This window comes from Trichoplusia ni, chromosome 19 (genome assembly GCF_003590095.1).
Source record: "Trichoplusia ni isolate ovarian cell line Hi5 chromosome 19, tn1, whole genome shotgun sequence".
In the NCBI taxonomy this organism is placed as follows: Eukaryota; Metazoa; Arthropoda; class Insecta; order Lepidoptera; family Noctuidae; genus Trichoplusia; species Trichoplusia ni.
Window position 1 is genome coordinate 1,916,200 of NC_039496.1, and position 72,089 is coordinate 1,988,288.

The following is a 72,089-nucleotide window of genomic DNA, read 5'->3' on the forward strand; positions in this document are numbered from 1 at the left end:
TCGTGTGTGATAAATAAATCCACCAACGCTCCTAAGGTGGGGTGGAGAAAGGAGGCTTAATATGAAACAATATGAGACATATATCCGATATTAATTAAATACATAATGCTTACCCTCGACGCTCATATCCAGGAATACAGAACCATTGTATTAAGGAGAGATTTACCGAGAAAAATTATATTACCTGTCTTAGTTCATTATAATAGATTTCTTCGGGATTTGTTCTTGACGAAGATCTTCAAAAAGAGATTTTATTAATTAATTCAGTATCCTAACATTACCCACAATTTAGTTTTTGTTCCGCAGTTACAACATGACAACACTTGAAGTCAACGTAGAGTTCGAATGAATGAAACCTATTTACTTTTTTTTTTTTTCAGAATTGAAATAGATAGTTGTTGTGTAGTCCTTCTTGACATTTGTTCAGGGTTTTCATGTTTTGAGACACGTGTATTTACCTCCACGTGTTGTTTGTAATAGCCACTGTAATTGAAGTGTCCTTACCGTGGTACTATTCAAATTCAACCTTTGAAACTAATGATATTTTCATAGAAATTTGTTTTGTATTGCGAGCAGTCAATTAAAACAATATAAATCTGACCTTTTAAAAAATACAACTTAAAAAAAAACACATTGAAATGAAAATAAAGCCCACATAGATTCCGCAGTTGTTTTATGTAAACTGAGTAAGACGTTCAATTGTTTACAAATAGTTTGCCGTTTCAAAACAATTGAATAAACGGTATAAATTCATATTTCAATAGAACGAGGATAGGAACCTATTTACGTGATAACAGCTTTTGTTTGTCTTACAAATTAATGTAAGTGCCGTATTCAAGTATTGACTGCACGGATAGCCGAGTGGTTGAGGTCACCAAGCCAAACCCACTGCGCGTCGTGAAGCAGGTTCAATCCCCGCGTAGGACAAGCATTTGTGTGATCCTCAAATGCTTGTTCTGAGTCTGGGTGTCTTTGTGCATGTGAGTTGTATGTTTGTAAACACCCCGCGACACAAGGATTAAATTCCTAACTGAGGGAATCGTTTTTTTTAAAAAGAAAGAAATTTATTTTAGTCCCAGGTTCCATCAAAACCCGTACAGTAGTTTTTGCGAAAAAGAGAGACAAACATCCGCAGATTCTCACAAAACTTGTGCTTATATTATAGCAGCATTATGATGTATTTCTGTTGCTGCTATGCTAACAAACAATAATAAGGAAGCTAAAGAATGGTGCTTTAACACTAATTAGTCACCATTTTTTTTATTAAAGAATTTTTTATTCCTCCTATTTGTACAGAACCCTCATTGTCGAAGACTGTTTCGGACTTGATTGGTTTTTATTAATAAAAACATATTTTCAATACTCCTTTATCGCATATATCAGAAAATATTGGACATCAATTAAAATATTGAAAAGACATGTTTATTTAACATTAAAACCTTATTATTACGAATGTTGCTTTCAAATTACGAATTGTATGTATTTCAATAAACTGTACGCAATCAGTTTTATGTCTCTTACAAATTATTTGCTCATTCATTTTAATGCACAAAATACAATGGGTTGTAGTTAATGAATTGATTTCAAAAGAATATAATAATATTAAAATAATATATCTATACTAATATATAAAGCTGAAGTGAATTTGTTTGTTTGAACGCGGTAATCTCAAGAATTACTGGTTCAAATTGAAAAATTCTTTTTGTGTTGAATAGACCATTTATTGAGGAAGGTTTGAGGCTATAAACCATCACGCTGCGACTAATAGGAGTGAAGATACAATGGAAAATGTTGAAAAAACAGGGCAGATATAAATCATAACTTATATCTTCTAACCACGCGGACGAAGTCGCGGGCAACAGCTAGTTGGTAACTATAGCCGTGTTTACTTATTATGTGAGTACTGGAAGCCTCCAACGTCAAAGTATTGTTATAACAATTGTGGAAATGTGACAGGACCCTACACTGCGTGGAGCGATGACTCTCTTTTTTCTAAAAAGAGAGTCCCGGACCAAGGAATGTAATCCTTGCGTCGCGATTGTTTCACAAACATTCAATACACATGCACAGAGACACCCAGAAGTAGGACAAGCATTCGTAGATCACACAAATACTTGTCTTAGGATTGAACTGATCGATAAAAAACTGCAAACAAAGCACAATTTTTGTAAATAATACAAAAAGGGTAAAAATTGAAAAAAAAACTGGATGAAGAGAATCCTGTTGTCTAGGATATTTGTACAACTCGAACTCGTCCCGTCTAAAAAGATTTACAAAATTCTGCGAAGACAGTAGGTTTTGGTCACAAAATACAATTTGCGCTTAAGTTTATCGGGAAAGGATCTCAATAAGTTCTGTTATATTCTAAGTTATGTATAAATTAGGAGTGCTTCTATAGTAAGATCTCCTTCCTACTTTTTTATCTCCATATCTCAATTCAGGTGTTACCTTTAAGGGTAGAAATCTGGTCTTACTTTAAAGTTTTTGTGCGGATTTTCTTTAACTGTGGGACGTATTCCCAATGTTGTTAATTTTTTTCTAGATAGTATTATCAGCCTATAGACGTCCCATTGCAGGGCAAAAACCTCCTCAACATGCTAGCTCATGGGTTGGCGATTACAATATTTTCATGATTTTGTTTTCTTATTGCTTCCATAATCCTACTGTTCTACTTTGATCGAGAGTTTTTACACATCCTTGACATAATTATGATTAATATTGATATTTCTATTCTTCATTTCACTGGACTCAACAAAAAGAGTTCCGGTTTGATACGCCCATACATGTTAGTACCTATTACGTGTTCATTCAATCACACGTATGGAGCCTGTTTCGTTGAACGGTGTGGCTTTATTCTCTGTTCAGAGTATCAATAAGTCGAAAATCTCGCGTGTCGTTATAGCTGTTTTGCAAGCAAAGCTTTAAAGGATTATTTTACTTTGTAAGTCAATTCTGGAAATTATTTTGTAGTTTTAAAACGACCTCCGTGGTCGAGTGGCGTACGCACCGGTTTCAAGGTGTCGCTAGCTCTGAGGTCCCGGGTTCGATCCGCGGTCGGGTCAATGTAAAAAATCACATTTCTACATTGTCTCGGGTCTGGGTGTTTGTGGTACCTTCGTTGTATCTGAATTCCATAACACAAGTGCTTTAGCAACTTACTTTGGGTTCAGAACAATGTATGTGATGTTGTCCGTATTTATTTATTTATTTAATTGAATGTCGTCCCAAAAAAAATCATTATAAAAACGGGAAACTCAACCAAACAATGCTTTGTCGATATATAATATTAAATAATAAAAATATAAATAGGAAGTCCATCACTGGCAGGTACACGAAACAAAATACATAGCCAGTATTTTTTGTCCCAAAAATAAAACCTGTTTTCGGCAAAACCTGCGGATATTCATTCGGAATTCTATCCAGTGTACATAATCCCATTGGCCTTAACAGGAACCATATTACAGGTACCGGTCAAGGACAACGCCAGCTTCGCCAGACTAACCCTGAATTATTTAGCAGCCAATGGAGCAAACACTCAATTACTGTCTACCTCGAGAGAATCCGAAGATCCAATCGGTCAGATCACAAACAAGAAAGGTAATTGCAAACCATTACCGAAGAAGCAGCCTGATGAAAACATTTCAAAAACTGATGTTGGAAATTATTTAATTTGGTAAGAGCTTAAAAAAAAACGGTCAAGAGCAAATTGAAGCCCAACACGGAGTCTCTATAAAACACATTTTCTAAAAACAAAATGGATGCCCTTGAAATTTGCGTCTGCATCAAACGTTGCTTAACCAAGATTTTGATTTTACATCGTATATGAGAGGAACAAAAACGGAACCCTACTAATTAATACTGTTCTTGTCGTTTGGGTCCGGTACGCTTAAATATGCAACTGATGAAGGAAATAGTGGAAGTGCCAAGCATTTTCTTGCAAGTGTACTGGGATTTATTTTCACTGTATTACCAAAACTGCCTTACCAAGATAAAAAAACCGGCCAAGTGCGAGTCAGACTCGCGCACCGAGGGTTCCGTACAAACCTGAAAGGTTTACAAAGTTCGTTCATTTATTAAAACCTAAAACGTAGCTTCATGCCAAATTTCAAGATTCTAGGTCGACTGGAAGTACCCTTTAGGTTTTGATTCCCTTGCGAGTACTTGCGAGTTTCAAAATATGCAGCTTAAATTGCTGTTTCCTTTGATTGCGTTGACATAGAAGTTTGATTTTGTTACAGCTTAAAGGTATTATAGACCTGAGTATTTGGTATGAATTTCAATTTAATACCTCTACGCGCTTATGAGGAAATAGGTAGTAAGTTTAAAATTATTAAAAAAAAAATTATGTGATGTAACTAAATATTTATGGTTTTTGTAATTTTTCCTTTATCTATGGTATAAGACGTTGCTTCGTACCAAATTTCAAGATTCTGAGTTCACGGGAAGCACCCTGTAGGTTTTGATTCCCTTGCAAGTGTCGAAAATTTGCGGCATAAACGGCTGTATCTTTTGATTGCGTTGGCTTAGAAGTTTGATTTTTTCACAGCTTCAAGGGACAGTAGACCTGAGTAATTGATATAAATTTCAGCTTCATACCTCCACGCGTTCCCGAGAAAAAGGGTCTTGACAGACGGACGGACGGACGGACGGACAGACGGACGGACAGACGGACAACAAAGTGATCCTATAAGGGTTCCGTTTTTTCCTTTTGAGGTACGGAACCCTAAAAATGAGCCTCAATCATTGTTAAGCTTAGAACAGAAAACGCAGAAAATGTAAGACGTCACGCTGTACAGTCTTGAACAAATTCGAATATAAATTTAAAAAAATGAAGAATAAATTTACTTACTTTATATAGCAAACACCCTTAGGGCGAAGGCAAACCATGAATGAATACCGTAAAACTGAAAAGAGCATTCATTCACATTTACTTTCAAGATGGTCCCAAGTAAATATTTCTGTCGAGAGAAATCGTAAAATATTGTTCTCCCTTCTCAGATATGGCATCTTAAATCCGGAATATTCTCGATAATATGGCGGCGGGTATTATAACAAAGAGTGGGAGTAACCCTTGCACATACATCACGACGAAGCCCAGCCGAACACACACTTGTATCTAAGCGCGATAGGGCCAAAATATACCGCTCTCTACGTTTCCTTTCATTTAGATACACTCGGTTTCCGTCCTTTATCCCCTTTCCTCAATTTTGTCTTCATCTTTCTGGCCTACTTCCATGGCCGCATTACTTAATACAATGAAATTTTTTGTCCTTAACTCGCTTGAACGAATTCTTTTTGGAGATTTTTTTTTATTGGTAATTTTAGCCGAATCTGCTTTATCTAGCCTCAGTTCAAACAGATTTAATTCTGTGAATCAACATAATTTAGTTAAATGGTGTGTCCACGTTGTGTTTTCATGAATATTGCTTGTACTTACATAATTGGGAATAATGTAATGAATGTTAAAATGAATGATACGCATTATATTCCTCATTGGTTTTATTACTATGTTCTGTATTCTTATAAATCGTTAGGTAACGTATTTGAATACAACTACATTTTGATAGTTTATTACACAACCCTTTTGATAACTACTCGTTAAAGATGGCGACGTTGGAAACCGTTGCCAAAGTAATCTGAATACATAAATGTATTTTGGCTGTCAAGACATTACAAACATAACATTCAAATCATTTTATTTACATTGTCGAATATTTACAATCGTTCGTCTAGTATTTACAACATATTGCCTAAAACTTACATATAAACATGATTTAATTTATTATATTTCAAATACAAAGGTACAATAGCCAATGTTCTATAAATCATCTAGAGAAAAATTAACATTTTATACAGTAAAACTTGCCTTTGACAAGAATTTTATTTAAATTTTAAACAGATGTAAATATCTACAAAGTAACAAAGATTGAATATTGACATAGTAGCAAAACGACCTCGTGTTTTCCTTTCTTCTAACTTGGAAAGTCATAAAATTGTTTTTGTTCGGACTGCTGACATAAGTAAGGGAATGAGGACAGAACAAATACACAACTGAGAGCAATGTTTAGTGGCAATCTGCAGGCTTCGTAACGTGAAGTAAACTCGGAAAGAATAAGGCCTGAGGTACCAACGTAATTTGTTTCTTGCTGTCACTCGAAAGAAGTTTTAGCAGAATGTCTTTTATTTTGGTCAATAAAGCAACCCTAATTCTAAACTTTGATTGTGTAATTTTATTTCAGAGTAACGCTGTGAAATGTGAAAAGTCAGACGAATTTACAAAAAAGGTATGCGCTGTTTCGTTGTTAAAAAGTCGAGGGAATTTCGGTCTGGAGTTTTACTAAGTGCCTGTGTCTCTATTGTGGATAGCGAGTACTTACACAAATTTTGTGATAATAAACTGGGGAGAGCTGGGATTTGAATAGCACATGTCAAAGCAACTTGATGTTGAGGGACATTAGAGTGCTCATTGCAAAGCCACTTTAAGATTGACGACCTCGTATAAATTTCTGAGAACTGTGGAAAGCGAAGTAAAATGTTCTCGTGGTGACTGAGAAATCAACTCGATTTAGCCTCATTTTATGTCTGAGCGCACCAGAGGAGAAGTCGTTTGTAGATGAAATCATTCTCACAGAAAACCTCTAGTCTACAATTGTAAATTTTCCTCAGAAAATTGCAACAAGAAAATTCTAAATTCTTACTAACAACATATTTTTTAAAGGAATTCAGCGGTGTTGGTCAAAATTAATTTAAAAACCGCCGTAATGCATACGTAAAACTGTATCACCTAAAAGCTCTATAAATTATGTTATAAATGTTACGCGAATATAATGAAAACTCAATCAAACAAAACAGGCAGGTTTTAGTGATAAATTATTATTAATTAGTTGTCCTCATACAAATAAATCCTCTATCCAACCAACACAATATACAAGACTAGTACAATTCGACTGTTCAATTAGATTGAACGCAAATATCGTGGCAAAGAGAGCAACTGGCGGCTTAGATACGTAACGCATAGATAAGCTTCTCGCTTCGATTGAATCTCGGTATATTCCTGTGTTGGACTAACGAAATCGATTTGCTTGTAATCTTGGTACCGGATTAAGACGAACGTAGTTAGCTGAGAGAACAAAGGAGGTTCAACATTGGATAAATCATCAGAAGGATTACCTCATGCGTGTCACATTAATCTCTTCGGTCGTTATTTATCGGAATCATTAGAGCCCTCGGGCCCGTACCAAAATAAAGCGGGAATTTAGAAATTAATAACAAAATATTTATTATATTTAAATTGACCATACGCTATTGATTTATCGCCTTACAATTACCTCACAGGAAACATTACTGTCTATATTATCGTTGTATTTTATATGCGCTCAATTCAGATAACGGAATCCGAATTACCGACACAAATCTTCTAGTTCACTCAATCATATAAAATACTTCCGAAGTTTAAAACGTTTAGGAAGTCGAGTTTGCACTAATAGGTCATCTTGAAGATTTCGGTTCGACAGTAGAGGCCGTCGTGAATTTCGATAAGGATCGAAGGATCGCATTGACGAAGAGGATGGTGATGAGTAGTGTTGGGATGGTGAAGTATTGTGCAGCGAGGGGGAGAGCGACGAGTAGTGCGGGCCGGGGCTGGCGCGCGGTGGACAGCGTCACCAGCGTGGCCAGGATGGCGCGGTTGAGCCGCGGCGGCGTCGAGCCCGAGCTCTGCATCGCCGCCGGCCGCTCGCCGCTCAGCACGTGCACTATCACTGACGCCGACTCTACACAACAACAAAAAAGTATTAAGTACAGCCATAGAACAAGTAAAAAAAAGTAAAAATATACTTTTTATAGCTTATGAGTATGTTCGAGTGGCAACATAACCAAATTCGAATGTAAATTGTTTTCACTCACTCAAGCAGTAAACCTCAAGGTCGAATATATAAAAGACGTCAAAAATAACCGAATTCGTACTAAAAGTAAGCTTGTTGTATTATCAGAAACATGAAATACATTGTACATGACATAAGATTGTAAAAGCTGGAATACATGCATGCTACGGAGTGGTCGTTAATGAAATATTTTGGTACGCAAAGCTCGTTTAACTACACGGTACACAGTTACCATGATTTGTTAGCCGCACGTTAGTGTTTATAACACATTAATCTGGTAATTTAAAACATTAGGTGCACTAAATACATACTGCATTGTAATCACAAATGACTCGTGGAATTAACCACGTAAAAACTGTGATTTGGGTATTTTTTTTTAATTTCAAAGAACATTAAAGGGTGATTTCTTGAGAGCCATTAAATGTCGTCAATTAAAAAGTTGGCAGCGTTTAAACAGCCGTGTGGGTAATTGTGGAACATAGCAATAACGTTAATCTACTTTGCAAGAATCCAGACTGGAATAATTGCGCAGCAGTTTGCAGCAAATCCTTGTAATGAATACATTTTAATATGAACGAACTGAATATGGAAATCTTTGCGGTTGTATCGGTATGCTCGTCTATACTCCCAGGTTTAAACTGAACATGTAAGCATTTTGAAATAGATATTTGGATTGAAAATTCCTTTTTGTAGTGAAGTTCTTTCATTTGATTTTATAATTAAATACCTTTAAGTCAGTATAGCTACAATTTGTAATTTGAAAGAAAATGGATTACTGTTTTACGTAAAGATTTTTTGATGAAAAAGGTGCATTTCTTAATGTCTGTTTTCTACAACATTAGAACATCATTTGATGTGTGATTGAACCACAACGATCTACTATCAAAAACATAGCTCAATGGGTAAACAGGATACGAACTACAAACATACCGTATCAAATAGTTTATCACTTCGATAATAAGGGTAAAATCGATAGTCATAACCATGAAATATTGAACTGTTTCCCGATTGTAATCGCTTATAAAATTTATGCGTACGTTCTACTTCTCAATTAAAGTTACAATGATAGAGTTCGCTCATGCTATTATAGAGAAGTGTTCTTTCAAAAGTTAATTTTAGTCTGCCTTAATCAAGTCAAAAGTTCTAAAAACACGTATTTGAACGTTAATTAGTCTGTTTACAAATACTGGACATCGTGGAAACTGTATGATGCTTGATGTAAATAAAAGGTAGAGAAAAAGTAAATGGACACAAAATTCAATTAATTACAGACTTAAATATCTAAATAAATTAGTAAGAAATAAAAGAAAAATCGAAAACCGTCTTTAATGTACCTCGTAGCGACTTGCTACGAAACTCGTAGCATTAACCTACGGCGTAGCTTAAGGTTACCAAAATATATATAACTTCCTCCATTACAATGTGTATAACATAACGCTTATATTTCCCTAAGGGGAAGACAGATGTAGAATTTTGTTGGAGAACTTAAAAGCCCATGTTTATCTATGATCACATCAGTTTGATGCAAAAAAGTAAGGGGTAAGTAGGTACCAACCTAGTTTTCCGTTGAAGTGTAGTTTTGTATGATAAAAAAATTGAACCCATAAAACTTAAAACAATTTTAGCTTAATTGACCTCATTTTGTTTGGAACACAGTCCGACACACTCATAGTCCCAATCACTGAATGATTGACATATTTCACACACATTTTAACCGGAAAAATAAAATAAATAAATGAAAATTCAATTCTATAATTGTTATCAGATTGAATTTTTTGAAGGGTTAAAATATTTTATGCTTAATATGATTATAAGTTGCACTATGTACCTATATAAGGTAACTTTGTATATTTCTTCATAAAGGTTTTGAAATGAAACTACTTTTACGGATTTTATTGCGGTTTAATTTTCGATTTTAGTTCCCGACGTTTCGACACCTTTGCAGGTATCATGCTCACGGGCATCTCCGATACAATCCGTAAAAATGGTTTCATTTCAATGTCTAACATTCGCGTAAACCTAAGAAATAACTGTATGTACGTTCTTACCAGAGCTGCTAGGTGCACAAGTATAGTTTCCTGAGTCATGCGGCGCCGCCCTTGCGATGAGAAGTCGGCTTGTGCGCGTACGCTGCTCCGTCTCGACGCTGATGCCGCCGCGTTGTGCGTAGTTCACTACTTGCTCGCCACGGTACCAATAGATGAAACTGTTAAGAAAACAGGCAATGAAATGAAGGTGTAAAATATTGTCGAAGTTGTGTTTGTAAAAGAAATGTTTCTTAGTTAAGGTAACATAATTTTCAAAAATGTTGAAAATATACTTTAGCAACTTTCATATTTTGACTTTGAGGAATGCTATCATGTGAAATAGAAACAATACAATCTAGTTTATTTGAGATAATGATTCAGAACATTTCTGTGAACCTAGAATTCTATCTGATACTGTTCGCGACAGTTCAACGTGTGGGTTTGACAATACCGGCGGGACGCTGACGGGACTCCCGACGACTCAATTTTATCGTTGCTCTCGCGTATTTTGTTTGCCAAAGCCCTTAGAGAATCCAACATGTGGAGGAATACTCGACAGTTGATAAGTGTCATGTTAGAAGTTAATGTTTGTTTTTGTATGTAGGTTTATATTGGAAACATTTTGCAATACAAGTTTTGAAATATTCTATATAAGCTTTTGATAACAGTAAAGTTGCGTTATTGCGTCAATTTCCATTGATACGTACAAAGTGGGGAATCTGGCCTTCAGTAACCATTACAAGCCCTGAGTATACCAAGCCTTACCCTAGATTTTACTATTGACTGCACGTATACATAGGTGAGTGGTAAAGGTCACTTGTTTTTGTCTAATGTTTTTTCTTAGTCTAGAAGTCTTTCTATGCGACTTTAGCGAGTTAGAAGCGAGCACAAATTAAATTAATAAAAAGGAATGCTATTGGTTATATAATAATAATTAAAAAAAAAAAATAACTCTCTGCTTTCCTATGAAAATGAAACCTTATTCTAGACTTCTTCCAGTAAGAATCAAGCATTTTGATAGTTCAAGCTTCGCGTATTCTTCTGTTTGACTATAGTAATAAGTTAGTGTATTTCAGAATTCTTAGAAATAGTTTTACCTTATTGAACTTCTCTTGAATCGCAATTATAAAATATTGTGAAAACCTGAAGAACTCAGTATTGTCTATTCGCAATCTTAATTAATAACGATGAATACCTTGGAAACTTTCTAAGAAGGTATTGATTTGTGTCGATTTGTACGAGTAACTGGAATAGAATAGTAACTGACTAGTACGCGAAATAGGACATTACTGTATCAATTAGTATCGTGAATTAATACAATGTTTTTTTTTACTTTTTTATCTTATAACGTAATACAGAGCCGAGCAGGGTAAAACTTATCTATACTAATATATAAAGCTGAAGAGTTTGTTTGTTTGAACGTGGTAGTCTCAGGAATGACTGGTCCAAATTGAAAAATTATTTTTGTGTTGAATAGACCATTCACCGAGGAAGGCTTTAGGCTATAAACCATCACGCTGCGACTAATAGGAGCGAAGATATAATGGAATATGTGAAAAAAACAGGGCAGGTAGGCAGATATAAATCATAACTTATATCTTCTACCCACGGGGACGAATTCGCGGGCAACAGCTAGTTACAAATATTTGTAACCGCGTACTGTACGCACGGATAAAGTTACATATTTTCAAAGAGTATTTTACATATATATAAGTGTTGATTTACTATTGAATATAGTTTTTGTTAAAAAGTAAACTAAGATTCGTCCCTATTCGGCGTCATATTTCGTCTTGATAGCAGAATACTGTTATAAACATGTTCGTTTTTAACTTAAACGTAACTTTCACAGCAAACTTCAGTTAAAAAGAATCGATGTAACTGTTTTAAATCGTATTGAAGATACATGTACGTTTATTTACCAAAAGATAAATTTGTAAGAAGAAATCATCATTTCGTATGCGTGACATACGAGCTACATGTCAGCAAATGGGTTAAATAAAAAATGACATCTATTTACGTGAAGTGGTATCATGTATCATCATACCGATATTCAAATTGGAGGTCCCTCGATAGACCTCAGACATAGGGCGCCATTAAACGTTGATAGCAAAAGAATGCCTCACTTAGGGACCTCAGGCGACCCTTTTATCTGAAAATAAGCTTATCATGTTTATGGACGCAAACACCAAATGTTTAGGTACGGCGCGGTGTGAAAAGGTGCCTACACGATAACACACTTCCATTATAAGATCGTAAGGCGGGGTCCCCTTTCACCCCAAGATTTGTGTCATGTATTTATCCAAAGTTATACAACCGCGAACGCCGCAAAGATCAATTTTTGTCGCGTAATATTATCCACTCGCGTTTGTTTTACGTAATATGTTCGTGTAACCGTTTTAAAATGAATCGTGTTTTCGTTTACGTTGAATGCACGGGCTATTTTTGTTACTCAATTAAAATGCTACAGTTTTTTTGTGGAATAAAATTTCAAACGCTTTTGCTCAAACATTATATGCCTGTATGTCATAGATTTTTTTTTGTGTAGCGTAACATTAAAATTTTTGAAGCGTCGATATTTGAAAAATGTGTTTTATTGCAGTAACGTGGTCGAATGCTGTTATGTAATATCTACCGGTACAAGATGGTTTCATTACATATTTGTCACGTTCGCTGACTACGATTCTCCTTACTTCCTCTTTTTATTTGGTTTGTCATTGCGGACGCTTTTCCGGAGCCAAGTTATAATGAAATACATTTTTCTATTTTTATTGCGATGGTGAATTATGTTTCTATTTCTGGATTCAGATTATTTAAAATCTTAATAATTATATTTGATATATTTTAAGCGTATGCTTTAGGTCAAAGTTAAATACCTTTTTGGCCTCTTTTGACGTACCTGCTACGCCAAAACGAAATGAAGCGACTAGTTACAAAAGAAGTAATTTATTATTACAGTGTGACTTTGATTTAAAGCATAAAAGGAAAATGTTGCCAACCGACTTAAGAAATAAAAATGTGGATACATTATTTACTGCCTTTGAGTTGGTTAGGCAGCTAGATTCTTCGCATTAGTTACCTCGGCGGGTCAGGGGCGTGTTTCGCCACACAAGTAAGATTGATGTCCGATCCAGCCCTGACAAACAGCTCGGGCCCCGACAATATCTCCGCCTTTGACACTGCGAAACAAAACAACTTTATTATTCGAGGAAATATTCCGATTATTCTGGCCTCTCTTTGTCTCTTTGGTATATGCAACACGTTGAAGAACGCTGTCAAAACAAAATGTACTAGTATTTCGTACGCAGTAAATAAAATTTGGTGTAATAGCGCCATTTTATTTTTGTTCTATAGTTAATTCTTATTTTCAATTTCAGTAACACTAACTTGTTGAGTGAGATTATAGAATAAACATCAAGAAACGATAGTTCAGTTCTTTTAATCGTTTTCTGACAGTTTTTACAACAACCATTTTATCTTGCTCCAATGTTCACCTCCATATTGGTCTATATATTATTTATCATCATCCTTATATTTTTAAGTATATATGTATCTTAGAACACATGGAAAAAAAGAACAAATATCTCACCAACAACAGTCAACCGGAACGACAAACTGATCTTGGGTTCGGTTGACACTTGACACTCGTACGCGCCGGAGTCGCGGGGCTGCGCAGGCGACACCCGAAGCGTCCACTCGTCAGAGCCGTCAGCGTGGAGTGCGGCGAACCGAGCGTCGCTGCTGTATGTGTGAACGCCCACTGTGAGGATGTGCAGGTCACGTTTACGTATCCAGGACACCTGGGAACAAAAGAAAAACAATTGGAATCGATTTTTTTTATACGGTACCGGTCTTAACGTCATAGAGGTGCAAATTGAAATTAGATTTGCTTGCACACTGTATATAAGTAGTTGTTATCTCAAAGCGGAGCTATCCACTTAATGTAGTCTGATTGTACTTGCAGAAGAAATACGTTGTTTCACCCAATGAGCCGTCTCGGTAAGCGCCTGTCTCTCATTGTAAATACACAGAAAATTAATATTCTAGGATTTTATTTCAAGTTCAGATCGAGTATTAATTTTCAGCTTATGTTTGTTTCTCTCTCCTGCGAAATAAATTTAGGATCCGAAAATCATAGTCGTAAGAAGTTTCATTACAAAATCTAAGAATTACGCGCTTCATCTTAAATAATTGTATAATAGTTTCCACTGAAACGTAAAATTCTTTGGAATGTCTTTAACCTTAATTCTTCAAGTTGAATCCGATAAAACATTTGAACTGTAAACGAATTTGGTTTAAATTACAATTTGACTCAAGAATTTCTCATCTAGATTATTGGAAAATACATCCCATTAAATTACCCGCCTGTAATTTAGTGTTCCTTATTGAAATGCCTCAGAGTGTCTCTAACCTGACCTATCTAAGTATAATGTCTGAGGCAGTCGCGCTGAATACTTAATTACGAGTGCTGTGTGCCTCTTTCGCTACGGCCTCTATTAATAATAATTAAAAGGTGTAGAGTTCTATGATTAATTTCGTTCATTCTTTACCTTGATTGCCTCATAAATTAGATTAAAATTGTTGTAAGTTTAATTAAAATTGTTGATGTGTTCAGAGCTTGTGTGATCGTATTTTACGTGGGCGCTTCTGCCTGGTTACGTCGACGCGGTGCGGTACAGCGAGGCTTATTTAACGTCGAGCTATTCTCTGTTACCTTTCTAGCTTAAATCACTGCCTGTGTGCTTAAATCGTGCAGCTGAACCTGGTCTATACAACGTAATACTTAACTCAAAACCACTCCAAAATAACAATTGTATTTTTTGAATTTAATAAATAAAATTGTACTTTTTATATGATAGCCAACTGTTTAACATTAAAAAGATGGAGAAAGTACTTAGCCACTTAAAAGTTACTTTAATTCAACTAGACGGCATAAATCCTAACACACTTTCAAGTCTAAATCGTACACGAACGTACAAGAACATAAATATGTTAATCTTTATTTCCATTTTACTCAAAGATAAAAGTTTGTTACGAATGTGAAATTGCGGCAAGTAATGTTTTAAAGTAATAATTTTTCACGAACCGAGTAAACTTAATTCTAAATAAGCACTTCCAAACTTGGGCTCAATATAATTCGTATTCTCGAAACCCGGATCACCATAAATTTTACTCACGTAAGTGTAAATTTGATAAATTCGTTAGAACAATTAAGAAGAGGAAATAAAAAGGCGCAGTAATTCATGAGGCTCTCGTTCAGCAAAGCAATTGTTAGTCGGTTTCGACTCGTTCCAATTTTTATGTGGTCGCATCGAGAGAGTTCCTTTTGCATTTGTATTCGAGACTATTCACTGCGAGGTTTTAAAACTTTCTTCGTGGCACGGTTTTAAGCGTGGCGGAGACAGAACTAACTGGATATAACTGGATATCCCCTAACCATTCTTTCTCGCGTCGTAGAAGTTTTTGTGGGTCAAGCCTAGATCAAGTCGAATTAAACTCGTCGAATAAAATGCGACGTTATTGTCACTTCTGTATCCACTCGAACATTACACAGCAAGTGAGAAATAACAACACAAGTATAAGTACGTCAGGATACGAGTTTTATAGGCAAAGTTTTCACGGCTTTATTTTATAAAACACAATAGATTTTTTGATTTCAGATATTTTTGTTGGGTGTAGTAATATAATCGACGCTTCATGTTTCGAAAATAGTTTGAGTAATTGGAGTGTGATGATTTCATCTAGCATTTTTCGTTAAAAGTTATCAATTTACAAAAGTTTATTTTTTAAATAAATCTATTTTACCATTGCAAAATTTATTTTACGACTACATATCAATTTGATTTGGTACTAATTGCGCAGTCAGTATTTTTTATGTTATTTATTTGATTTTTACTATGTTGCGTCATCATGACTCCACGGTGACTGCAGAATAGTACCAGGTAAAGATTGATAGAAATTGAATGTTAAACAAGAGAGGTGATGGATCACAGAATGTGCTCTATTTTTCGACCAAATATATATTTTTCCGGCAGCGGTCCATGGGGTTGGCTTAATATTTTTGAAAACGCCATGAAAAAAGGCTTTTCATAAAATACTTTTTCTCGTAAATGGGATCACCAGATAAAATGTGAGTGGAGTAAAGTGAAGTGAATCGACGCAATCGGTTCGAATGAGTCAGCCCTTCACTAGCAATTTGGGCACCATTCAGTCGCCGCTCACATCGGAAACCACATAGAAGATTGCCCACTCCTATGAATAGTTCCCCACTAGAAAGCCAACCTTTAATGTCTTTCACTAATCTTTTGCCCGGACTCTGAAAAGGGGATTAAATATTGAATCTGTTCGGACAAAGTTTTGGTCGAGAATTGCGACTGCTGAAACCGCATTCAACCCAAATTAAGTTTTTGTAGAACAGGGACTATACATTAATGGTTTTGTATTGAAACAGAGATGATAATTGTTGTTTAATCTCATTTATGGTTCATTAAAATGAAATTAAAACGTAATTTACGCGTGGATTGTTACTTATCGATGTCAGTGTGACGCGCCCTCGGCTCCCACGGGTGTATTTACGGGGGTATCGCGCACATAAGGACATAATAAGGTGTACAACTATTTGGCTTTGGTGATATAAAGTTATTTAAAATGCTATCGGTTGGCAAGTTAACTTTGATTAAGGTTTAAAAAAAATTAGAAATGCTCATGGCAAATAGCCATATGCTAGATATCGATGTTATGTCTTATTTAGGTTAAGTTAAAATTGATATACCTTTCTCCAAATTATAATGTAAACAATTCGAATTCGGTTGCGTATGATAAAGTAAAGGTGCGTATGGTAAAGGGAAACGTACGAGAGGCCTACATTCGGTTCGAAACTCTAACAACAGGTTAAATGTCAGCCGTAAAAAATGAAAAAGAAGGTACACAGAAAAATCAAATTTCTCATCATATAAAATATTATGTCTTAAAAAACTTCCCAAAGTCGACTTGAATGTTTCTGCACCAATCAACACAAGACGAGTCTGGGTTCCTAAAAGATTTCTTCTGACTAAAATTTCTAAAATTTGTTAGGGAAAGATTCCTTGAATTTATTAAATGAAGTGCCAGTTTATAAAATGTAGGATAACCCTACAACCCTTACAACCTGACAGAGTATTTTATATTCCAAATACCTTTCCTCCCGTTAAACATAGATATATTTTCTACCAAAACCAACATTGACAAAAATTAAAAATTACAGTTAAAATCAAAATATTGATGAACGAACGAATATAAAACCTGAACTATGGACGACCGACGTGCTATTCCAGTAATTACGTAACGAAGTTATGCAACACTAGTTTGGTTATTTTCGCAGACTTGCGGAAACTTGCCAGCATTACCAGCCTTCAAGATGGATTTGCTTTGAGTCCGCTGTGCTCACAATTGAGAACGACGTTCTTATAAAGTTTTGAGAAATGATTACACCGCTTTTAGCAGTTATCAATTTATCTGAACCAATTACTTGGTATTTGTGGATTAGTTCATGTTTCTACTGGTTTACAAAAAAATATTAAATAAGATTTTTTCCGTGGATTTGTTTGAAATGACAGGTATTACTGTAAAAAATAGTGTGCATTAATTAAAGTTACCAGCTAGGTTATCCCCAAACAAAGGTAATCCAAGCTTGATCAAGGCATTTCGCCTTTCCAAAATTAGTATAATTTTCATTTGGGTCGCCGTGCTGCTATGAATAATTTGGAAGTAAAACTTTTCAACTTACTTATACTTAGTAATCTTTTGCTATTTCACACCTCGCATTCGTAAAGTTACGTAGATAGAAGTGTATTTGGAGTGACAATTATGGCAATGGCAATAAAAGTCTGTCTTAGCACATAGACACACTAAAATATTTAGAACAAAACATTCAAATCGGTCTAGAAGTTTAGAAGGAGTATAAATAAATAATCACCCTGTTTTAGTATATTTAGACGATTTTAATTGCATATTTCTGTCTGCTATAATATCGAACTTTTCCATTACAAAAGTATAACATTAATCCTGTTGCCTGCCATGTATAACGAAGTGAATGTTTCATTTATTGTAGTGTAAAACTTATCTCGTGGAACTAACAGTTAACAACACTTACATATTCAGTGAACTTTCCATCGTACTTCCACAGTTGGGAGATTTACGAAATTAAGGAGTTTGCTACGTTGTTGGCTATTTATAAAAGGTTTCTTGCCAATTATTTTTGTTTTTCTTGCTATCTTGCAAGGAGGATTTAGTTCTTTTTTCATTTTCTAAACTCTATCCCAACTCTGACAGAGAAGACTGAGCGTGCCCTAAACGACGAAGCGTATTGTCTCTTGATTATTACTGATCCTGATTATTATTATTACCTACTTGATTTTTCAACTTTTTGATTTGGAAAAGAACTTTTTTTGCGGGAAAAAATAACTCCGAATCTAAATTGTCTTAAGCACAAAATGCATAATTAACAAGATTGTTCTGAAATTGCATTAGACGTTCTTAGGATCATTCATATTGTTCTAGGACCCAACTTACTTGCATATTCAGGGGCTAACTTGGTTACGTATGGGCTAAGAGGTTTTGAAACTACTCGTACGTGTTTTAGTTGGGGAGCGTTTGAAGACGAGTTGAGCTCAGAAACCTTTACAGTGACTGCTTGATAGCGGGAAATTAGACTACATATTTAAAAAAAACTATTTACAGGTCTAAAAGAATTAAGGTACGACTTTGACCAGCAGTTCGATCTAAAAAATAACTTTAACCACTCGGTAAAAATAATACTTTTCAGTTATCACAGCCTTTTTTTCTCATAACCTTAACCTATACTCGTCGAAAAGCCACAGAATATTGTAGCAGAGCTCTAGATTTTATAAAAGTGGCAGCGTAACAATGGCGTGGCACAGAATGTGAATTTCTATAAGGGGACCTATTCACAGCTTGAAATAAGCACAAAAGCTTGCGGTATCACTCTCGAACAGTTCTCGAACTCGGTATTAATAATACTGATATATAGAGGTCAGTAGGTCCAGCATTCGTGAATGGGTTAGTTGCAGTTTGGCTTGTTATCAACAACCATTTCGTCTTGATCCGAGATTGAGATTTTAAGTTATAATAAAACAACGAACAAGCTTTTACTGTAATAATAACATTCGTCAGGCAGATTCATAATATAATGTTTATTTAGGCCCGACTACTTTTTGGAGTTATTCATAATTAGCAGACCCCGCCGCGTCAGCTCATGATGAAGAAGTCAATACGAAACTATATTTAAAGTCTTTGTGTTTCGTCTACTCTGCGTTATACACGAAAAATTGCTGTGTGTTTTAGTACTGAAAGTGTGAGCTAATTTTTGCTTTTATAAAATTAACATGTATTTCAATGATATTTATGTTTGCAGTGCGACGAGGTGACAGAATAAAAAGTATTTAATACCATTATAACACGGTTACATGATTGAAGTGTTACGTGGAAAAAAGATTTAGTTAGGTTTTCATTCATATTTACTTTATTATAAGTAAAATACATTGACGTCAACAAAAAGCCTTTTTGTGAAAAAGTACGAACAGAATATAATATTTTTGTGAGCCACATATTGGATAAACTTTTCCATTAAATCTTTTCAATTCCGAGAAAACCTTAAAGTTCAAACATTGAATTATTATAACGAATCGCTTTTTTACGTATTTTGTAAATCTATGAAGGTATATAAAGTACTAACACAGGAGCTCATAATACAAAGTTTTATGAAAGACACATCTAAACCCTCACGCGTCGTAACATTAATTTAAGAGTAATTTTTTTTTGCCACGTAAAATCATTGGTTCTAATCCTTCGAATTATACAAAGTACTATTACAAAGTGACATATTACCTAAAAAGTACCACTTAACGGTGAAAGAAAAGATCGTGAGGAAGACCAGCACAACTGGGACTTTTCCGAGAGTGTCTTAAAACTACATCAAAGACCTACTGTCAAAAAACACATTAATAGAAGAATAAGAGGTAAGGTTATTTTAAAGTGTGCTTAGGTGGATTCATTAAATTTAATCATTCTGTCAAGACTAACAATGCCTTTATGAAACTAAAAAAACCTGTCTAGATCGAATCAAAATCCTGTCACTGAGGGTTTTGTACAAATAGGTTAAGAAAAAACAATTCGATTGGGTGGAAAATATTATACCCTCAAATTAATAACTCATCAACAACTTATAACCGTCTCAAGCGTTGTTTAACCTCGGCCTTTATATTTAACTAGCTGTTGCCCGCGACTTCGTCCCCGTGGGTAGAAGATATAAGTTGTGATTTAAACCTGCCTTGTTTTTTTTTTTACATTTTCCCTTGTATCTTCGCTTCTATAAGTCGTAGCGTCATGGTTTATAGCCTAAAGCCTTCCTCGATGAATGGTCTATTCAACACAAAAAGAATTTTTCAATTTGGACCAGTAGTTCCTGGGATTAGCGCCTTCAAACAAACAAACTCTTCAGATTTATATATTAGTATAGATTTTTATAGCTAACGGAAAGTTCCTATTATGCCGCTTTAGATACCTACGGATCAAAAACGGAACCAGGTATTACAATACTAAACATAATATTTACGAATGATTTATGTTCTCACTGCCATACACTTATATATTCGGATCATACACGATGCTTTCGAATATTTATTGGACTAAAGAGATAATATTTCAAAAGGTTGGTCGAGGACATATCATTTGTGTGTGATTGATTAATCCACAGGTACCTATACACATACGTACATATACACTTGATATACATTTGTCACAGTAATTGGGACTGTGAATGAACTACTTTGAACTACTTTTTGTAACGCGTATGTGATTTTGTTTCAAATTCTTGACAAATGGTCACAGTTCAAATGCTAGCTTTAGCTAGTAAAAAGTTAGTATTTTTTTTTGTTTTTTTTTTTTATTTCGTGCAATAATTATTGGATTTTCGAATATGCTGGTCTTATTAATGACAATATTTCAATGAATGTCTTAGCTACAAGTAAATGTGCTTAAAGGCATTACAAATTGAGTTTTAGGTAGTTACTTCTTCTTCACTTTAAAATAGTTTGACTATTATGATATTATATTATTTACATAAAGGCGAAAATTGGGTGTAATATTTTAATGAGCTATCTGAGGTTTAGCTGTGCTATTGGCATGAGGTAAAATTTTGATAAATCCAACAATGACCACAAACAGTTTAATGAAATGCTATCATAAATATTATAAAACAATTAGTATAATCACACGGATCGTTCTTTTGCACTTTGTGCATACATTAATTATGTGTCATGTATATGGCATGTAATTATTTAGAGATATAGTTAAATTATTTACTCCTTTGATGTTAATACGTACCATAATTAAAAGACAACCTTACAAAAGCTAAATTACATTAAAATACATAGTGAAATTATGTTTGGTGTATGACATTTCATACAAACCAAGCCCTGTGCCACGTCTTCAATTGTTTCTACTGGCCGCTGTGAAATTTTATACGCACTATATTTAAACGAAAAGATAGCGAGTTGCTAGAGAGTTTGTTGTGCCGTTTCTTCCCCTTCAGCAAAAGCACTTAGGGAGCGGTGAAGGATGGGCGAATCTAGGTACAGTTCAATGTAATTAAACCTTCAAAACTTGCCTAGCCTAAAATAAAGAAATGTTTGGTTTTTGAGCTTTTCTCGATAAAAACACTACTCGGCAAAAACTATAACAAGACATGATGTTAATATCATTATCACCTGATTAATTACCGTTATTAGGCCAATGACTGTTAAGTATGTCTTATTTATAAAGTGCTATCTTCACAAATAACCTTCTTCGAAACACAATGAAGGGTTAAATGAAGTTGTTCTGTGTTACCACTTAAGGGATAACTTGGAGTAATTTGTTGAGGGTAAAAAAGTTTTGCCCAACGCTACTGTCTTGATCAAAACTTTCTAACGATTTTGTATCTCTCGTTTCGTTAAAGGATTTGTATGGATGAGTGACCAATTCAATATTATAAGTATATATAGTTCATGAATGTATGTAAACGAACAATTTTTAGATACAAAATTCAGAACGAGGTTTACAAAGGTTCTGCTCATTCTCTAAGAAATCTCTAATAGCAGACCTGCGAAAGGAGAAATTAATATTTAGTCTTTAATAACTTAGTTACTTAATTTTATATTGAAAGCAGATATTAAGTACCTGCTTTCAGTATCACAAATAATGAGGATTATGTTGAGTTTTTAAATGTGATATTTTGATTTATGTTGCATTTTATCTAGCTTTAAAGTGTCAACAACACAGAACCCATGAAACATAAATGAGATGTTATTGTTTAAACGCAAATAACATTATATATTTAAAAAACTGGCCATATTCGTTTCCAAGTACCAACACAAAGGGTTCACAAAAGGGTTAAATTTAGGGCTTTACCAATGTTAGCTCAATCTTAAGGTTTATAGCATAACTATAACTAAAGTTTTGGCTGAAACCTCAATTTTATCTAGATCACTTTTTGTTACAACGACAACAGAAATACATCTTTAAAATGTCTAGCTATCCCCCTGCATTAAATGCAGCTTTTTGGCAGACGGACAGACAGCACAAACGTACATTGTACGTTAATATGATATTGATACAATCACACATTGCACACCATTATAAAATTAATTTCACTCATCTCTGGATCCAACTCCAATCCATTCATAGCACCTATCCCTGCATACATAAAATCAATGGAGCGAATGTGAATATCTAAATAAATGCATAGAGGAATATAGGAACGTCTCGTGAAGTAGGTAAAGCAAGATGGATACTATCTGTTTCATCTCCGGGGAGAACCGTTTGCGGTATCTACTGAAGATTTAAATCCTTTCCTCTCAGTTATAATGTCTATAGAGCTTTTTACTTTGAGTATACCTTTGTAAACTTAATTTAAAGATGTTTTTAGTTTTTACTTTGTATTTTATACTGTAATTTTATATTTAGCTTACGATTTAACATTGAGAATATTTTGACATGTAAAAGTGATAAAAAAATTACTATTTAATTTCTTTTCGTTTCTCTGATAGTAGTAATTTCCATGACAATGTTACCTTGATCTATTTCCATTTAAATAGTTTAATACCTCAACTCTAACTACACAATTTCAAATGATAATTAAAAGTAAAATTAACAAAGCAATCAAATTTAAAATACGATCATACACGACGTCTATTAATTGCCTATAATAAAAGTGTGACATTCAAAGCTTATCTGTTATATCAGTTCTTTCTCATGGATTTGTGTCAAAGCACTTCATTTAATGAAATCAAGCTAACGCAGTTACCGAAAGTCTATATACCTACCTACCTATCTACTCACCACAGAAAAAAAAATCTTATTCACTTTTGTACGTACGTATATAACACATACACAACCTTCCTGATAACTTTTTCAATCCGAATATCTTATATATTGTAGGTTTTTGTCCTTTAAGATAGGGAAGTTTCAACGACTTCTGAGCCAAGCTGTAACACAGAGGTGATTTCGTAAATGTTTCGTTTACTACGGTACAGTGCTAAGTGATTCTTTTGGTGTAACCTTTCTAGGTTATGTTGGCAAGTTTTTAGGTGACCCTAACCGTTCATAAGGTATCGATTCGTGTAGACATTGAATTTTGATAATGGATAATTGTAGTTCAAGCGAAACTGAATTCAGGAAAGTAGATTCAGTATTTTTACTTGAAAAGAAAATATTAATACAGTTAATTTTCAATCTATGAAACGACAGGATAGACTGTGCATATGTGATTTGCTGTTGAGAAACTAACCACGGGTTTTCTCTTTAGTGACTTACATTCCAAAATAAGTTTGTACCAATGGGTTATGTTAGCAACACATAGTTTGGAAGCACCATTGTTACTGATATTAATGAGCCCATGTAACATATAATTTTAATTAAATGTTTGTTAAATAAATATTCACAACGATTTCGCAGAGAGCAAAGCACATTTCTGCACCCACAGCCAAGTCACAGCAAACCGGGCCACCGACCTGTCACCTATAAATAATAAATAGTTGGTACAAGTTAATCTTACCGCTCTATCGGCCAAGTTTCGTACTCTGCAGTGGAGATAGGCGGGCTGGCCCACGGCGGCGGTGGCTTCGCGCTTCGTGCTGTTGTCGAAGTAGGGGGTCCCGAGAGGCTCCCAGCCGCCGCCGCCGGCTGTTACACCTGCAACGTGGACAACATATTCATAAAGCTGTTCTAACTTCACTGCAACTGGGAGATGCGATGAGAACCGCTTATGTTCAACGTGATACTTTTATGAAATTGAATTGTTTTAGTTTAGTCGTGGCTGAGATATATACCTACAAAAATTTAAAGGCTCACTTAAAAGAGGCGAGAATTATTGCGCGCGTGGCAATACATTGCGAAGCTGCACAGCTCCGGTATCGAAAGCGATATATCATCGCCGGCAATGTTTCGCAACTTGTTTAAACAAGCCTTTATTTTGCTCTAGCATGAATACAGTACAATAATTTCTAGCATAAATGGTATATAAGAACGCTACTGAAAAACTATTCGTTCAATAAATACTGTGGTTTGGAATGTACAATTTTGTTAAGAGCGTACGTATATCATTCTTTAATTCAAACTTTTTCGATGTTATGAGCGCTAAAAGGTTGAGGCAAAAATGGATCTATATTAATCAAACCTCACGCAACATCATATTATAAAGTTTCGTTAAAAAGGAGTTTACGCGATGAATATTCTCCAAAGGATTAATCAGAAAATTCCAAATCCTTTTGATACATGTTATGCATAAATAAACTGATCAAATGCGAGTCGGACTTGCGACTCAAAGGGATCCGAACGTACTAATGTCCAACAAAAATTAGACACCCATAAATATGACTTACTTTACTTACTTACTTACAAATAAATAACTTGTGAAAGTGGCAATTGACTAAAGATCACGGTGTATGAGACCGTACAATACGGTTCCGTACTTGCCTTTATTAAAGATGGCGAATGTTTCGATTACGAATTAGTCCTACACCGAGCTGTTTTTATGTACTTTTTGAGCTAAAAAGTACCTATTGCTTCGCCATTGTGTCCTTCCGAAATGTTTTCGTTCATATATTTATTCTGCGGCTGGATTTTCATGAGCTAAAGTGTATAACGGATTCAAATAGGATTCAACATAAAATTATGAATCGTTTTATAAATTCGGCTTGCTTAAATATGCATTTCCATCCAAATAAGCGGTAAAAATGGATATTATTATATGAAATAGCATTAAATAGCTCGCAAACAATGTTGAATTTTTAATTGAGTATTTAATAATGAAAGCCACTGGAGTTGGTAAGCTTTAAATTAGGACAGAAGGTCCTAAACATCTGATAAACTAACTCGAAGTTTGTCCCAAAGTTAGCCTACTCGGGTACATTCGACAGCAAAGTTCAATCCGCGTTCTACTTTTGGGTTCAGTTTAGTTTAAGGAGATTCAGAGTTTATAAAATTAATAGTTTTTCATTGGCAAGGGTTTGTATCTAATGAATTGATTTACAATATTTAATAGGATTCAGAAAATACGCGTAAGCAAAGCGTTATTATGAGTACATGAATAATAACGATAACAAGGCTATAGTTGATTGATAGATCTCTTTTTTGTATAGTTCTCTCTCTCTGAAGAAAACTATGAAGTTTTTACTCAATCAGTTTATAGAATCCTTTTTAAGTTTTTTCGTAATATTGCTCTTGAAGACTAAAACATTATCATTAGAATACAATTCTACATAACAATGTAGTCTGTAAAATTATACGACTTCTATAATCTCAAATTCATAATACCTGAGTGAATATTTTATTATTAATTAAACATATCAGATTACCCTTTCAGAAAGTAAAGTTAAGCAAACATAATACGCTTATTATATAAAATTAAATTAATTATATGAATAATTTGAACCACTTTACTCGAGAAATATAGAACTTAATTTGTATTGAATTCTCAAGAATGTTCGAAGGTACGCGTAGGTATGTATGACGTCACGTAACACTAATGACTATATTTTAGTAAAATATATTATTTTGAAACCACAGTTATGTTTTATACACGTCAGTATAGATATTTTAGGGACTTACGTATTATATTTGTATTTAATAGCAGTGTTGCCCGCGGAACACTGCTACATGCCAAATCTGGTTAAATCTATCCTATGTGTTAATCCTGGTTATAAACTACCTATGTACCAAGTTTCTTCAAGTTGAGTTCACTGTTCAGTGATGTTTGTGTGAAAGAGGAGCAAACATCCATACATTCGTACATACAAACTTTTATAATATTAGTATGATATAACTTTAAACTGAAAAGAACAAAGCTTGTTCATGACTAATTACTCTTGGTCTGAGTCTTACCATAATATATTATTTCGTAATTCTTGTTACACGTAAGTAAACATTTACTTCGCTATTGAATTCCAACATCTTAAACCAAACAAGCCAAGGCTAGTTTCAGCAAAATCTTTTTGCTTTTCAACGACTACAAGGAGTAAATAAAGTATTGTGTACCTATAAAACTCCAAGACGGGTTTTCGAAAAATCTCAAAAGAAATTTCAGGGAGGTTCTTATATCGCGTCTGTGTATTTTGTTAAAAATGTTCAGCACAGTATGCTGTTTGGTAGCAGTATGGAACATGCTGAACAAAATGAGTTATTTTCCTTCTTTATCATCTGTATCCACTACTTCTTAGTCGATATTGTAATACATAACTAAAGTGGTAAAATTAACCATTTTTTTTTCATGAAACTTCTTCCTAGAAAAGAATTCAATCGCGGGAACTTTTAAAAAATAAATATCTCATGCACAAGAAACCACAGACTCAAAATAAGCATTTGAGGATCACACAAATGCTTGACCTACGTGTGGATCGAAACCGCGCTCAGTAATTACTATGCCATTGGGCTATCCTTGCACGCAGTACGTTGTGTACTGCTATCGGATAATAATTATTAGTAATTATAATCCGAATATTTACATTACTTGCTAATGTCGTAAACGTTAGCTGAACACACACTAATTAACATATTATACCTGTCAGACTAATTATATCCTAATGTGTTTAGGTTAAATGCAGGCAAAATCGACGCAGTCCGATCAGTCATAATATTTGAGATCATTACCGAAATGCAATCGCACATTGCGTGCTAAAAGGTGTTTTGTTATTTTCACGCAAAACTATTTTTGTTATAAGTTTTACGTAGTTGTCTGTCTGTGGTATCATAGTTTCCGAAAGGATTGAGCGATTAAGTCGGTCAACTCTGCTTTTTTATAATAAAGGTTAATTATGTACGAGTGCTTTTAGACATGAATGATAAAAATCTGTCTAGCGATTTAAAAGTTTTGGGTGGTGAAAGTTCCAAAATCGGGGTTTCGGTTTATTTAAATTTTATAATTCATCTTGTTAATGTAAAGTCAAAAGATGCCCCAATAAATTGCGTTTTACTTGGCATCATTTTGTTTCTTTTGGCATAATTTATTAAAATGCTTTTTTCTGCTCATTCGATGGACTCACTGATTACTCTTCTCTTTTAAATCAATCTTCCCACAAAACTTGTAAATATTGTTCTTATTTCATTGATTTCCATTAAACTCTTTAAAAATTCTGGTTATCGTATTTTAAGTAACAAAACATAAAGAAAATAATTGACTTGATATAAAAGTATATAAAAATTTAAAAACCGCGATATAAAGTAGGTTAACTGCTACATCGATCGACTTATATCTCACATCATATAATCCAAGGTTACATAACGTACAGTTGACTACATAACATTGGTAATCGTTATACAAATATCAACCTTATCCTTTTGATATAAAAGTAAAATTTTGTCTAGATGTGATAAACGTCTGGGTTGATGTACAAACGACTTAACGCCACTTGAACAGTGGAAGCAAGACGGTCTAATAAACGTAGAACGGCATCTCCCTTCCACACTGCAATTTTCTAACATTTATAGGTAATAGTAGACCTCCAGAGTATATTGGAGCTGGTCAATAAATTATGAGGCCACTTTTTCGTGGGTTATGTAAAGAATTAAATATTTAATAGGTTTGGAGAAGGGTTATTGCTTGTCACTGTCACTGTCCACTAAAAGTCACAGTTGTTTAGTTTGGGAATCCATTAACCTTGTGTTGTCTGTGCGTCAGTTTTTTTTTTAATAGAAGTAATCAATAAAATACTCTGTAGAGGTTTTATGAATATTTTTTTCTCTTAAATTGTGTTAATTATGGAATATGCCAAAAAGTATTTTATACAGATAGATGGAATGAAAAAAAAACTGAAGCGTTTATTTTTAAACAACGGAGTTTATTTGTTTAAAACTGTTGTAGGGCTAATGACTGCAATTATTTTAATAACATAATTACGTACTCGTTTTACTCATACGCTATAAAGGTTATTACATTTATGTAATACTAGACTTTCTTCATAATGTTGGTATAATTACCGTTTTATTTGAACTTTAGCATTTAAAAATATCTACAGTTTTACAAAACTGATGGAATTTGTTTGTTTGGTTGCTTAATCGTGCTAACCACAGAAACTACTTGTTCGATTTGGATTTTTTTTTGTTATACAACACAAAAAAAAATCCATTTATCAAAGATCGATAGGACCAGAAATAATGTAAGAAACTCCTCTGTTTCCGCGTAAAATTAACTTCACATGTCATACGCAGGTTAAATAGAAAAAAAGAATTAATAATGTAACATAAACTGTTCGTGACGGGTCATGGGTTCTATTCCCACGTAGGATAAGCATTAAAATTTGTGCGATCCACGAATGTGTGTCCTGCGTCGGGCTGTCTATGTGCACGAGATTTAAATTCCTTAAAGCCTAAGTCACGTCGGCATAAAAACAACTATATAAATGTGAATAAACGTCTTTTTTTAATTTTCTACTCAGGTGGTATACACGTACATAATATGTTTGTAGATTAACTTGGTGTAGTAGAGAACAAGTTTCTACTGAATAACATACTAAGTGTAACGTCGTGTGGTCAACCCACTGCATTCCCGCATTGACTTACTTATACATACACTAACCGCATTTTAAGTGGCTAGCCTTAGTTCCATGAAAACCTTATTTGAACTTCAATGTACGAATGTATTTTCGTAATGTTGGCTGTATGTAGGTGGCAAGCATATTGTTAAAACCTTTTTCTTAATTGTTGAGATTAGCCGGTAACAGTTATGTTCATCTAAATAGTTTTAACATCGATGCAATGCTTACTAGTTTTTAAAGTGATAACCGGTAAACCGCTTTGTGATGTATTGCGTTGCGGAGCCATTGTCTCTATTTTCCTTTTACTTTTTCTCATGAATTTAAGTTATAATTTTCGTTGAGTGTCAGACGTACGTTTTAATTTTAATCATGTAATACTATGACACATAATCGAGCTATTTGTATTCAAAGTATAAAAGGCCAGTTATATTCATATCGCGTTTTCCGAAAATATTACAATTCCATCCAAATCAGTTTGAGTCCAGCTTTCATTAATGCGATCCCTTTCAGGGATAAAAACGTGCTTTGTTTCCCGTCACGTCCCGTTATTTTTTATTTCTCCACGATTTGAACATTGACCGTAGTATTCCGCAAATATTTCATTATATAGTCAGCCTATTGAAAAAGAAAATTCTGTTGTTACTGAGATAAAAGGGTTTCATTTGTTTGAATTTGAAACCAAAGCGATTAGGTCATGGCGGTTCTCTTTATTGTTCATCTGGAGGCAAACAATGTGTTTTTATAACTGAGTTATATGCGGCCATTCTTGTATTAATGGTATTACTTACATTACATTCGCACCTGCAAAAATATTATATCAGCATTTCATTCTTATGTGTTGTGTGGAATGGTTTAACAGTCGCGCAGTTAGTAATATGGGTCTGCGGCTGAACCTACAAGGCCAGTCTAGTCCTTAATTTGAGGTAAAAATATTAGTTTTTAAGTTTGAATCAGTATGAACATTACTTTTTCTCTTTACCGTAATGTGGAACTTAGTCTTAAGTCTATTTTGCTGCCTAAAGTAAGCCAAAAGTGCCTAAGTATCAGGTTACAATTCTCTGGCAGTTTAAATACTATATTTTTTCTATAATAAATAAATAAATAAATTTGATTGTTTTATAAAACCATTTTTAGTGCATAAAATAGTAGAGAAAATAAGATTTCAACATCGATTATTATTTAATTTCACCTCAATCTTTCGGGATGTCGGAAAATAGGTTCAACAAATACAGCGTATTTCTTTTGTTAACTTGTCTCTCTGACATTTCGTTCGATAAAAACGATGGCCTCGATTCCACTGAAGTTTTGACAAAAACTCGGCGTGTGACTGATAACTAACGTTGTCTGGAATGTTGACACATTGTCTGTGCACACTCTACATTGCGCTTTTGAAATGGAGAGTACAGGCATGTGCAATTGTTTTTTACATATTTTCCTGGTTTAAAAGAGTTGCTATTACGTTTTGTTAATTTTGTATCCTGGCTAGATTTTGAGAAGCATTTTGAATACTCGATGATTTTATTCAACGAAGTTTATTGCCGGTTCTACTCCATAGGAATGATATTTTAGAATCGCTTACAAACAGTCATTAGATACGTAGGTAGCTAACGATTCTAAAGTACCATTTTCACTATAAGTTAGTTTACAATAACTCCAAAAACAACGACTTTTACCGCGATAACCATCACCAAGACTTTTATTAGCTAATTGCCGGCAAGCTTAGACATTACAACAGACCTTTAACACTATAAAACCGTTAGTCTTAGATAATATCCATAGTTCCAGTTTTATCGACAAGATTATCATGTAATTTTGCTAGTTTGCGCAAATTAGTTCAGTATAATGTCTTTACATGAGACGTGGCAATTTGTGCTAAGTAGAGTGTAAGTAGGAAGCCTCTTAGTGCGTCTATATTGGATACAGCCACGTCCGGCGCTGTGTAAGTGGGCTCCCGTGCTTACAGCCTTATTGACTTCCTATTGGCATACCACAGGGTTGAGTGTTTCGGTAAATTATAAATGAGTACATACAACATTTTTGTTTTTTTTTTTACTTTGTTTTCTTCTTAATCCATGTTTTGAGGAATACGTGATTGTGCACAGTCAGTGTACAATTTTGCTGAATCCGGTTAGGATGAAAGCTTATACTGTTAATTTATGCGTATTAACAATATCTAAATATTAACTTTATTATTATAATGTATTAATATACATTCTGTCTGTACAGTACCATGTGTGTACCGTAACAGCTTGCCTTTAGACATACTTCACGTAATTTCTGGTGGACTGATAGAGAATGAATCCGTAATTAAATCCGTCACTGACCATTTTTTTTTGTACAGAAATACAAATAAAAATAAATAAAGCCAATCCCAAAATCAATAAAAAAATATAGAGCAGGAGAAACACTTGAATTATATCTGGTTGTTCGTTTTTAACACGCAAACGCTTTTTTCCACAAATACTTGTTTTGAGTCTGCATGCTTGTGAATTGAGTGAGTTCCTTAGTGAGAGCGTCGTTACAAAAATATACATATATATGGACGAAAAGCAACAGAAAGCAAAATACATATCTTGGGGTGAGTTCGAGTACAGTAGCTTAGGGGTATATTCTTAGTGTTTGGGATGGTTCAACTTTACAAAGCAACTTACCGAACAATATGAAGATACAGCTGAGCCGGGCCGCCCACATTGTGACGTCTGTCTGTTCACATCATGTCCACCGATCACTATACACTAACACCGTCACTGCACTCAGTAGTACTTCACATTGCACATCTTAATTCCAGTCAAATAACTAACAAAAATGTCTCAACTTCATCCACTCTTCGAAGACAAGGCCACGGTACCTGCAAAAAGAACATTTTGAATTAGAGACAAAAGAAAAACATTTTTGGTATAAAAACTTATTTTAATATTTAAAAAATAATAATAACATAATTTATGAAAAATAACAAACATATGTGTTGGTCCTTAATATGCTCGTGACTCTACATACTTCAACTCAATTATACTTCATTTCTTTTTTGTTTTTATATTGCATGCATTTTAAATTACCGTAACTAAATTGTTTTACCTTGACTGACATTATGAAATAAGTAAAACCTCAAAGAAACCTTCATTTTATAATAGCATTTCTTTGTAGCGAGAGTCGGTGCGGGAAAAAATTTGCGGCATTGCGCTTTAAGGCGACGCAGAGCGTTAAAAGGTGTTTTTTTATATTAAAAATGATTGATTTCCCATCAATATTGTAGGAACACGTAAAGGATATTAAAAGGAAACAATGTGGGCTGTTGAACCTTTGACATACCAGGTGTTTATCAAGGAGTCATGTCGGGATAAAAACACCCCAAAAACGAAAAGTATGTGGGAAGAATGTGTGAACAATAAAAGAAGCGGTATGTCAAGACCGTAGGTAGAGGTAATCTGTGGTTTTTGCTTTACTTTTTACCTTTTTAGAGGTTTTTGTAAAAAATTAACTACTAAATACATGGATGCAAATTGAAACTTTTACACAAATCTTTATTGCCTTGAAATCAAAAGATTTTTATTTCGAGAATTTTTAAATACTTTTTAAACTCTAACCTTTAACCTATTAACGAGCTTTTCCCCTAGACTTTGTAAGTGTGTATCTGTTTTGTTGAGTTGTTAGAGATATATAGTTTGACTCGAATAGGTTCGTTTAGTATCGTTTACGCTTTGCTGTGATAGGTTTGCCCAATTCACGTGTTTAACGTATGGTGATATGGGGCGATATGGGGCGTACTGTGAAAAATCGATGTTGTCCGATTCTCAGACCTACTGAATATGTAAGCAGATTTTCTTAAGAATCAGTTGAGCCATTTCGGAGGAGTTCCATTTGGAACAAAGTGACACAAACATTTTATATATTAAATGTATAGATAATTAATGAACTGAAAACTGAAACTTAATTTGTATGTTTACGTATTAGACTGGACTATTTACGTGCCTCGTTAAAAATCTTGAAAGCAGCATTCGACCTACATTTCATGACTGATCAACTATTGATCTATTGATATATTTTTCTGTATGATTTTCCGATTCAAGGCTGTGCTCCACACTACGCATTCCGGTAGCGCAACAGTATTAATATGTAATGCTTGCTTTGATTCCAAGGAACGTGAGAAGCAATAAACAGACGGGTTTCTCCTAAAAATAGCTGAATTTCTACCTGAAATAGACTGACTATTGCTTAACCTAGATACCGGATGATTAGTTCTTTTATAAAGGTAACATTGAAATTGGTTTTATTTTTGAAAAATTACAATGGCAATTATCGTAACTTGTCTTGTTCTTAATTTCTTGAAAACGTTATTATGTTTTACTGGTGAACGTCTGAGATGGCAAAACCATAGCATGCCTTGCGTATCAAGAACCTACCGCTGTAGACGGTTCATAACATAACTTTCAACAGTAAAAATTTAAATTTAAGCCAGCTATTTTAGATAAGCACAAAATAAAAGCCACCTAAATAGTATGTGGGCCGACAAAATGCAAGGTTCCCCACAACTTAGAGATACGAGTCAGGATTGCGGTTTGCAGTTGGCTGTGGACGCCCTAAATGCATTCATTATCGCAGTCTGCGGAGAAGGCCGACATACAACAAAAGACATCTCCAGCCGTAATTATGATAGTCATGTCATTTGTCACCAGATGACGCTAATGAGCCTTTATAGAATAGAATATTCTCTATTAGAAATTTTAACGTTATCTAGATTACAGGTTTAAAATATTCTTTGTGTGATTCTAATTAAAGAGCGTGATATATTTAACTCATGAGTAGTTTTGTACAGATGGCGTAATAAACTGAAATTCTTAAGATTAATTTTTATGTTGTAATATTTGGATTTACACCAGAATGAAAAACTTTACTTTCGTGGAAATTATTTATTCTAAAAAGATTTCCTCATTTATCGGGATTGCAAGACTAGTTTCTTCTGTCGGGTCGCGAGACCAGGTCAAAGTTGAGCTTGTGGAAATAGCTCATGATAATGAACTCCGGTTGGGTCCGAAGTTAGATGTGGACCCCGATCAATACCAGTGAGTAAACCATTGCATTTTTTGCACTAAGATAATATTTGTTTTAAATCCTACAGCGGAATGAAGAGGGTTGTAAGCAATTCTATAGCTTCCAGACAAAGTTAAAAGAAATAGTAGGAAGCAAAATCATTGTGTGTATTCATTTGTTTATTCCATGTATTTAAAGCGAAATATTTATTCAACAACAATAACTAAAAGCTATTACGTTCACTTTACTCCAAAGAACCAATGAAATAAAACTAGCGTTGCAGATTATTGTGCTTTGATCTCCGGCGGTGACCGCGCCGTAAGCTTAACCTAACGTCATAAAATAAAAATTTAAACAATAAAAGAGAAATCATCCATAAACTTGGCTTTATATCTCCGTAGAGTATTTTATTGAGAGGAAAGAAAGCCTGGTATTTTCTATTTTATCCCCACTGTATATGGAATTTTGTTCGTTTTTTTTATACATGAATACATTTGACATTGTTAGCCTAAAGAAATTTTCAAAAATGTATGTAAAAGACAGTTTATTTCAACTAGTCAAGTGACTTTGATCCGTCACCTCCATATATTCTAGTTTTCAATTGACGTTACTGATTGTCGAGAAGTCACTTGACCTGGGAGCGGCAGTTTTTTTTTTCTTTATTTAAGAATGTTATGCAAAGAGATAATAGCTGATTTTAAATAAAATTATGCTTCTATCGTTCCTTTTTCTTATTTTGGAATTGTAATCATACATTTTAGGTCACTGATAAGACATAAATTAAATCTGCTTGTTGCCGAGAGCGTAACACATTGTGGGTTGTGGCTAGAAGTTGACGATGGATTAATACTAAGCCTATAGTCAGAGCTCTTAAGACAGAATCGCGTGCAACGGCGTTAGTTTCTATAGCTTTATAGTAAGCAGCCCTTGTAGCCAAGTGAAACTTCTATCTCAATAACGACAATCGAAATCTCTCAAATGTATGAACATGACATTTTGTTCCAGCAAGTCACGTGACTTTGAACAGTCATCTCCGTACATTTTCTATTCACGTTAACGATTGTATAAATAAATATGTAACTTGGCTAGAGGTGCAGTTCAATCACTCTAGTGCGTTTGGTTACTTGGGTTTCTTACTCAGTGAGTTTAGCCGTCTGTCCATCTTTTCACAAACCGTATCGTAAATGGCCGAATGTTACAGTCATGAGGGATGTTTTAGTTTTTTTTTAAAGTACCTACCCTGGAGGAGCTCGTGGCTAAGCTATAACCACAGAAGTGAAACGATCACAGGTTAAGCTATGCTTGACGCGGTTGGTCCATAGATGGGTGACCATTTTTGTTATAAGGAGTTCCTCCGTGTTTTGGAAGGCACGTTAAATTGTGGGTCCCGGCTGTTATTCTTACATCTTTGACAGTCGTTACAGGTAGTCAGAAGATTGAAAAGTCTGACAACCAGTCTAACCAAGGGGTACCGTGTCGCCCAGGTAACTGGGTTGAGGAGGTCTGATCGGCAGTCGCTCCTTGTAAAACACGGGTACTTAGCTGATACCGGTTAGACTGGTAGCCGACCCCAACATAGTTGGGAAAAGGCTAGGCTAAATGATGACCAATGATATTTATAAAATACACATATTTTTTCTTTGGCTGCAAATTTTCCTCGAAATAACCAGAATATTAACCAGATTACCTGTGGCTCTAAATTTAAATTCTACGAAAATAAAAATGTATTTTTATACAGCTAGTTTTGGTAGAATGTTAGGTCACAAAATCCAACGCATTGTAACCTAAATTCAGGTTTCCAGTATGCGTCTAAAAACAAAAAATATTTGACAGAAACTCAGTTTGAGACTAACCAACCCAATTTTGTGTTTGAAAAATCGTTGTTAATATACAATTAATAACTAGGTATAAATTAAGCCTACCAAAACCTAAAACACGTAAGCAGGTAAGGTCAAAGTTTACAATAATTGTAGATACATATATTTTTAATGAAATCCAAAAAAAAAATCCTTCACTTGTAAAACGTTGTATTTGAAAATAGAGTCACGATAATAAGATTCTAATGGTTTCATATCTAAATACTCTTTTTTTAAAGTGGACTAGCAGTTGTTAGTATATTTATAAAACCGTTGGTTGGTAAAAAACCTGCCCCATTAGCATTATCATTATCGCTACAAATGTGAGCGTTAATAGAAAACGCTCAAATGTATGGAAATTACATTTCGTTTCGACTAGTCAATTCCATACATCGACATTTGATATGTCACTTGGCTACAGAGACTTCTTTTAGGCAACAAGGGTTGTGGTAGCCAGATGATCAGTAGGCTTTCTTGTTATAGGTACACGGTATTCAGTACAATATAGGTAATGAAAGTGGTAGCCAACAAGGCTTTTTAAATGATTAGGCAAAAGACGAATAACATATTTTCTAAAAGAGTTTTTCGTACACGCTTTGGATTCATGAAAATATAATAGAGACTATTTTTATATATTACACATTACGGTATAAAAGATTTAGGTCAAAATGTTATTAAATATTTATGAGTGCGGCCATAGCGAGTCGGATGGGTAGCTAAGTTTCTCTTAGAATGGATGCAGCTACAGGGTGTACTCTTGTTTTAATAAGTTCACTTTTTATTAAATAGAGATAGTTGTTCTTTTGTAGTTCTCACGAACAAAGGAGGAAATTCCTTAATATGTTAATTAGAAATGTTACAATGTATTTTCCTTTGAATTCAAAACGTTTGATGTTGACGCTCATGAAGGGTATTTTATAAATGACTAAGTTCAGGGAAATTAAAAAAACAATTTAAAAAAAACGCTTTTACTTTTGAAAATACCATTCTGGCTTCAATTATATCCTTTAAGTACAAATATTCCATTTTTTCATTTAATTCCTGTAACAAATCGGTGCTTAATGTCATTGACAATAAAAAATCAGTAATACTCCGAAGATCATCTTTACAGATCTATCCCTATTTGAGTTGAAATCGTCGACAAGTCGGGGATCTTGAAGTTGACGCCTCTTGTGTAGATAATTAGCTATCTTACATAAGTTAGTTGGCTAAAGACCTGCACCCGACGTGGGTCACTAGTCAGTGGTACTCGGTGCTCGGTGGCTTTGCCAAGTCCCAGTTACGTGAACCTTCGGAATCCGCTTTACACATTAAACTTCTAACAAAATAATTGTGTACAAGCCACGTCTTAGAACTTTATTGAACTTGTTTGACTGTTTGTTGTTTAAACGGTTACGGAAAGTATTGTTTTATAGATGTGAATTATTTATGTGTGACGAGCATGACAATTTTCATTTGTCTTTTTTTTTTTGAGACAGTGGTTTATAAACGTGCATTATTCAAACGAGGACACGTGTTTAGTTGAGGCAAAAAATAATATGATAGTAGCTTAGGTTTTAGATTTAACTAGATTACTTCTTATACAAGTAAACGAGTGTGTTTTATTTTGAAACTTCATCTAGCTCCTATTGGCCTAGCGAAAGCCGGATTTAAATAAAATCTACTACACAGATAAAACCTTTCCTAGAATAAAACATTGGGCACTTTCTTTCGAGAATCTCGAGAACATCACATAAATAAGTAAAATAAAGTACAGTTTAAGTAGCGTTCACTATCTCCGCTCTACGCCTTATGTAGGAAAGTAGGCTTTATAGCCTGCAAATACACAACACAACTATAGTTATACCTGACATTGTACTCAAATTGGCCTCTATCATGTCTGCAGAGTTTATTCCATAAATAACATAGAGAAAAAGTTGGATATCTAACATTAATCTGTATTCAATACCGTTCGAACACGCGACTGTTTCCCATGTATCTAGTTATAAATCCATATGTACGGGGCAGGGAGATAGTACACTATTATCGGGCAAGCAACGGATATTCGTTGTGTATTTATTGTCGATTGACAAGTGTTTAACAAGCGTTTGCCGAAGTTTCTACCTGAGAACAATTTCAGATCTGTACGTTTCGAATTTCGCTTCAATAATTCCTTTGCTATAAATGTTCGTGTCGGTCTGTTAAGTCAATGCTTTAGACGAGTGTTTGTTTCGAGAACAGGAAAATTACAGTTCTCTGACTAGACTGGAGAGTAAAATAACGATGTAATTTTAATGTCAAAAACAATGAATCTAAAATTGAGTGTTGAGAAAAATTGACAAAAAAACTGATTGGTTGTTTTTTTAAACGTGATTGTCCTTCTTTGACAAATGAATTTTGATTTAGTAGCTTTAAGGTCAAGTAGCCAGAATGATAAATGGAGTTGACAAATAATTAGTTGATTAGCCTACCAGAAGGGTAGAGGTCTCTACATAATTTACTAGACTTTGTAATATCGCATGTCAAAGTCATATTAAATCACTGATGACATAACAATTCGTGTGGGTCACATTCACAGTCACATTGATACAGTCGTGGAATATTTTTATAGTAGAATTAATCCTTCATGGCTAGAAATTAAACACGTATGGAAGCACGATCGGTGTCGAAAGTCGATCAACGAAATTAGATTAATGAACTGTGTTATAAGTATTTAAAATATTGGTGCTTACCAAGTTTTAGTATTTTAGCTGCCTTATCTGCTAGTACTGATACCATAAATTCGGGTATTTGGAGTCATTTGCCAAGAAGTGGGTATCTTTAAAACAAAACCTTATTTTAAAAGGACCTTTTTGAAATTTGACAGTATGACAGTACAACGTTTTTCAGAATTTGAAATTTTTAGGTCACAATTCGGAATGAAATGCCAATCATTGAATACCCAGTGTCTCCAGCAATGTGAGACGTGATCGATCAATAAATACCAAACTTGGCTGGCATGTTGACAGACAATCGATATATCATTTTTAGGAACGAAAATAGGTTCCTAAATAATACTACCTCTGTTTACGAATTAATGAAAACTAGGAACAGGCGAAAGATTTTTTTTAACTATTTATATTAAAGTATTTATTATTGAAATGTTTACAAAAAAAATAGTTCACTAAATTACAAAAGACAACTACCGACCTAGTTCCTTACTTAATCAGTGTTGATAAGAGACATCCCTAAATAAATGTTTGTCTCTAACAGTGATTTAATCAAACACAGCCTAACATGGTCCACGGTTCGACATGACCGTCAACCGCCTTACCGCACCGTCTTTCAAACCAGAGTCAAGTAGATGTCAAAGCCACCAGAGCCAAATATTCTTTCTAAATATCACACCATTAATATACAACATCTTTCGGCCTAATTATAGGATGTTTAATATTTGGAATCTTGAAGTATTAATTTACAAAACGCCTCCGACTTTAAAAGAATCCTTGCAAAATGACATCAAATATCTTTGAAGAAACATCTATTTACCTGGCAACATTATATTCCGAAAATTAAAGGGATTTCAGGTGAAGAGGAATAAAAGTACCTTCGTTTTTGTTACGCCCGTCCCATTTTGTAACCACATGCTATATAATTTTGTCGCTTTCTATTTGATAAGTACTAGCCAGGTTCATAATAAGCGAGGGGCTGGGATACTGAATATACATACATTATTTCACTCAGAGCAACCGCCATTCATTTACAAATCTCGCCGGGACACTAAGCACTGTTTTTAAATTCGCCTCTAGTTGGAGCCGTGTTACCAACAATTTATACTCGTATAGTGCTTTGATGTGTTTTTGTTTATTCTAACTTGCTCGTAGCTGTTAAGGGGTTTGCAAAATGCTTAGTATTTTTTAATTTATTATGCAATATATGAAGCTTGCAATTAATTAGCGTGTCTAATGTTTGCAGTACGAATACGATTTCAATCATTATTTTTATGGAACTTGTATTTTTAATCAATCATGATGAACAGGTCACTGAAGGGCTCGTGCTTGCTTTCGAGAGGTTCAGCTACGTTCGGTCGATTTAATCGATTTCATAGCTTCACATGGGCTCTCAAGTAGCATTTGGTGTTGTGCAAACGAGACACCACTATAAAAATGTAGCGTGCCGTCTTACTTCCACAACGAGCATAATCTAGAAACCTATTTTAAAATACCATAGTCTCAGTACAATTGCCGCATATACCTATTTTAGTTTAAGAATTCTATTGAGAAATAGAAACAGTTGCAATTGGAGCACCTGGTAGGTACTGCGAACGATGTAATTGAAAAATCCAATGACATTTGGAGTCGAATCCAGAAACTCAGCAGTGTCTGTAGCGTATTACGATATTCTCCAAAAGTATTAAAGATACAAAGTCGTTTGACTATATCCATCCCTTTCAAGTTTTTCTTATGCACGGTGATTTTTTAGTCGTCTTACAAAAGCTGCCCAGTTCATGTATCCGACGTAAAATAACCCAAGGCCCGATTTTTTTTTTGAATCATCTAAGATAATAAGTACGAAGAAAAAATTTACAAGAGAAATCTGAAATATACTCTTAAAAATGATAAAAACGCCGCCGCCCGCGCCCCTCACTATTGTTACAAGGCTTGGATCGCGCTCGCAACAGAACTGTGTTTCTAAAAAACTGGTGTATAAAGTTGGAATTTCAAGATTTCTGCGATTAAATATTTGAGGCAACCTGTAGTTATGAACTACTAATGTCCCTACAAGTTTAACAGACCATGTGTAATTTAATTAATAGAACTCAGTTTGTAGGTACAATATCAACTTCCTTTCATGATGGCAAATTAATGAGAGTGATCGAATATCGTGGAAGTACATGAATTTACTATGTAGGTGGTTGAGATGTTAACGTTGGTAATAATTTAGATACTTCATCAAACTAACATTGTAACAAGGCTCATCGCCTAATGGCCTCCACTAAGACCGATCAATCTATGAGATGAGGGAAAGTAGTTACGGTCAAGTTTCGGTAGCGAAATTACGAATATGTGAAACTGGTTTATTCCGGTTTTTTGGTAATCAATTATGTATTTATGTTTTGTTTTGTTGTATTTAAAGCACAGCACAGGTGCTGAGAGATTAAAGACATTTTTTTAACTAAAAAAAAATTGAGTTTTAAGAATCGAAGACCTGGAAATAGACGCCTAAATTAAATTTATTTATTGAACAAAATTATCATTAGTTAATTAATTGTTTTCTTAAAGGTTTAGGACTTCCAAAAATGAGTCCTTTGTTTGTCGACCCGTTCGTCTGACAATAGGCTGAATTTGATGAACCTTGATAGCCAGACAAGTAAAATTTACAAAGATAATGTATTTCTTTCGTCTCTATAACAACAAATATAATTATATTTTGGTAATTATATAATACTAGCAGTTGCCCGCGTCTTCATCCGCGTGGTTGGAAGATATAAGTCATGACACCTTGAGTTACAATATCGCAATTTTCTTACGGAACCCTAATATTTTTGAAATAAATTATAGCCTATTTTCAGCGGGGATTATGTAGCTTCTCAACAGTAAAAAAAAAATTAAATTGGACCAGTAGTTTTTAAGCCTGTTCGTGTCAAACAAACAAACAATCAAATATTTCCTCTGTATAATATTAGTATAGATATTCGCTGGATTTTTTTTCCGAAGCCCTTAAAATTGGGACTAAGACAATTGCACTTGAATACTTTTTTACAGCCGTAAATTGAATATGGTCACAGTATTTTAAAAATAAATTAAGAGACTCTAGAGTATATTTACCGAAATTAAAAAAGAACACAACATAACATAATACAATCAAAATATGTGTCAATACACTAATGCATAGTTACTTTTAAGTACCACATTATTTTATACACACACCTATTTAATATAATCCCCAATTAACATTAATGAAAAAGTATTAATTTTCAGACCGTAACATTACAATTACGTCGTTAATCTATTTCAAGGTCTAAAATAATATCCAAATTAGAATCAGCACGATATTAATGGGAATGGCTTCTTTAATGACCTTTCAATTGGATTGTATTTATCATAAAAATGGCGACCAGTCGGCAATAATGAGTCACTAAGAAATAATGAGGTTCTGTGGCACACCTTGCTTGAGTCAACTTGAACTGTGCTGTGAGGTTTGCTTGCAGTAGTGACTGGGAATTGTATTGGGAACGTTAATGTGTATCTATGAGACTTTGTTATACTATCTAAATTTGTAATTGAACTAATGGCCAATTTTGTAACTTTAAAAAGTAACAAACGTGATTAAGCAATTATCGAGAATTCTTTTTGCATTACAAGATAGGTAACTCTTGTTTTAGTTACAAACTGTGTTATTAATATTATTTTTTGCATATTTGGTGTTCATGCGAAAACCATTCGATTTATCCGTTCCTTAGAAATATCCTGAGGCTCTCGGACATTTAGTTTTGGTTCCTATACTTTGATTTTTTTACTACTACTCCGAATTCGTGTATATTGTTCGCTTCGTGTATATTGTTCGCTTCGTGTATATTGTTCGCTTCGTGTATATTGTTCTCTTTAAAGATGAGTCAACATTGAGATGAGTCTTTCTACTTTATAGGATAAATATTTAAGAGGATACTAGAATAACCCAATTCCAGTCAACTTGTCTGATGTCTAGAAAATACTAGTACCGCACGAGTTAGGTCGACATCGGGACATTCGGGTACACGTCACTTATTCCAACGTCCCATCTGGCATTTAAGTAAATGGACAGTTTACTTGATTCGATTTAACGTAACACTATAAAGCTTGGGTCCTACTGTGCCCGGTGTTGTAGACTAGTTCGCAAGCATCGACGGACATCACCAGTAAAAGCGGTGACGACAACATAATATATATCGCCTTTATATTTTTGAAGCAAAATTTCTTTAGGCCCGACTAGGAGGTAACTGGTTGACAATGCAATGGAAGTCCGTTTCGTCAATATGGCATCACGTTTCTGTTCCATTCGATTTTTTCAATATTTTTGATTTTGTCAATAGATAGTTTATAAACTAAAACATTATGATTACACGCACCATTTTTTTGAAGGTGATTTGAGGTGCTCTGTTGTGGACGTTTAGATGCATCGACTTTATAACGTACCCCCTGCGCCTGTGTCTGAAAGCTTGCTCCCGTGCGTGGGCTACTGGTCCGCGGTGCTTATTCGTCCGCGATATCGAGTCTCATGAGACCCCACCTTTATATTACCTATTATGGAAGTCTATAAAAGTTCGATCAAACTGTCGTATAACCTATAACCTAGCAATGACCGGATCCGCTCTAATTTTTATGCGAGTTTCTTTTATGCGTCTATTATAGCTCTTTTTAGACGACTCCCACATTACGATTACGACGTTTAGGTACTTTATTATGGGCACACAATATGGAAAAGAGCTAAAATGGCCCTTTTATATTGTTACTTTAATGTTTCTTATTTTATTCAGTTATAATATCATACCGTTTGTGAAATTGTTTTATTAATATCCTTTAAAACTGTTTACCTATTTTGTCATGTAGATTTTAAGTTAATACTTGCTTAAATAAATATTAACTCGTACATCATACACAGATGTGAGATTTTTAAATAAAAAATACTACAAAACATGTTCTACGAACCGTACAGTGGAACAAACTTTCACATAATGATTTCTTTATTTTTCATTATACTAGGATCAAACGAGTATTAAATATCAATTTGTTTCAGAAACTGATGGTTCATCTTTGGTACTCTTAGAATTACTATTTCTGAATCATGAAAACTGTTCTAATTGACGTCTTAAAAACAATTCAATACAAATATATACATTTTAGGCTTATTTCAATTCTGTCTCAACTAGTCAACTAGTTTATTATATCGTAATCATCTAAACAACTGCAGAATACATAAAATGCTGTTCAAAAGACAACCTATCCCATTTGTGACTTATTTTACTATTTGAATTAAACATAAAGAAAACACCCTTCTTCCTTAAGGCTGTATTGAAAGTTATAAATGTGTAAAAGCAAACTATAAAGAGAGTTCTTTGACCAGGACTAGGTCAATGTCCGGTTGACATTATCATCGGCCATGCCTTTTCCCAACTATGTTGGGGTCGGCTTCCAGCCTAACCGGATTCAGCTAAGTATCAGTGTTTTACAAGGAGCGACCTAATTTACCTAAGCAAAACGATACCCCTTGGTTAGACTGGTTGTCAGATTTTCAAGCTTCTGACTACCTGAAACGAATGTCAAATATGTAGGAACAACACCCGGGACCCACAATTTAACGTGCCTTCCGAAACACGGAGGAACTCGTTATGAGAACCAAAGATGGTCACCCATCTACGGACCAACCGCGTCAAGCGTAGTTTAACCTCCGGTAATGTCCGGGTGTCCGGTTGAAATTATAAACATTTTTAATCAAAGCATACCCTAGATTCTTTTTTCTTATAATCGTCTAATTTATCTTCCTATAATCTCGTAATTCTCAAAACTAAAATATATGAACGCCGGGAAGGCCGGGCGTGTAGCCGTAGGCTAGATAGATAGTGTCACGTTTATCGTAATAAAGGCGACAATCTACGAAACTTGTGGCGATGAGGGCAATAATGTCTAACGTTATGTTCGCTGTAAAATATGTCTTGCTTTTCATGACGTTAAGACTGTGGACGCGAGAGATTCACTTCCACAAGCTTGTTGAGACTGTTAAATAATACAAAGAGATAATTAAAAATTAAAACAGTCTTGTGTCTTGTGAAAATTGGAAAGTGGTTTCATATACCAGATAGTTTTTTCTTGGAAAATAAACAGTCTTGCGTACGTAGATATATACCGCATAAATCTAAATTAGATCAAAATCAGAAGTTATGGCGAAATAAAGAAAATACATATTTAGGTTACCAAAGCCTGAGAGGAAAAACATGGATACAATTATTTAAACCAGTTGAACTCCCGACATTGGGTATGAAGGTTTTCTTCTGAGCCTTTATATTTCCGAAAATTTGCGGTTAAATTAACTATCCATCATCTGTGAAAATTTAAACTGCCTCCCTGTTACGAATCATGAGATCCTGGTGATATAAGGACGTCCCGATCAGCGGATCTTTAGTAATATGTTTCCGTTTTTACCCTTTGGTTACGGAACTCTAAATCTGGAAAAAGTAAGGTGAGTACCACCTTCAAAAGACCAAGACAGTGGCATAGCAAATTGGCATACCATCAAAGATACAACCGATTTACCACCGTGTTATACCAAGATAATAATGTTATACAGGAAGATGATGAAGACGACACTTCATAAATTCTTCGCAGTATTAAAGAATATTGAAATGGTAGAACATGAATGAAAACATTTGAATGGCAGGAAAACGTTTTGCCCCGACGCCTCATAACATGACAAGAATGGAGGAAAAATTACCAATTTTCTGCAACAAAATGTTACGTTAAGAATTTGATATTTCAAAGGTTAAGAGGAAGAAATTGAAACTTTAATGTTTAGCATTAAAAAATAGCTATGCCAGGCATTAAATTGTCAATTGCATCTCTTTGACTGATGTCATAAGTAGTCAAAAGTCATAAAAATCGGAAAACCAGTGTTATCAAGGCGTATGGTTGCCCGAGTCACTGGTTTGAGGTCACATAAGTCGCTTCATACAAAACACTAGTTGCATCTGTTAAGACTGGCAACCGATTCCTTTATAGTTGGGAAAAAACTATGCAGATGATATGAAAAATACGAAATATGGAGAAGATAAAATAAAACACATAAAAAAGACCTCACAGTTAAAACTTTCACCCCCGCAATTTTTAAATAGCTCGTCTGCTTTATATCAAACATATCTAAGGACTCTCGCACATAGTACTCATTTAATACAAAACAAAGTGATTAAATTAAAATCCCTCAATTCTGTTCGGGAGCTACGATGCAGCATACAAACAGACACGTCGAACTTATAACACCCCTCTTTTTACACTACGAGTTAAATTACCTTTAGTATTTTCTAAATAAATTGCCCGGAATAAATAAACGCTATTCTTCGAAAACAAAATAAGAATTCATTTGCCGACGCTCGACTCTCAGTACAAAATAAATATTGCAAAAAGGTCGCACATCTATTTTGTTATAAATATACCAACTGCGGAGTAATTATTGCCGTTCAAATTGAATAATCCATCTTAATTAACCTTTCGCCCTTTTCTATTTTTGTCACCCGAATAGTTTATTTCAGCTTCATGAATAATTGATTTAAACATAATTTTTAATTGAGTTAACCGTTTATTTTGAAGAGGATTATTAAACTTTGATATCGATTTTAATAAATTTATGCTAAAGTGTAACGCCTTGACATTTGTAAACCTTCGTGCTGGGCATTCGGAGTAGAAAGATTTATATTATGGTAGGGTTATTATTGTCACTGGGGTTGGACAGTCAAGGCCTCTTGAAAATTGATAATTCTCGGAGCACCAATGCAGACGAATTATTCAAATCTAAATCTAAGGGAATGAGAAAAGCAAGTCACTTGTCGAAAACGTATTTGGTCACTACACGAAAATGTTCTCTCATATTTAAAAAAAAAACAAACATCTGCTGACAACTCAGTTGTAATGTGAAGCAGTACTAAGTATACTTGTTTAAAAGCTTAGACAAGCTTACAAAATACGAACAATTAAGAACTACAGAAATACTATTCGGCCGAACAATATCATCTATCAAATGAACACAATATCACATGTATTTTTATAGTAAAAACTTTTACTACTAAAACAAACTAAAAATGGTTGTACGTCGGGAATATACTCAAAATAACCTAACAATACAATATCACTTCAAAGGAAAATCAAATCCCCGGTCTCAAAGCTTGACCCTTATTACTAAAGATAATAAAGTTAATCGTACCCGCGATTCAATTTATAGCAACTATAGGTTGCACGTTAAATCTTGGGGGAATTTAATTAAAAAGTTAATTAGATTTAAAATTGCAATTAATAATTTAGTAGACTCATCGCGTTTAAAATTTTCGTCTATCACAGTTTTAACGCGTTGAAAAACTTTTAATAAAACGAGCTGTTTTATTTTTAATACATTCAGCGTTTTCTTAAAGGCATTTACATTTAAATCTGCAGTTAATAACACGAGATTATTTAACCTAATAGTTATATCCAGTACGTAAGCGCTATGCGGCTCGCCACATTAAGTCCTGGACGTTGCTCTGCGCAACTCTATACAGGGGGAGCACAAAGGAGTATGCTCATACTCGCTGTTTTATGCGGTTATTTCTGCAGGCTATAGAGGGGCGGTCCCATTATGCGTACTGCGTCTAAACGTTTTAGATGCATGGTAATCGAATTATTATCATACGTAAGTGAACCATAAAGCCCTCGGGCGAGCCAAAGTAGATTATTGTTCAACAATTCAGCTTGCGATTCATATTGATTAGTATTAGCATCGCTCGCGGGGTAAGCTTGTTTAAATATACAAATTGTGTGGCACAAATCCAAAAAAAATCTATTTGTGGACGTTATTAATTAAAATCCGAGTCTTTTACACCTATAAATAGGTATTTCCATTGTCAAATACGTAAGAACAGGAAAAAATCCGTAAGACCACAATTTGTTTTAATTAAATCTGTAGATGTAAAGAAATTTCTTTTCAACAAAATCAAATTACATATTTCTCCGAGCGAGAAGTCGAGTACAAAATGCGAGGATCGTTAGCACTCAAGTTAAGTTTTCTTGCGCTAGATTAATGAGGCGCCAAAGTAGAGGTAATGTTTCTTTGAGTATTGCAACTGGCGTGAGAGCGATTAATCTAATTGATATTAGGTAACTTTCATTCATGAAATAACGCCGACCTTCTATTGAGCAACTTCAAATTTTGGAAAGAACGACATTTACCACCTTTGAACCACTTTCCCAAAAACAAAATCCCCACAAAACCTGTTACTTTCTTCGTCACCATAACTCACAGAGAAATCTAGGGTACAACAACATTCGAAATATACAATACACTGTAACAAACAAATCCGAACCAGGCGTCATCAGTTACATCAAACCGAACCATAATAGTCAACAATCACATTATAGATCGGACGACACACTAAATCCGAAAGTTTGAAACAGCCGAAAAACAAAGAGCTGAGTTGGTCAAGTATTTATAATTCATCTACAGTCGGCCATAAATGTCCAGTGATATAACGGTCACCGCGAAATACTGCTGTCATGAAGATTCTGTTGATAGACGGAATAGATCGGGATTGTGGCGTGAAAAACACTCCTATGTCACAATATCAGGGAGCTTTTGTATGTGTTTTCGTCTAAACGTATCCAAAATGGTCGTTTGAGATATAAAGTCGTGTTTTAACTTACTGATATTAATGTTTAAGTTTTGTAGGACATTGTATAGCTTGCTTTGTAGTACAATGCTCAATTTTTTTTTTAAATGGCCTATATTGTCAGTCTATATGACCAGTATAAATGTAGCATGCAAATAATTTTTACTTATATCGTGTCGGTTTTATCGAAAAAATAAAAGGAATTTACAACTATTTCTTTCTTTGAAATGAAATGTTAGACGCATTTCTAGAAAACTGTTTCACAACATTGCCATTTTATAGAAAACACTAAAGCTATCTTTTGTAACGAAATTTTACGAATGCGTGTGCGAGATACGATCTCGAATGTCTAAGAAATGAGAACGAATAGTGCTTTGAGAGAGCACAATGTAACTGTGTGTTTTCAGAGCTTTTAAATGGGCACGAGTCTTGTCTTTCAAGTTAGAATGTTTCATTTCAAATTGTTTGTTTCTGTGATACCCAAAAGACAGAAAAGCTATAGAAACAATGGAAGACATTAAAGAATAAAACAAATGAAAACCATAACCATAACTTCAGGCATATAATTAAAAGAATCTGCTTTATGTAATACGCTAGATTAATGGCAGCTCATAGCTTCAGTATGATTCAAGCGAAAACATCGAAAACGTCCACCTAAGTGCTAGTGATAGCCCACCTGAGTAATACTTAGGTTATAGCGTCATAAAGTCCCGAAAATCGTATCTTAAGGCATTCCCAACTTCAAACTAAAAACCGTTCCTCTTTTACTCAACACTTCAAAGAGAATCTCTAAATCAATAGCCTTGACAAAGTGTGACAGTCTTAATGTCGAGAGTTCAGAGGTTCATTAATATGAAACAATGGCCGCTCCAAACAAAAATCTGTTTCAAATTAAATTGTGTCTCAAACAGAAATAAACCATCGGGCATTATGCAAACACGACGTGCTGTTACATTCACGATATGTTCAAAAGGCCGTAGCATCGCGGCTGACTCAGACATGAGGAGATGTGCAGCTTCCCGTCCAAATTCGGATGCCCCGAAATTGTTTTGTGTGACGTTGAAGGGTCACGTATAGCGCCTTGTCAGACATGTTGGGGGAATTGGGACGTAGATTTTTGTGTCCCCTTTGTGCTCAATTACCTCTTAATGTCAGAGGCTTTGGGGCTTATGCGTGAAAATGGAAAAACCGCCTGATGAAACGAGACGGAACGAAAAGAGATTGTCGTTGATTAATCTGGATTGAATTAATGAAGTAGGGAATCATTAAGTATTGAGTCTATTAAGGTTTAGGGATAATCAATTTCGGAAAAGCCGAAGATGATTATCATATTTAACCTTAATTAATTTAATATTCATTTATGTTTGTACTAAATATATTATAAGTAAGTACTAGTTCCAAGATTTATTCTTTATCGCTGGCCATTTTTCTTTGTTACAAAATAAAACTAGATAATTATCGCAAGCTTTTAAGAAGCTTTTGATAAAATCTTCTTAAACCCGATTATATCGGTTGGCCTTCGATCTTCTATTTGGTTGTTACATTTTTCTCCTGTCCTATTCCGTATCATTTTGAACTGTTCAGTGTGTTTCTATTTTTACTACTATTGCCTATTATCCATAAACTCATTATATATTTGTTTGTCATTATATTATTTGTAAATTACATTTTGTGACGAAATATTTAATTGCTAATTAGTAAGCAGATAAAGAAATAAAATGGGGTCTCATTGTTTAACTACTTTTTGAGCAACAAATTGTTATTTTTTAATTGCCAATTACGAAAAACAGATGCATAAAAAATACAATTCGACCCGAATTTGAAATGACCAGCAAATAAACACTTTTTGCTAAATGGTTTTAACTCGGTGTATCCAACTCTACAATATGCAGTAAATTTTATTTACGAGAGCGTGATCATTCCATGCTGTGATCTAATTTGAATAACCGTGGAATTGGTAAAGGAAAACATTGTACTTTTTTGAATTATTAATTTGATTGTAACGGTGCGACCCGTCGCTCTCGGCCGACGGGAACGTAACAAGGTTGGTCGAACTTAGAGAAAAACATGAATGAGATAGAAATTAAGATAATGAGAGGCAATAAGGAAATGTTTTTGGAATCATTAAGTTTCGTAGACATTTTGTCTTTTTTGGACCTTTTTGGTGCATTGCACGTTTTATTCTCATTTTTAAATTTTATTATTTTTGTCAATTGGTAAGTGGTTTTTATATCATGATAACCATTGATTTCCAATGTATTTTTGATTTTTTTATATATATTTTAAGTGTCAATAAACAAATCGCATTTAGCTTTCTTTAATTTAAACAGAAAAAACTAAATAAGGCAATTTTTAAATTTATCAGAGAACCTTTTACAATAAATGGTCCTTCAAAGTTATATACGACCTTTGTCACAAGTTTCACGTATTTATAACATAAAATAAGTAACTGTGGCACTTTGTACGAAGTATAAGTCTATCAATTATTTTATGTTTAGCATAAGTCCTTTAAAAGTGGTTTTACGAAGTAAAAGAGTTGAAATATAAGTCACATGCTATGAAAGCGACATTGCGTGATAAGAGCTGCGGTTAATGGTCTCAATACGCATTAAAACTAATTTTCATACTCATTTTGTGTGACTTCGTAAAGTTTCGTAGCGAAACGGTGACGCAAGTAAATTTCACATTAAAAACGAAACAGCAACTTTTTTCAAATAAAACATAAAATAAGTAACAAATAAATACCTATTGCACTCGGAAAGACCGTCCTTTGTAAGTCGAACTTTATTTAAACTTTCACACAATAGTCACAAGTACGGTGCACCAATTAAAAAAGAACTAGTTTGTAGTGTTTACATTGCGGGCGAGTGCGCGAGGCCGCGGGCGTCGACGCGGCGTGCCCGGGTTCCGTACGCGGACTGGAGTGGCTCTCGCCAGCCCGCGATGTTCGCCGCCGAACATGCGCAGTCTCCGCTCCTCCAACCATTGTAGAAGACCCCTGCGAACACTCTCCTCCGCATTACTTGAAGGTAAACCTTTTTGGGATAGTGTGCAGATGGTTTTATTGTTTTCTGCTGTATCGCAATATTTTCTTTAGTGTTGCGTTCGCGCTACGAAGCTTCTGATCCTTGATAACATTGCGAAAGTTTTCGTTTAAAATTTCAATTGAATTTATTTTATTATCTAGAAAGGCTTTTCTAAAAAAAATATGCAGTTGCATATTTCTTTAATTAGAAATATAATTGTTAGTTTAATAATTAAATGGATTAATATAGTAATAAGCTTCAACACTCAATCAACTGGTATTTCAAAGATGAAATGAAAGATATCAACATCTTACTCCTAAATCGTCGCTTAATTCAGATTCTTGTCCTGTCAATGTTCCTCTGTTGAGCCCGAAAAGGAATGGCGTCACTCCATCTTTTCCCTTGGATTTCTTAGAAAGGGACTAATGGAAATATTATCCTAATGACACTTCGAGAAATGTGCTTCATACTGACGACAGGACCCTTCGTCACGTACTGTTCTTAATTTTCGGATTCCTTCGTCCATTTTTGTTCCTAATCGTCTTCATAAAGAGAAAACAAGGTTATTTACTGTAAATATCGGCCGTATACAATTTTTTTACACCTTCTTTTTGCAGCTACAAAAAACGGGTGAAAGGCGAGTGGAACTCGCAACACTGATGATCCCGAACAAATTGGACAAAGTAAGAAGGAATTGATCACCTATCACAATACTGATTCTTATTATCTACTCGTGTTTGCATACATGCCTAGCGGCAAGAAAAATAGTTCTTTTTTTTGTCGAAATTTCGACTGGTGAGAAAAGAACGGCTCGACAGAAAGCGAAGCCTTAGTAATACTTTCCTTTTATCAGAGTAGTGATCCCTAAAAACAAGAAGAGAAAGAAACACAAGAAAAATGGAAATCGTATATAACTTTCATATTTAATTCTTATGGCTTATAAATTAAATGATCTGAACATTGATTATAACCGACATTTTTTTATATTTCGTACTTTTTCAGAATCTAATAGTTTTTATTTAATTATTTTACCGCTACTAGTTTTAACGGATTTTAACCACGTTTACTGCATACTTTTTTCACGGAAAAAAATCGAGTTATATATAAAACTGGAATAGCATTTTCTTTGTTAACAGGACTGTGATACATTTTTAAACACACCAAAAAAAGCTTCGCTAAAATTTTCCAACGCTGCCCAACATGGAGCCTGTCAGCTTATATTTGGAGTCATAATAAATCCAAGATGGCAACTCAGGTAGGATTACATAACTCGATATCTCGTAAACAGATTAATGCCTCTCCCCAGTTAACTTAATGCTCTAATGAAAATAGCAACCCACCGCCGCCTAAGCGCGTTTACTGCCGTCACCATTTTATTGGCTTACATACAAGACAATATTATACTACCGCTGATATTCTGAGTATCCCTGAAACGATAAATGACGGTTTTTATCATGCTTACTTTACGTGACATTTTTTGGGATGGGAAATCATCAAATGAGTACTTCCCTTTTGGGTTAATCGTGAGGGAGTGTCAAAGCTTCTAATGTCTAAAACCTACCCATATTCCTTCCTTGCTCTTCGCGTACACGGTTAGCTCTTTCGGACAATCCCGCTGCTACGTTAACATTCATTCCATTGTAAACGTCATTCTTCTTTACCTAGCCATGAACCATATGGGTATCATCATCATCCTAGTATTTTCCTTACTTTGTCGTGGTCGGCTTCCAGTCTAAGCTCTAAGCTTTAGTACCAGAGCTTTACAAAGAGTGACTGCCTTTTTGACCTCCTCAACAACACGATACTTTAGTCAAACTGGCTGTCAGACCTTCCAGCTTCTGACTACCAAAGTAAAGACTGACAAAGATGAGTAAATAACAGTTTGTTACGAGATAGATGGTCACCCATCCACGGACCTACCGTATCAATAGTAGCTTAAACTGTGATCGATCAACTTGTGCACTTGTAGTTTAGCCACAAGCCATGAACCATATATGCAAGACTAAAAATATAAATAAAACATGTGAGTAGTTTTGTTCCGGACTGCGGAGCGGCCGATCGTGCGCCCATTATGACTGCTACGTGATTATATTGCGATAAACTTTTGACTTTGTTTTCAAACAATAAGTTTCCATGTAGAGGCTAACATGGATGATATTGGGTGTATATTTATACTAGTCCGATAAAAAGAACGGAAAGAATAGTTCTTATGACTTCTGAGGGATTTTCGTCATCTTTTTGCATTTGCAAGGTCAACTCAAGATTAAGGACCCCAGTTAGGTTTAATACTAGTCGGGCAATCTTGATAAATACGCGTGAGTAAACCGTCGCATCCTTTAGTACTGAATCATTCTCACGTTATTTACTATCAAAAATATTTTTTGCACTACACTGTTTAGAGCGGTATCTCGCTTCCGCAATCGTAATAACATTAGTTTTTTTACCACTTTCATACTGTTATTGTGAATCAAAATATTCAGAATTCGTAAAGTTATATAATAGAAAATTAAGGACATCGTAATTTAAGACCAATTAATTATTATATATCTTGAAATAACTCTATGTTAAAACAAAAATATCATACCGGTTGGAACATTTTTAAATTAAATTATTTTCGACTAAATTCTTGTCTAATGAACTAGTATTTAGTTTACTTTGAAGATACACGCGCTGTAGCTTTGTATCAGGAAAATTAAGATTTCCTTGTAAAGCGGTGAAGCTGGACTTCTTCTTGGAAAACTTGGAATTTAAATAATTTTCATCCCATTTATATAATGGAATTGAAGACGCGGTGATACATAATTTATAACAAGTCGAGAATTCAGGAAAATGTTCAAGTAACTGTTGTAACTTTTCTGTTCTCGAAAAGGGTTCACAATACATTTTTTCTCGTGAATTCCGTCTTATAAGAAATTTGGAAATGAAGAAAATTGTTTAAATGATTTTATATTAAAGGTTAAGGAGTCCATTAGTTCAAATGTTTGAGACAGTCAAGCTTTTTTTAAATTCACGGGACTGAAATACATAGAACAAGTATTAAGTCTCCTATTTCGTCCTTATAGACCCTTGACCTTGAACAAACATCACATGATATTAACATACATACATGCCGCAATTTCATACACAGTGACCTCATAGCTTCGTGAACTAAAGTGAAGGTATGCTCAAACTGTTTCAAACGAAAACCGCTGCGAGCCTGTCGAAATGCTTGAACGAACAAAATTAACCAATTCATCGAGACCGAACAACAGAGGCCCTACTACCGTATCTTGAAGTAATATTTTCATAGTTGTATAAGAGAGACGCCGGTACCAACCGATGCTGTTACACTTACGCAATGTGGAATACACCCGAGTATATTCCACATTGTGTAGTATTTTGGCAACATTTAAGTCAATTAAATATGGATAAAATACCGTTTTTTATTCCGATCTATATTGCTACTGAAAACACACTCTACAATTTATTCCCACGTACTTCTACACTCACTTTTCTGCTTTGTCATTTCGGTTGGTTTCGGCATCTTCCGAAAAGCTGAAATTTCATCAGGGTAGCTTCGAACCCGATGACACGCAAAATACAACTATAAAAAACAGTTGGACTGGTTATGATAAAATTTGAATGAAGTAACATTTAAAAACGTGGGATTTTTCAATCTATTTTGTTTAATTTAAATGTATGCATAAAGACGTGGTTATCTTACAAAACATTTTTAAAAACTAATAGAAACTTCCTAAAACTACCCAATAGTAATTGTATCACTTGAAAACACTGGTAGGCCTCCAGACTAAAGTTTGGTCGAAGACTATTCTAGAGTAGAGACCACATTTACGCAAACTTGGTATGAGATATATCTGTCTGATAGACAACTGTTTCGGTCGATGATCTCCCTTTAACACCATATCCTTTCTACGAAACCAGTCTCATAGAAAATAGAGATTTTGAAAAGAGAAATGTGTGTGTTATTAAAATTAAATATGAAACTTCAAGTATCTTTTAAAAATGGAGACGTGATTGCACCGAAAAAATATAAACATTTTTGTTCAATTTGATTCTACTTTCATATATAAAACAATTTCGTTACTATTTTATTTCAGTAACTGTTACTGGATTCTCAAAAAGAGAAACAAAATTGATAAAATTAGTCAGCTTCGAACGAAATTTTGGGAATATTATTATTTTACGATACTTTTTTAACCCATTGCGCTACTCAAGAATAAATAAAATAAAATAATGAACTTGAAAAAGCGCTTGCAGTCAAATAGTTGTTGATGAGAATACCACTATTTTACACAGGAATAACGGTATTGAATCAGGACGTGTCACAAGATGGCAACATTGTGTGACAAGACACTGTTATCACTTCGATCAATTGCGGTCACTATGAGTTCATTATTACTGATTTCAATCATAAACATTTAATATTAAAATTTACTGACATAAAAGCTTTATGGAAATAAACTTATATTTAACCATAGTGGTTTCTTAGGTTTACGCGAATATTAGACATTGAAATGAAACTACTTTTACGGATTTTATCGCGGTTTAATTTTAGATTTTAGTTCCCGACGTTTCGAAACCTTTGCAGGTATCATGGTCACGGGCAGACTGAGATGGCGTTCGTCTTGACAGGAGATGTTGCTCGTTCTACCTTCATATTTTAATTAATTAAAATCGAAACGTCGGGAACTAAAATCTAAAATTAAACCGCGATAAAATCCGTAAAAGTAGTTATATTTAACCGTTTTACTAAAAAAAAATAACAATATATTGACATTTGGAAAGAGGTGTAAAAGAAGAAATTAAGAAATATCTTCGAGCTGTCAATCAATCAATCAATAACTTTATTGCATTCCATAATGTGTACAAAGCTGGTGGGTAAAATTAAGAGAAACAATTATGGACCCAGTTGGGCACAGCAAAATTAGTTTTTTAGAGGAGAGGATGAAGAGCGCTTTTTAACATTTAAATCAAGGAAGAGAATCTTACTTTTACACATTTAAGTAGATATTATTATGTGTAGATTTATTTTATTAATTATGATTATTTATATATTATTAATTTATACAATATACATTCTATATTATCTATCCTTCGAAAGGAGAAATAAATTATTATATAAAAAAAAGTTTGCAAATATATACAACTTGTGATTATGCCTTACAAGAAACAATACTTTGTCACGGCCTATTTAACGATATTTAGTAGCGAGTATAAAGATTCAAAAATATAAAAAAATTAGTCAATCGATTTAGATGGAACTTGACTAATATTGACGTCTTTAACTTTTACTTCTACACGCGATTTAAACAATATTTTATTCAAAGATATTATTTGACGTCTAATACATCATATAAACATGTATAGAAAGTATATTTTTCAGCTTTGCATACTTCTTTATAACTAACTTTGCCTTGTTACATATTACGAGATAAAAATGTAACTTGTTTAGCAACGAGCTTGTCTCCGCTGAGATATCATGGAAAAGGAGACCTAGTTACAACATTTTCTTCACAATAGACGATGTACAATTAGCATAGCCTATTTTTGTAACTAACTGTATCTAATTATATAAATACCTGTCACACGAATTAATTGAAAGAAAAGAAACATTTCATTCATTAGTGACTCTATAGTAAAACTTGTAATAAAATGTGAATGAAATCGTTCATATAAAATAAGCCATTGGTACTGAAATCACAAACGAAGCGAGTGCCAAAGTGCATTTAAGTTTAACAATTTGAAAAGCTACGTTGTTAAGACAGTCGCCTTACAAAACTTATGAACACTTAAATATTTACGGGACTCTCGTTTAGAGAGACGTACATCCTCTTCTAGCTATTCTTCTCCAACTACTGAAGATTGATGATCAGCGTGTTGTAGTCCTGGAATTAACACAAACAAGGCACAACATTTGCATGCACAAGGAACGTTTCTCAAAGTGTTAATATAACTTCTTGAAAATAAACATTAGGTCCTTATATCTTTAATCGATTCTATCAACGCTAGAGGCCGTAATGGGTTACTTATCTGAGGGCCCATCCAACTGTCATTTTATTCTTACATCACAAACTGTTCCATATCATGACATCAATAAGAACCCTTGAAACGGAGTCTTCAATAAAAGTATAATTGTCATAACCTAAAACGTAAACTCAATAATACAGAACCAATACAAGTAAACTGATATCACGGCGACCTACCAACCAAGTAGACACCACAAAAACAGAACAGCGAACACTTAAAAACGTGTAAACATCAACGTATGTGAAAATTACGAGGTGTACTCACGGCAGGTTGAAATTTATGGTGCGATCGTGTGGTTTAATATTGGGGTCCCGTGTATCACATCCTGTGGGGTTCCTAACTCCGCCTCGCCTATATGGAGCCTGTAATTTGCATTTTGAGTAAACGCTGTGCAGTTAAAACTTTCGCCGCTAAAAGCCGCAACGTCTGCTTCGTACTGTATAAACTTGGTCCCGACGATCATTTTGGACTCTGTCTGCTTCAAGACGTTGTTTAATAACTGTGTAGACTCACCTGGTATTATAAAAGTTGAGTTCTTAAATGCAAATTGTTGCAATGAACAGGTTAATTGTCATTCACTCCACAATTTATAAGTTGTCTTTGGAGTGGGCGTAAAAATCTCTGTTTGAGTATGCTTACAAGTCATCCCTTTATAAGTATGCTCACCTAAGTCATTGTGTACAACGCGTGAACGTCAGAATAAGGCTGTTCCGAAGTGTTTCAGTAGACATACTTGCGGTAACTCCCTCGACTTAACGGCACAATGACCTGCGTGGGGTGTAAGGAGGTAATTAGAAGCGTAAATACTAAAACAATGAAAGCACAGACTACGTACAGTCTACACAATACAATACAGGTATAATTATAGAATTAGGATGTATTTCTGCCACAATCCTTACTATTTATGAGAAAAATTTGGTAAATTAATTTGAAAACATATATTTCCAACTCTTTATTGTTACACGGCTAACCAGAAAACTCATTTAATTTTAATGTTGAGACTTATTTCAAAAACTTATAGTTGAATTAAACTAGCAGCACTTGTAAAACAATACTTTTTGTTAGCAGCTAGTTATTGCACCCAAGAGACATACCCTAAATCTTTTATAACTCGAAACTCTAGAGCTCTATAAAAGTTTTGTAATGTGGCCGTGAAATATGTGGAGCCTGAGTCGAACTTCGTCCGGTAAAGTTCCGACCGCGTCTGTCCCGGACACCACTGTCACGATTCGCAAGACGCAATCCTTATTGCTTCAATAAGTTCAATTCTGTTTCGAATACATGCACACCCTACTTCGGCGACTTCTGCAACGGCTTCGAGAGCTCCCCTGTTTATTATTATTGGATTTTCTTTTACTTTATCCGTTCTCTAGTTTTTTACGATGTCGACAGTCGTTAGCACGATAAAAATGTTTGTTCCTCGTTCGCTCAAGTATTACCTGTCGCTTTGTCCTAACAACCTAAGTTGTGCACTTTGATATGGGTTTGACAGAATTGATATATAGTAGACACACACACAACTTGTTCGAATATAACTTGTGTCAACTAAGTGCTTTGATCCATTGGAGATTGTGGCGATATTATGTCTACTGTCAACCGTACACTAGTATTATTATTTGTATGGTTTAAAGATTTACGTTTGCATGAGTATAAAAAATACTTCTGATTTTTTTATACTGAACCGTAGATAGGTATTTGACAGCTATGCCTACAGTCATAAAACTACCTAGGTACTGGTAGGTAACACGGCAGTAGTAATATTTGTAAAACCCACTTCATTAAGTCATCAAAATATAAAAGTGTAATTAACTATTGATGTTGGCAGCCTTTAAGTGTACAATTACTCGCTGCTACATTAAAACCTCATTTAGAGAGGTTTCTTTAAGTTCATTCGTTGAATGCATTCGCGATTGCGTTTACTAAGAATAGAAGTTTTATTTACCTACAACTATAATTGTGAATTGAACTATTAATAAGGAGGCCTAGCATTTAGCGGAGGCATATTGGAGTCTGTAGTTTTAAAACCAAGAAATATGTGGTGAACCTGCACATACTTTTATATTTATTAGTCTTCCTAACACGTCAGACCAAAAGAAAATATTACAAAGTTAAAAGTCTCAAATAGAGTTCCTTACTTTAATGCTTCTTCTTACTTTAAAAGGACTCGCTGAGTAAGTTAGGCTTTCATCCTTTGCTTTTCTTCATTTATATTTTGCACTCCTCATTGTGGTCTGTAATTGCCTGTAAAGCTTGTCCAAATGTAAAAAAGCTATTTATACCCAATGAAGAATCCCGTATGCTTCCTTCAACTTTAAGGGTGAAAACATATTTTTAACCGACTTCAAAAAAAGGAGGAGGTTCTCAATTCGACTGTATTTTTTTTTATTTTTATTTATGTTTGTTACCTCGTAACTTGCGATTGGGTGAACCGATTTTCATGATTCTTTTTTTATTTGAAAGCTTGTGCTTCCCGTGTGGTCCCATTATCACCATTTCAATATCTGATGATGGGATCTTGTAGAAATCGGGGGAACTCTTCAATAAATAACAGCAGATTAACCGCAATTGTTGCTATAGCATATCTAAGCATTGTTTGCGCCATCACACAACATATTATCACGCCTGTACTCACTACAAAGGTTATAAAAACTATTTCGAAAAAAAAAATGTTCAAGGTCACTTACAAAGTTTTACAAAAAACGCAATACTGAAACTAAAATAAACATAATTAGATGTTTTGTTCTGATGAGATATTCGGTTATTCAAAATGGCCTCCATAATTAACATCACTCTCAAATGGTAACAGACTGGGTGGAGGCTTTCGAACAAATATCACTGGGAATTCTGGGCAGTTTCTCATTTGGGCAGCGCGTTTAGTAGGCCTACCCATACTAAAAATCACTAACTTTCCACTAAAAAGTGAAAAATAAAATTAATTTTGGAAAAAAATAAAAACCGACTTCAAGACTACACTAACAATATATACAATTGAACTAAAAAGTATAAAATAATATTTTAATTACAAGCCAAAGAACACTAAAGGAAAATCAACGAAATTATTGATACTTATGCATACTATTTACATTTTAAAATCAGTTATTTTTGGAGTCGGTGCCAGCCAAAACAAAAACAATATATTAATGACACAAAAAGAAATTACATAAATAATTGAAAAACAACCGATAATTGAAAAGAAGACAATAAAATAATTTATCTATTAATAACACAAAAAAGAAACATAAACTAATACATACAAACATAAAACACAACCATCAGCGTCTTCTGCCCTCACGTGTCTGCCCGCATTTGGCACCGACCTCAAAAATAACTGATTTTAAAATGTAAATAGTATGCATAAGTATCAATAATTTCGTTGATTTTCCTTTAGTGTTCTTTGGCTTGTAATTAAAATATTATTTTATACTTTTTAGTTCAATTGTATATATTGTTAGTGTAGTCTTGAAGTCGGTTTTTATTTTTTTCCAAAATTAATTTTATTGTTTGTGATTTCAAGACTTAGGTCAAAGTGTCTTTTATTTCTTTTTCAATACAAACGAGAGCAAATTGTTTAACCAAAAATCTTCGTCAGTTACCTGAAAAGATATTCAAATTGCACACCTTAGTTTATTTTGGAATCATAATAATTGGTCAGGATAGTACAGGAATAATTGAGTACAATTTGAAAATAACTATAGCGCGGAGATACTAAGGTAGTGACAGCTTGCTATACTCCCGTATATTAACGTAACGGTGACCCTTTTCCCTTAATTGACGACCACCATCGCCTCGGGAAAATTAGCAGTTAATACGCTCCGAGTTTTATTATTATTAGTGACAAAAATATAACGCAACACATACATTTTTCTTACCACATTTGTATTCTACAGTACTTTACTTTTATAACCTCCTTTCATGTTTTTATTACCATCGTAAATTGATATTTTTTCTTCGCTATCTTAGTACGTATAATTTATATTAGCAACGTAACCTAAACCAATCAAGTGGACTCAATAGGACATACGAAGGGCGTAAGTGCGTTATAATGTCCAATCTATCCCTAGGATTGAGGGTAAATTTTACGTCAAGTCCATTCCAAGTGTCCCCGACGATTTTTTATTATTGGCTGAACGAATTTAGTATCTGGGGAGATATAAAAGGAAATGAAGCTAAGCCCTTCGGAAATCTCAGAAATTGGTCTTTTTCTCAGAGTGCGTATGAGGACAATGGTACGACTCGGATCCAATGAAACAGAGTTACTTTCTATACTCTGGGGAACAGTTTTTACGATCGACTGCGAGATTTACGCTTCAATAGCATTTCGAATACTTGAATATTTTAATAAGTTAATAATACCTTTTTTCACGGTGAAGAATAATGGTTTCCTTTTCATTAATAAGGAAACGATTGGCATTTTTAGTGACCGTTTTTTGAACGACCCTACTTATCACGATAGCTTTGAAGATGAAAGGTTATTATTCATTGTGTTTTCACAAAAATGCTTGCTGGCTGTACGTAGTTAATGTTAGAAAGCTCTTCAACGAGTAAATTTAGTGAAATTCGTCTCCAGCGAAGCTTGACACAGGTCTGAGCGCAGGTATTAACACAAGTATAAGTATAGTTGATCGCACCCGCGGGTCCCATTGCAAGTTTACCAGCCGTAGTGGGGCTTCTAATGAAGCGACAGCCGAGATGGAACTCAAACAACAACCGCCGTCAGAATAGAAGCCTTAAAAAGGGAAACACGTACACTCGTCCATAATTGCTTGCTTTGAAAAGAAATGTCCATGGAATTTCTCGGTTAAAACAAAGTAAAATCATAGAAGTTCTAGAACAATAGATGTCCTTACTACTGTGGTATTACAGTGGTGACCCATTTTCACCATTTATAATAATAAACTGGGATACGAGTACATACAATATGCTACACATCGGGTGAAAGTTTTCGCGGACTTCGGAGCCATTGCCCAAAGTCTCTGTTGGAAACAGTGGCTCTATATATTTTGCGGCATATTAGAAACTGGCGTTCACCTATGCTAAAATATGAAAGTTTACGCCGCGAACACGCTTCGTTAATTGTAAAATTTGGAGTTTGATAACTTCACCCCAAACTTTTACATTGCCGGGTTGAATTTAGTGGGGCAGGTAAAGTTTTGACAATAACTGGTCACTTCTGTGTATACTGCAAAATCTGTGACTTTTCTCTTCATTAAATGTAAACGATGTGAAACTGGGACACCGGGTGTGACGCATGAATCTTCATTTTGTAAAACTACATTAGGACAACCAAATAACTTAACTCATATTTATACATATAATAAAATTGTAGAAAAGTGAAAACTGTACATTTAATATTTTTAAAAAAGAATAATTGCAGGGTGGTCTACGAACGATACCGATGCCGAAAATATGATTTTTAGAATTTTTGTCTGTTTGTCTGTTTGTCTGTATGTATGTCCGGAAAGATCTCGGAAAGTACTGGATAGATTTGATTCAAATTTTCAGAGAATATCAACAAGAGGTCCGGTCAACATACTTTTTACTTATTATCCCGCTTTTCGTTACAGGGGGTGAGCAGGAGCCTTTTATATCTATAAACAAATATCAAATTATCACATAAACTACTGAATATATTTCGATCAAATTTTGCATGAACCTTATCGTACACATGATACAACAAATATACAAAAACCATAACGCTACTATGCAGGGGGCATGAGCAGTAAAGTTTTAAATTTTAGAACTCACCCGTAACATCGTGTAATGCAATTATGAGGTGTATTTTCACCCCATTGACTAGTAGGCAGCACGGTCATCAATTTACACAAAAAAGCATCACGCTATTTATCTTAAGACTTTTGGCAGAGCAATAATAGGATTTTTCGAAAATAAATCATTTTCACAAAATTAGTCATTTTATTCTCTTTCAAGTCTGATATAGGCCTACCACGACTATCTCACAAGTAAAATAAAAGAAACATAAACTAATACGTTTTTTTTATGCAATTGTTACCGTAATCGGTACATTCTTGAAAGAAAGGAACTTAAATTATTTTTATTTTTATTGATGTACTAAAATTACTCAAGTTCAAATGTGGAATGCCGTAATATAATTTTGTATTTATTTACGATAGTTGTATATACCTACGTCTTCAAGATCAAAACATTCGTAGTGACACTCAACCCAAAGTTGCATGTAGTTCACATTGATCTCATCTATAAATATGCATAACAAAAAATTACTGAACGACACGGTTAATTATTACCTTGGTTCATCTGTAACAACTAGCAACAAAAATATAAACTTTCAAGCAAAAAGAAAGCCTTTCAAACAATGAAATAATGTTTTCTTTAATTTGCAACATTACATGGGCCAAAAGTATTTCGGATAAAAAAGCCCAGAAAACTTGCATAAAAACTGCATAATAGGTATGCAATGTGAAAGATCTATAAGACCAAAGCTATCAATGAATAGACATTATGTATCTATTGATAGAATAATGTCTACTGATACCTGGGATTTTTCAATATTTTAACGATTTGATCGGTCTACATCCGCCATTATAGAGACCGCACACGTGGTCCTTCCAAAAATTTCTTTCACAATTTATCGTAATCTCTACTTATTTAAAATTTTCTTCTTTCGTTGCCTGGTAAAAACAGGGGAAGGAACGAGACTGTGAATGAGTTTCTGAGATCCCTAAGCCGACGAGAATTAGGAACATATTTTTGGAAATTTTCCCAATAAGGCTGATAATAGCGTGTACCTATCAGCACTTAAATCCGTCATACAATGTCTGGAAAATTCATTTTGGCTGGCGGTATAGACAGCGTAGCCTCATAACCAACTTCATGTAGTCTTTATTTAAGTTCCATTTATGCAGTAGGGATGACGGTAGGTATTTTACTTCAATGATCGTCAGGTAGGTTAACGAATAAAATACGTAATTTTTCTTTGTAAATTGGTACAGTAAATAGAACTCATGCACATGAAGTCACTTTTATGTTCATATTTTGCTTTGTCGTAACATCACAAATTACACATATCCTATACTTTAGATTTTTGTCATTGTCAATTTTAAAAAAAGGGGTGTCTGATATTTTTTTTATTATCACGCTATTTATTTATCAGCAATTTAAAGGCAAATCATGATCAAAACACCAGGGGACCAAGATAACACGTTTACCAACTTTTTTGTTTTGAAAATATATTATTGAAAATATTCCAAATGTTTGTGAGGAAGATCAGTTTTAATATTAAGAGGACAATCAAACATAACGTGTTTCAGGAAACCGTTTATCTGGGCGCAATTTTGCAAAATCTTATATCTTATGACACTATGTAAAATCCACAGTTACCGAGCCCGACTCTCACTTCACCAGCTCCGTCCCACAAAAATAATTTGAATAATTTGACATCTTCTTTATATCGTCAGAAAACATCGTGTGTGAAAATAACAACTGTCTGGCTATCACTGTTCCTGAGAAACAGCCAGGTGACAGACAGACAAACGGACACCGGGGCCTCAGTAATATGGTTCTGGTTTACCTCTTTGGTTACATAGTTTAGTACAATAATAATTTTATGATACCTCAAAATCACTGTCATAATCCGTCTAGCAATTTCAGGTGTAGGCCGGCCCAAGAACAGACGTGCTCGAAAATCATAACCCACCCAATTAGTAAATGGAAAATTTCGAAAGTAAAACATTTTTAGCAGCAGTGCTAAGACTGAGTTATACCTTCTGTTATTTTTTCCTACTTGCAACCCATTTTTAAACGGCTCGATTTGTCAAACATGTCTAAACGAACACTCGCACATAATTCACGTTTAAATTAAAATAGTTCAATTCGTTCGAAAGCTATGATGTTACAGACAGACAGGCAGGCAGATATGTCAAAGTTATAAACCTCTCTTTTTTGGGATTAAATAAGAAAAAAATAAAACAGCTGTGAAATATTTGACACAAGGATTGTATCGTAAACGATGAAATGTGTTCACAAGATTCCTTATAATTTTGAAATAAAAAAGCAAGTTTAAAATGTAAAAAAAAGTGTTTCATTTTCAATATTGCATTACTTATTATTTATTTATTTATTTATTATTATTTATTTTTGCGATGATCTGATATTAAACTTCATAGTTTTTCACATCTTGAGAATCACGCAGACAAAGTCGCGGGCAACAGCTAGTTTTAAATACACCGTTGCTAGCTACACCGACAACACCATTTGTTTATTATCATATTAATATTTTTACTTTACTTTTACAGAAAATGTAAAAAGAGTTTTCGTGTGTCAACTTGTCTTTAACAGAATTATTACTCAAAGAATATAAAATAATGAAACCCAGCAAAAAATATTAAAGCCACGTTTTCTACAAAGTATTCCAATTAGCTATTAATTTAGCCTTTACAAAATATAATGAATTTACTGTTATGAAGTTATTATTATTGCGAGCAAAAAGTCACGTAAAAAAGCCTTTTGGTTGACTTCGGCGAATGTTGTTAATTTGTGTGTGTTTACTGAAAAACTGTGATTACTGTGACGTTCATACATTTGTATTAAAAGTATAAATTGAATGAGAAACAGTTGTAGAGTAAAAGGGAGCTCGTATAAGCGTTGATACGTTCATTTGGCCGATCAATATAGGTCGTATCATACATCAGCGTGGCAGATTGTGGCGACATCGATCAGAATAGTTTGCTAGCAAATTTGGCAGCTGCTAACCAACACGGGATTATGTGATACTAGTGTGCTCTAGGATTCGACTATAATCTGATTTATGTACCATATGTTATGCACTCTAATAATATATACCTACCTACTCTACATTTAGGGATGATGTAAATCATTTTAGAATTTCCACAAATCCATTTTGATGATGGATTTGTATGATAACGTGAATTTAATACAATTTCTGTATAATATATTCATCATCATCAAAATAGAGATGTTCTTTTTATCTTAATATCAAAATTTAAATGTTTCCATCGTCGGAAGTGTAAAACGAAACTTTGATTTAAAATGTTATGTCGGTATTTTTATGAATTATAAAATTAAATTTATAAAATAATTATTAATTATTTTTATAAGATGAAAAACTTATATGCCAGCCTAAGTTTTCAACGTTCCTACCCATCATATACCCATACATCTTAATCCCTTGTCTCTATTATTACGTTTTGTACATCTACGACTTTTATCCCAACTTTTGTTATATAACTGCTTAAATTAAATGATATATTACTCGCATAAAAGTCGTGTAGTACCGAGTTGCGAATAGCGCCCTTAGGACATGACCTTTCCACGTGATTTGTATGCAGAGGTGACGGTAATAGGGAGCAGGGATGGTCAACAATCTGCACCTCACATTATGTAGTTTAAAACTAATTAACTGCTGCAAACTACAGAGGTATTTGGATCAGAATTTACTGAAATTATGGCAGATCCAACTGTACACATGTTTTTGATGTTTTATTATTTTAAATTAAACATTAAAAAAATAATTTATTTAGGTTTGCCATTGGGTGAATAATATGAGATTTGATTAAAAGGTAAATAATAATATTCTTCTGTTTTATTTTTATATGCAATGTACAAATAAATAATTTAAAAAGATTTAGTGAATCAAATAACTATCACACCCTACATCAGTGCTGCGATTGGTCGTTAGTTAATTGTTCAATAACTGCAAACACACATAATAAAATTCACTCATAATATAATCAGCACATAAAATTGAACAGACTTCCAAACGAGTGAATCATAAATTATGTTCGGATAAATAAAATATGACGTCTCGAAATTGCAAAGTTTGCAGTGGTGAAATACTTTTGCACTTAGTAAGTAGCTCTCGGCGTCGGCAACAAAGCAAGATTAATTACTTACTCATCACAAATTCTTTAGAAGCGTTAGTTTTCACACTTGCTTTAGAGTTTGTTCTGAGTTATTATCTATGTTGTTATCATGTATGGATTGTGAACTGTTACACTTCTGTTTTACAAAAACAAAGGTGTAATGCGTGTAAGGAGTGATTTATAAGTGTTTTTTAGTTTAATTATATACTCTTTGAGTTTCAGTAACCAAAAACTTCAAAATAGTTTTTTTAATTAAAACCCGTATTTACATTCTTATCTAGTTCCAATTATTTGTATACCTGTTTAATAGTTATGTGCACACAAACAGAAAAAAACAACGTAAAGGATGTACTAGAGTGCTGCTAATTTCATAAGACATTTTCTGCTCTAAAAATTATGACTGCATATCGCAATGGTCTAAGAGCCCGTGGACGCCAGACCTACGTTATTTTATAAAAGCCGAAACTTTGTTTGAAACGTTACAATGTTGCATTCGTGATGGAACATGAAATACCTTTAAAAACAAAAGAAAAACAATCGGAGTTGTTTATTCAAATATACAAAATATTCCTTTGTTGTCTTGTTCGAGGTACATAAGTCGTATATCCGAAGCTTAGAATGTTGAGAGTGAAATGAAATCCTGACTATCAGCTGTCTACCTATCAGGTAGAGAGCAAACTGAACTTGGCTGCTTAAACAAACGTTTCTAGGAACTAAGAAACAACAGATTTACTAAAAATGTGAAAAACCGTATACTATTTATCTCTCTTTTTCTCTGGTTAAATTTTCTTTTGCTTTTCAACAAATTTTGTTGCAAATTATAAAAAAAACGCCATAATTGCAATAGAAAAAACAACAAACACAAAGATGACTAAGCTGACAATACTCTACAAAAAAAATATAGAGAAAAGTCCTGCTAAGCAATTCAGACGGAAAAAAATCCTTAACATTTCGGGCCTAAAGTGTCCACTTGTAGAGACAAATTAGTCTGTGTATGGGTGTACATACGTGCGTTACAAGTCGTGTTGCCTGTTCAGGTCAGGGCGCTCATTAAGTGCCCAAGCCTAATGATGCACCCGCTTGTTAGGCGTCTTGTCGTAGCGTCTCGTAAAAAAGCTTCGTGCACAAAATGTTCAAGTGCGACCCGGTCATCGTGTAATTAGTGACTTGTATCCCCCCATACACTTTTATATCCGATTGAAGTAGGGTATAAGTAGAAATTCTTTACAGAGAGCGTTCTCCTAGAATTTTTCTTGAAAATAAAACTGAAGGAATATTTCTTTCGGTTTTTTTTTTCGAAGTTAGAATCCTATTTTGCTCTTCAATACGAGTGCTAAATATTAAAAAAATGTGAATGTTTAACAGTCTATTTCATTTAATTTTTCTTCTATGACATCTTAGCCAGATGACCTTTTAAAGCCTTTTAGTGTATGTCACAATATTTTTAACCTGCCGACATATTCTCAAGGTAAGTTGTAACCAATTGTTGCGTTGTAAAGATAAATCACCTTTTCCTCACAATTCCCCTTTTTGCTTGCTCTCAAGACCGTTTGTTTACAAAATACGTATATTAAAACGAGTTGTGTGTAAAAGCATTATTGTGTTGAACAAAACGGCAACAATTCTCAAGGAAGATACACTCCACGTAAGAGCATACAATGTTCTCCAGTCTCCGGTACGCCCTTTGACGGCTTCCACAATTGTATAGAGAATACAATGTAAATTTACATAGGCTTCATACGAGACGCTACTTATGACCTACTACTAGCTATTAGTTCTATATCAGAACGGTAAAACAAATGGTAAACGTGAGTATAGTTCACTTGTTCGCTAGAAAGAAATGTTACTCGTACATTAGTGTTCGCATTTTGATATTTGAACAGTCAAAATATTTACGCGCTTCTCAAACCCCCAAGATGTCTCCTAAAGCCCCCGTTATTTTGATTCAAGCTGACAACGAAATGAAAACCGAATTAATTGCTAAGAACTGGCAATAAATGAGAATTGAAGAAGTAGAATGCTATTAGGCTAATACAGCAGAAATCCGCATTCGGCCCGCAATGGGCCATTTAGCCAGTGCTGGCTTTACAAAACATTGCCCCGTAAGCCGCAGCCAGAATAACGTTTATTAGGAAAAATGTGTTTACCCGGAGCGCGTAACGCATGCTTATTTAAATACACGCCATGACGATTACAGCCTCCGTCGTTACTCAGATTCGCGTTTTGTTCGCGTAATGATAAGGTAGGCCCTGACGCCGGATTAAGCCAAACTACACACGTGTTTATTTCACTTGATGACATTTGGAATTATATTCCGCCAACATTTCTATTTATAAAACGCAATTTAGTACGGCTAGAAATAAAAAGTAAATATACTAAGAACCATGCATTTAAATGTATTGTTGTATTAAAGTTTACGACCAGTAATCATTGTGTCGTAATTACAAAAGGGTTATTCCCTTTAGGGCCGCTCGTTATGAACGCGTACTTAGGCAACTGGTGTTCAAAAACGGTATTAGAATGAGATGTGTTAGGAGTAGGACTCGCAAATACTTCACTCAATGCGACAAACGCGTTGCGACTGTGAACGTATTGCCAGCAAGGGGTTATGAAATTAACGTAAAGCTCCACGCAATATGAATTCTAAGAAACGTTTACTTTAATGATGAAAATAGCAATATTTTTTACAACAATCAACTTTGTTACTGGCCGTACGCTAGAATTTACTCGTTCTTTGGATTCCGTATCTAAAGGGTAACGACGGAGCCCTTTTACTAAGGGTCTACCATCCGTGTCCCTAACCAGGCAGTATCTCATGAACCGTAATAGCAATAGTGTAACAAAATTAAATACGGTTATAATTTTTGGGTGTTGATTTCATTTGGGTGCCCACAAATTTATAAATCACCCTACCTATTTTTTATCTTCAGCTTTTTTGTACAAAACCGCTATGTCGCAAATCCGACTCCAACTTGACCAGGTTTTAATGTCCTGTAAAAAATTAGTACCACCTACAATGGCGATTACATTTTTAATAAATTGTGGCCTTAGTAGGCACGGAATTACAAATGCTACCAGAATGATTACAAATTGCTAATTACGACACGAAATCGTGACAGCAAGATAAGTAGCGCTTGCGCTCAACAAAATAAATTAATAAAAGGTTTGTTTATAAATGTCTTTCTTAAAACATCGCCAGCAAACATTCCTTAATCAGATTTCAAGATTTATTAATTGATTTGAACACTTTGACAACTTCAAGAGGTTTCGGAAATTCTCTAATTGGTTTAATTTATACTCGAGTCATTCATCACATCTCGAATCCAAAACAACGTTTATTAGTTAAAGGTGGGCGAGGGGAAAGTAATTAATTAACGAACTTTTAGTGAGACTTTATGTCAAGAGGTTTCCAATCAATTTGTCTTAATAGATATGGCTATTACAGATTTGAAGCGGATCATTCAATTGTTTACTTTGAATTGGTAATCCAAATAAGTAAATCAACTAATTTTGGTAGCTAATTTCGGTGACCGATTTCTTACATAAAGTTGCTTTCAATAGCGTTTCTGAGAAAGACATCAATCGAATCGTTATTTCATTGTTCTGTTCATTGTGATTACTCAATCTGGAGATAAGGCCAATTACGATTTCAAATCAGGAGTACGTTCCATCTTTGTTTCGTATTGATTGCAAATATCTTTACCTATACAAGGATTGAGGCCCTTAGAAGAACCCTTCATACATGACAATCTAATGTAATCTACTCAATGTTAATTCGGTATCTAAATACGATATATATGTAAATGGGTAATCCATCTAATGTTATAGACATGTTGGTATATTTTGATTGATATCAGACAGGTGTGAAATTGAAGTAGATACGAATATTATATCTGTTTTGTATTCCGGGTACATTATCTAACTAGGATCGTGTATAATTAAAGAGAATTACGGAAATTGGTGTCTGTGTGATGTCAATTAAATTTCACATGGTTAATACCTGGTGTAATAGAGTAGATATTATTACATGATATCTATGGTAAGCTTGATTTTGTGTTGTAAGATTTGTTAATTTATACAAATACGCTTATCTCATTGAGAAGGTAAACGGGAATGGTAAAAAAAGTTGTTCTCTTAAAAAAAAAATTTCAGCAAATACAACTATGGGGCTGGGGAGTCCCATCCTAGCATTTGTTTTTATCTGCTCCTGATAATCCAGACAACTAATGGGCCATATAATTTACCATTCCTAGTATGACTTGTCACATTGTCCCATATGGGATGAGATGCAAAAAAGTTTATTCTAAACGTTGATAAGTACTCGGCCCCGGGGATTGATGGCTTTCCCTATTCCTTTTACAAGAGGTCTGGTGATCGTTGTCGCCAGTACCTCCTATCCCTAATCAACTCCTGTTTCACACTCTCCCATATCCCAGAAAGCTGGAAAACCCAGCTAATCATCCCGATCCTAAAGCCAGGAAAAACCCCCGACAATATTAATAATTTCCGTCCGATTGCTCTCTCACCCGTCATTGGTAAAATCCTAGAACATCTTATTAAAAATCGATTGGAGTGGTTTGTGGAGAACCGCAATCTTTTAGCAGAGTCACAATTTGGTTTCCGAAAAGGTGTCAGCACCATGGATGACATTGGCGTCCTTGTCACGGATACGCGTATCGCTTTTTCAAAAAACGAGTCCGTTTTAGCGGTCTTCCTTGACATTTCAGCTGCATATGACAATGTTCTTCTTTCCGTGCTCATTAGTAAATTACGACAGATGAGCATCCCGGCTAAGATGCGACACTGCATCTGTAACTTATTTTCCGAACGCTACGTCAAGCTTCACATCCCTGGTGTAGATTCTGAATCTAGAACCCTTTGGAAAGGTCTCCCTCAAGGTTCGGTCCTTAGCCCCCTACTTTACAGTATATACACCTCTGACCTCCATAGATCCCTCAACAGTGACTGTCGGATCTTGCAG

General features: G+C 34.4%; 1 protein-coding gene across 1 annotated transcript; it reads right to left on the minus strand.

Annotated features, from left to right (window-relative positions):
- Nucleotides 1-5,492: 5,492 nt before the first annotated feature.
- LOC113503350 (hemicentin-2-like) lies at nt 5,493-51,363 on the minus strand. The gene is made up of 7 exons (XM_026885239.1): nt 50,944-51,363; nt 31,626-31,822; nt 24,000-24,136; nt 13,497-13,707; nt 12,987-13,086; nt 9,932-10,089; nt 5,493-7,772 (listed from the first exon to the last, which is right to left on the minus strand). The coding sequence occupies exons 2-7, from the start codon at nt 31,663-31,665 to the stop codon at nt 7,489-7,491; spliced, it is 930 nt and encodes a 309-aa protein (XP_026741040.1). The 5' UTR covers nt 31,666-31,822; nt 50,944-51,363; the 3' UTR covers nt 5,493-7,488.
- Between the last annotated feature and the right edge of the window lie 20,726 nt (nt 51,364-72,089).

Coding starts and splice junctions, on each gene's coding strand:
- LOC113503350 (XM_026885239.1), bottom strand. CDS start 31,665: ATGTGGGCGGCCCGGCTCAGCTGTATCTTCATATTGTTCG. Junction 24,137..31,625: donor CTGTATCTTCATATTGTTCG/GTAAGTTGCTTT, acceptor TCCACGTTGCAG/GTGTAACAGCCGGCGGCGGC. Junction 13,708..23,999: donor GAAACTTGGCCGATAGAGCG/GTAAGATTAACT, acceptor TTTTGTTCCCAG/GTGTCCTGGATACGTAAACG.